General features: G+C 36.7%; 1 protein-coding gene across 1 annotated transcript; it reads right to left on the reverse strand.

Moving 5' to 3' along the window:
- Positions 1–13,369: 13,369 nt before the first annotated feature.
- Positions 13,370–49,871, reverse strand: LOC121412006 (sodium- and chloride-dependent glycine transporter 1-like). The gene is made up of 10 exons (XM_041604922.1): positions 49,711–49,871; positions 45,688–45,822; positions 35,553–35,656; positions 29,074–29,198; positions 28,522–28,634; positions 18,634–18,774; positions 17,722–17,818; positions 16,995–17,098; positions 15,904–16,071; positions 13,370–14,418 (listed from the first exon to the last, which is right to left on the reverse strand). Exons 1-10 carry the CDS (start codon positions 49,804–49,806, stop codon positions 14,281–14,283), a joined length of 1,221 nt encoding a protein of 406 aa, XP_041460856.1. The 5' UTR covers positions 49,807–49,871; the 3' UTR covers positions 13,370–14,280.
- Between the last annotated feature and the right edge of the window lie 1,636 nt (positions 49,872–51,507).

Raw genomic sequence — 51,507 nt, forward strand, 5'->3', positions numbered from 1 at the left:
GTCTTGGTCTATCCCGCAGCCCCCTACTGTGGTTGTATGTGACTGCGTGTAACTATACTACCGTATGTTTCTTTTATATCAAACCAAATACATACAGTAGGTTACCAGTCAATATTCACTAATTGCATTGCCTTGACAGCATGTGTTAGTAACTAAACCTGTACTATTTATATGAAGCAGAAGTGCTGCCTCTGGAGACCAACTGACATATCTTGCATACATAAAATATCTGAAGTTCTCTAAAATTTACATTTGATGCTCAATCTGTGTCTACTGAAAGGAAGTCCAGAGCTGCCAACCTGAACAAGAACATTTCAGTATATTTAAAGCTGAAAATCAGTATTTTGGCGAGGAAATCAGTATTTTCAAAGAAATACCATAGGATAACACATAAAACTGAAACTGTAGAAATCAGTATGTTGCATGAAACCATCAGTATTCTTCTCATTTTTCAGTACTAAATACTGAAAATCCGTACTACTTGGCAGCTCTGGTCAAGTCCTACCCACAAGCCTTTACATGTAATTCTTCATGGCATGTAGACCTTTGAATAACATTTTCCTACATGTATGTATTTACAAATGTTTGAAAAATGAGTAAAAATTTAATGTCCCTTTTATTTACCCAGTACTCCAGACCTGCCAATCTCTGGGAATGAAAAGGCTGTATTCTGTGATTAAAAAAAACAGTATTTTTCCCCAAAAAAGTGTATTTCATAATAAAATGCTTGGTGCACTCGCTCATCGCGGAGCTCAAGCTACATGCAAGCTAAAATGCGCACTGCTCTTGCAGATGAAAAAAACATTGAAACATGTGTATATCTTCACCCTGGTTTTAACAAAATGATCGGAAAAAAAAGTTACCTGAAATTACATTGATCTAATAACCATATTTGTGTGCTTTTTATGAAATAGACATATAGAGATGATTTTTCTCAATAAATAATGATTTTGTAAAAAAAATAAAATTAATAAAAATAGTTTTTTTTACAAAAACGCATATTTTTTAAAATAAAAAAAGTACTGCCGTATGTTGGTTGCAAAAAACATGCTAGATACGTCTAAAACATACTGGTTGGCAGGTCTGGTACTCCATCAATATCTATCTTCATCCCATGCCTCATGCACCTCTATATCCTCTCTTCTTCCTTCTCTCACCTTCCTCCTCTCACATTGACTCGATAGTTAGATAGATCCTTGTCATTTCATTGGTTGTTTGATATCCATCATTCAGCCCATTTTTATGGAAGCTTAAAAGTGCCACCGAGATGTTGAGATAATTATCTCGGGAAGTCGACATCTTGATAGCAAAAGATAAGATGACGAGATCCTGGATCTCATCATGTCGACATCTTTTAGAAGAGATGATGAGATGACAAGATCCCGGATCTCATCATGTCAACATCTTTTCGAAGAGATGTTGAGATGACAAGATCCCGGATCTCATCATGTTGACATCTTTTAGAAGAGATGATGAGATGACAAGATCCTGGATCTCATCATGTTGACATCTTTTGGAAGAGATGATGAGATGACAAGATCCTGGATCTCATCATGTTGACATCTTTTGGAAGAGATGATGAGATGACAAGATCCCGGATCTCATCATGTTGACATCTTGTAGAAGAGATGATGAGATGACAAGATCCTGGATCTCATCATGTTGACATCTTGTAGAAGAGATGATGAGATGACAAGATCCTGGATCTCATCATGTCAACATCTTTAGAAGAGATGTTGAGATGACAAGATCCTGGATCTCATCATGTCAACATCTTTAGAAGAGATGTTGAGATGACAAGATCATCTCATCATCTCTTCTACAAGATGTCAACATGATGAGATCCAGGATCTTGTCATCTCATCATCTCTTCCAAAAGATGTCAACATGATGAGATCCAGGATCTTGTCATCTCATCATCTCTTCTACAAGATGTCAACATGATGAGATCCGGGATCTTGTCATCTCATCATCTCTTCCAAAAGATGTCAACATGATGAGATCCAGGATCTTGTCATCTCATCATCTCTTCCAAAAGATGTCAACATGATGAGATCCAGGATCTTGTCATCTCATCATCTCTTCCAAAAGATGTCAACATGATGAGATCCGGGATCTTGCCATCTCAACATCTCTTCGAAAAGATGTTGACATGATGAGATCCGGGATCTTGTCATCTCATCATCTCTTCTAAAAGATGTCGACATGATGAGATCCAGGATCTCGTCATCTTATCTTTTGCTATCAAGATGTCGACTTCCCGAGATAATTATCTCAACATCTCGGTGGCACTTTTAAGCTTCCATACATTTTACAATGTCATCAACCGTACAATTTTAGATCCTTACGATTTTGTCCAGCGCACGTGCGCACCCAGACTGCAGGCACTACTCGTATTTGCAGTGTGCATGTACGTACGCGATAATAAACGGACCAAGCTCGCACTGTATAAGCATATTTTGTAGTGAAATTCACAAATTTCATATGAAAAATAATCTTTTTCTAGGTGTCATACAGTGTATATACCAAAATGTTCTTTTCATTCGTGCAATGGACAGAATACATTTACTTCCTTCGGTGAAAGATGAAATAAATGATTCATTTAACTTGGCTATGCCTCGTTAAATGGATTAGTAGACTTGTTAACTGCAAAAAAAGGGGTGAACGCTGCATTTTTTAGTACAAATGTCCCACTTGGCACAAATATTCCTTGAGTCAAAAGAAAAAGATTCATCCAAAGAGACACGCTGTATCTATGCAAATAAGCAAGTAATTTGCATATTATGTCGATTTGTAAAAACAAGTAATTCAGAATATATATTTCACCAGAACTGCCCTAAAACTGGAAATAAAGACTTCGGGTAAGACAGGGAAGAAAATTGTCATAAAATAATTGGGATACCTAATTTACATAAATTATGCAAATTATAATTTAAAAAGAGTATTTTTTCAAGAATCCTGAACTGTTATATAAATAACAGCAAAAAATGTGAACATTCTACATGAAAGAGAATATTATTAGCGAAAACATCGATATGCTTCAGGGTCTTAATTTGCTTAAAAAGAGGGCAAATATGTCAAAATGTATTGCGTGATATTGCGCTAAAACGAGACCAAAATAACCTCTATGTCAGTCACACTCACGAATCGGACAATAAAGCGATCAATATATGGTATGTCATTCGAGATAACACAATCTCGACACAATAGCTTCCATCGGCTTCTCGTATCGCTTTTGTTGGTGTGTTTGCTACATATTCATACGATACGGGCAAAATGCCTGCATTTCGGTATCGGTAAAACACTATTGATTTTGTTTTATTTGTTTCTAATTTGTTTCTCTTGGAAAATTTACAGGAGACATTGCTTTGCAGGTTACTGCTTAAATAAAGCTCTGGCACATGAATCATGGCTAATGTACCCCACCTCAATCCATAGATTAACTTTGTTAAAATATATGTCTTTTGGAGACCCCAAAATGGCAAAACTGCATTCCCCGCGGCATTCCCGCTACTTTACAAAACCAGTTTGACTTGTATTATCGACTTGGAAAAGACAGATATATGAGACATCAGTTAACATCTTTCCTGAAGATAGTTTTTTTTTGTTTGTTTATTTAAGCCTACGTCCACTGGAGCCCTCCGAATTTACTCCGGATCCATCCCCTCTGTATTTCGACCGAAATAAAAACAATATCGTGTTTAAAAGCCACCGGCAAGGCAAATTGCGTTTTTGGTATAATAAAGCAACTTTTATATCTATATTTCATATTTATCTATATCAATATTGTTATTAATGTTATTATTATTATCATTATTATTGTTCTGCAGTTTGTAATAATGCTCTAGCACAGTAAAGGCTATAACCCAACAGGAGCATGCCTAGGATACCCTTTTCCCTTTTGGTTTTATGTATTCAAAAATAGTTTATTGTCTTTAGAACTCTTAAAAGATTACTTTTGTTTGTATTGATATCTTGGAATAGATTGAGGAGAAAATACTGAAGACACACGTGAGCTCTATAATACTCAAACCCCGTTATTGCTTCCACTCTATGTTAAATTTAAATATTTTCAGAGCCCATTCGGAAGAAAGATACATTTCTACTACACACAGTAAAGCCTCTTTACTTTCTCCTCTTGAAAAAAAAACCATAGAAGGCATTGTTTTATATCGCATAAAATAAGTTCGTGTACATGACGGTGGCCTGTCGAAGTTGCCCAACCCTTTATTTTGTTTTGACAATATATATTTACAATATCGTCTAAATGAAGCCCTCATCTGGAAAAGGGCACTTATTAAAGGCAGCATCTACATTATATAGAGGAGGCCCTGGTACTTGAAAGCGGGGGCTGAAGCACCCGCAAGATTTTCCGGAAGAGGGGGGGAGGGGGGTGATGCGTGTATTATTCTCGATAGATAGCATCCCCCCGGAATTCCGGCAGATGTGACAAAAAAGAAACGTTACCCAAAAAACTTCATTTTGTAGTGCAATCCTTTTTGTTTATTTGCCCGTAAAATTTATTGATGTAAATTTGAAAATAAAAAAAGGTTCAATGTAAAATTTTGGTCCCAAGAAATTAAACAAGCTTCAACCCCCTCTTCCCAGTGCCAAGGCCTCCTCTATATAATGTAGATGCTGCCTTTAATAAGTGCCCTTTTCCAGATGAGGGCTTCATTTAGACGATATTCTAAATATATATTGTCAAAACAAAATAAACGGTTTTGGCAACTTCGACAGGCCACCGTCACGTACACGAACTTATTTTATGAGATATAAAACAATGCCTTTTATGTTTTTTTTTTTCAAGAGGAGAACGCAAAGAGGCTTTACTGTGTGTAGTAGAAATGTATCTTTCTTCCGATTGGGCTCTCAAAATATTTAAATTCAACAGAGTGGAATCAATAAAGGGCCGTGTGGCTGTTCTTCAATTTACTACAGCTCCTCTACATGTCAGTTGAAGAGTATTTTCTCCTCAATCTATTCCAAGGTATCAATACAAACAAAAGTAATCTTTTAAAAGTTCTAAAGACAATACACTATTTTCCAATACATAAAACCAAAAAAGGGAAAGGGTATCCTAGGCATGCTCCTGTTGGGTTATAGCCTTTACTGTGCTTGAGCACTTCTACAAACGGCAGAATAATAATAAAAGTAATAATAATAATAATTATAATAATATCAATAATGATGAATGTAAATATAAAAATAGAGATATAAAAGTTGCTTTATTATACCAAAAAACACAATTTGCCTTGCCGATGGCTTTAAAACATGATATTTTTTAATTTAAAGTCGAAATACGGAGAGGGGATGGGGTAAATTCGGAGGGCTCCCGTGGGCTTAAATAAACAAAAATAAAAAACTTTTTTCAGGAATCATGTTGTCTGATGTCATACATCTGTGTTTTCCAAGTTGATAATACAAGCCAAACTGGTTTTGTAAGGTAGCGGGAATGCCGGGGAGATGCAGTTTTGCCACTTTGGGGTCTCCAAAAGATATATATTTTAACAAAGTTAATCTATGGATTGAGGTGGGGTACATTCTTCACGATTCATGTGCCAGAGCTTCATTTAAGCAGTAACCTGCAAAGCAATGTCTCCTGTAAATTTTCCATGAGAAACAAATTAGAAACAAATAAAATTAATAGTGTTTTACCGATACCGAAATGCATTTTGCCCGTATGTATCATAGATTACGGTGTGGCAGACACACCAACAAAAGCGATACGAGAAGCCGATGGAAGCTATTTTGTCGAGATTGTGTTATCTCGAATGACATACCATTGATCGATTTATTGTCCGATTCGTGAGTGTGACTGACATAGAGGTTGTTTTAGTCTCGTTTTAGCGCGATATCACGCCATACATTTTGACATATTTGCCCTCTTTCTAAGCAAATTAAGACACTAATACTGTCATGAAGCATATCGATGTTTTCGCTAATATATTCTCTTTCATGTAGAATGTTGACATTTTGTATTAATTGCTGTTATTTATAAAACAGTTCAGGATTCTTGAAAAAATACTCTTTTTAAATTATAATTTGCATAATTTATGTAAATTAGGTAATAATAAACAAGGATATCCCAATTATTTTATGACAATTTTCTTCCAGGCTGTCTTACCCTAAGTCTTTATTTCCAATTTTAGGGCAGTTCTGGGGAAATATATATTCTGAATTACTTGTTTATACTATATCAACATAATTTGCAAATTTATGCAAATTACTTGCTTATTTGCATATATACAGTGTGTCTCTTTGGATGAATCTTTTTCTTTTGACTCAAGGAACATTTGTGCCAAGTGGGACATTTGTACTAAAAAATGCAGCGTTCAACCTCTTAACAAGTCTACTACATCATCTTTCACCTTGTGAAGTATTCTGTCCATTGCACGAAAACATTCATTATTTGTATAACAATGTCTGCTCACCACCCAGGGGGATGTTTCACAAAGATTGAAGTATGACTTCGAGTCGCACTTAAATGCTGATGCATACAAAAGCAAACGCGCAATCTTATTGATCAATACACAGTAGTTAGCATCCTCTTTTGTATGATACCATTTATATCGCACGCAACAAGACATTTAAGTGCGACTCTAAGTCGCACCTAAATCTTTGTGAAACATCCCCATGGTGTATTAAGTTGGTGTATGGAGATATAAGCCACCTTTCGCAATCCTCACGGACGCTAATATTAGGGTCCCCTAACACAAAAAATAATGCTTAATTATACACTTGATTTTTAAGATCGATTGTACATTATGGTCAATAGAATCAAACGTAGAAAACTGCTCTACAAGCTCTGGGAGGAACCAAATGTGGCTTTGGAAAGTCGTCCTAAATAGGATATATCGCTGTTACCATAGCAACCAGAATTGAATGTTTCCGTTCCAGATGAGAAACAAAAAAATCTTGTGTCACACGATTTGCATTGCAGGACATAGTTTTACAACCATGACGACGGGTCCAAAAGTCTCTTCCAAAACCAACTACCGTCGCAAAAAAGCATTTGCGTTCTCCAACGAAAGGTCAGGATAGAATTAATGAATAGCACTGCCATGAAATAAACATGTACTCCAAAAGATAGCAAATAAATACTGATCATGTGATTAATGATATTTTTAACATTAAACATGAACCAGGAAAGTCCAATGAACCCATGTACTACTTCCAGATCCATCTCACTTTAGTGAACAGGGCCCTGTTTTACAAAGAGTTACAATTGATCCAATCAATCATAACTCTATGGAAATCCATCAGTCATAGTTTTTTCCACAGGATATTTGCACAATGTCCTTTGTAAACAAAGAGAACAGTAAATTCTCAAGAAAACAATGCATGAATATGCATCATACATGTACATGTAGTTAGAAAATATTTTGATCAAACATGCATTATAAATGTTGACGTTGCTGGCCGTTCATGGTTGTGATTGATCGGATCAATCACAACTCTTTGTAAGACGAGGCCCAGGCCTAAATATTACCTTTCATATCACTGTGTTCCTCCCCTCTCTCTCCTCTTAAGAATCTCATTTTGTCTGAATTGATGAAAAATTATTAAACATCATGTTCTTCATCTGTTCATATTTAACTTTTTCTTATATCTCGCTCATCACACAAATACTAATGATCAGACATCTTGTTACTTGTATTTATTCCATATTGCTACACAAAAGAAATAAAATGATAATATAAATCAGTTGCTCCTTTATTCAAAATAACCCTATCATTAAAGGCCAAGTCAGCCACCAGAACAGATTTGACTTGTATATTATCTACACAAGTACATTACTGAAAAGTTTTCTAAAACTTGGATGGATGTAAATATAAAAAGTTATGAAATTTCATGTTATTTTTTTTCTTGTGAGAAAAAAGTGAAGCTTACGATGTCGTATTCAACTTGTATTTATGGTGGAGTGGTCTAACATTTAAATAGCGAAAAAGGGTACTTTCATTATTTCCAATGACAAAGACACTTGTGAAGAAATGTGCAACTTAATAACAAACATTTCTATGGGTTACCCAAAAATCTTACCAAGGTTTTGTGAAAAGAGCCCTAGGTCGTCATCAATACAATCTACATGTATGACCTGGCCCAGATATGAAAAAAAAATCAAAATACACTGGTATTGTTCAATAATTTTGTACTTTATAGGATACTACAAGTCTACAAAATTCTCTGTGATAAATGATACTCAAAACATCTGTTCAGCATAACAAGAGCAGTTTTTGGAAACACTTATTCCTGATTTACATGTACAGTATGAGGTATTGTGATGTGGGCCATATAGTTATGTACAATGTAACTATTCAATATCAAGCACATTTTTATATGGGGTACATAAATACACATAAGTATTCTATCCATGGATGTTTATCAAAGCACACAGATACAGTGGTGAATCATGATTTATATGCTCTAGAAAAGCAGCTGAAGCCTCGAATTGGAAAAAAAAACAAATTTAATTGCCAGAATACCCAATATGTAGCTACACACCATCAGAAGGCATCATATCACACACTTCATGAATGTCGTAGTTTTCTATATCTACTGCAAACCAATCAACCCCATGTTAATTAATATGAAAAAAAAACATAATTATGATCTCCACTAAGTAAATTTTGTGTGAAACATAATTATGATATCCCTCAATCACATCATTGCAAATGTGACCGTATTAGGCAATAAATTAGGATTAAGTATTACCATACACTACTGGCTATATTCATATTGAAAGATAATTTGTACATCAATTTTGTTTGAAAACTCTGGTTGGAATGCTCCTCTGGAGAAGAGAAAGTGCATACAATATATGAAGGCAAGTCCTGACTTGATGACAGGGGTAACATTACCTATAAATGCTTGGAGAATATAATATTATTACATCGGTCTACTTGTATCTAACTTGTCTAAATTTGAAATTCTTTCTTGTATTTCTATGTAGATGCACTAATTATTCAAGGTCCCCCAGTTATTCTGTTTTTGCCATTCGTATTTATCTTATTTGTTTGTTTGCCATCACTAAGTATATTTCTTCATATTTCAGGGCCGTCGCCAGGGGGGTGCGGAGGGTGCGAACGCACCCCCCTTCAGAACCCCCAAAAAAAAAAAAATTAAAAAAAAATTAAAAAAAAAAAAAAAAAAAAAAACGGGGGGGGGGGGGGGTAGGGATACTTGAGGGCTCTTTTGAAAAAAAAACGTTGTTTTTTGTGTTTTTGTGTTTTTTTTTCATAAAAAGCACCCCCCCTAGAAAAAAGCTGGTGACGGCCCTGTATTTATCATATTGATAACATATTTGTCCCATGCAAAAGGGCAAGGTTGTAAGACCCTTTGCTATTCTACATCATATAAACATTAGGTAGTGAATCAATGAACTACATGTACGTCATAATTGCTTTGATATTCAGATCCCCAATCCCTATCTAATCTCAATATGAGACGTATATTATGCACCAAAAAGTATCTTCACAAGCAGTGGCGGACCGTGACCCCGAGGAGACAAAGCATTGGGGGGGGGACGGCATTGTTCACAAACAATGCAGTGCCCCCCCAATGCTTTGTCTCCTCCGGGTCACGGTCCTCTACTGTACGTTCACAAGAATATAAAAGATTAGAAAAAAGCATTTAAGAAAACAAACTCTGATTTTCAATTTGAAAGACATATATCAAGAAAAGGTTAATTTACATGCTATTTCATTGCTGTTCACCGATACAATGTCTGATGGCAATTAACACAAGCCCATAAGTAAATAAAAGTATTAAAGTAACTGATTGGCAGGTCCAGCTACAGTCAGTGTAGTTCCCAAAATGAGTGAATTTATCACTCTGTAGTGTGCCTTGTAAGTTGTATTATTGTTGTTATTACTACTGATATCAATACTACTACTTTTACCATTATAATTACTACCATCATGATTATATTACTATGAAATATATACCGGTAGTCATTTGTGTTCAATAACACGTTTAGATTAGAAATAAAACATTAAAATAATCATCATTGTTTAAAACGGAGAAGTGAAATTATTGTATCCAACTTTTGCATATGCTTACAAGCATATTAACATTAGATTCCACCTAGTCAATGCCCTTTGACAAGGTATTAATGTATAATTATCACACTCAACCAAGGTGTAGCAAAGGTGCAATCTGGGCTGAGTTACATTCTAGGACTATTAAGTAATCAGGCATTGTGGTTGTCTTGAGCTCAGAAATGAGAATGATATAATCCCAGATTAACTATATACAGGACTAATACCGTTGCATTTTTGTGCTATATGAATATCACTATAGGCAGACTCGGAGACAAAACTTGTCTTTTCTTTCCCGAAAATATTTGGTACTTATCAAATGAAAAAGTCAAACCAAACAAAATCCAAACCAATGAATCTGTATTGGAATTAATATACAAGCTTTGGTCGGTCTGGGGTCAGTTTCACCAGAGTGATCATGATGTACATATAAACTTTGGACCAAACTGGTTTTGCGTACATAGGAGGGCAAGCAAGGTCAACGCATCTAGAGTCCAAGAGAGTTTTTCACTGATAAAGCCATTTGTAAGTTACGAGCAACTTTACAAATGACTGGGGACCCATTCTTATGAACTAAATTAACACCTATGAAAATCATGTGTATGAAATTTACCACAAGATATGATCACAAGTCGTTTGTTCCCTTGCTTGTAACTTACGAACAATTTCACGGAAGACCCATAAAGAGAAGACCCACCAGGAGCAGTCAATCTGTACACACTTCCTCATCAAGAATGTACCACTTGGGATGATATAGTCTTTCCCACAAGAATGATAAAATCTGATAACCTTTACAGACTAGTTGAGGAATCTAGGTGATAATGATGCTATGCATTTGTACAGCACCATCTATTTATCTGTTGAGAACTACTGATATCAACAAAGCTTTAGCTCAGGCTAGTCAAGATTGATAGTAGTGCTACTTAGAAATAACTGTAATATTGGATTGAATTCTCCCTTAAACTGAAATAATAAAAATGAATGGAGGGGTAAAAGAGCAGTTGTTTTCAGAAAATGGGTGGATATTATACATGACCAAGGGATCATTGCTCTATCATTAATTCACTGTATGATAAAACGTTTTTATCATGATAATTCATTTTTTGTGAATTCTACATGAGCACTTTCAACAATTTCCACTTCCATTTAACCCTATCTTAACTGGTCTATTTCAGACCAACATATACTCCTAGCTGATCTTGGCCGTTGAAAAATTTGCAGGTGCCTAGAGCAATACCATATAGTATGTCTCTTCTTTTATCGATTCCATGAAGATGAAGGATTTATTGACCTTTTGTGTGTTCATTTACATAAAAGGTAGTTTATGGCAATTTTTTATGACACTTTTCCTATATCCTTAAAGTATCTAAGCCACTGGGAGACAAAGGGTCAAAATGTAATGTAAAACTTATCTCGAAATTATCCTCGCAAAAATATAGCACATAGCAACAGTCTTATCTGATACATACATGTCACAATATGTTTTCCATACTTATATAATATATTTTTCTTTAATGCTTACTCAGTGTGCTACATTTACATGTACTTCCCTGTAGTGATATAACTCAATTTCATAAATTGCCAAATATTATTTAATCATGATTATTGCTATAAAAGAAATACAAAAGAAAGACTTTTGACCCATTCTTGTGGGTTTTAAAGTATATTGCATGATTCGTGATACAGCTGAATTGAAAGATGTAATGTGTAAATGTATTATGCATGTACTGCATGTTCCTCACAAAATGCTAATGGCACTTTAAATGTGAAAATTACCAAATCATATTGTATACAAATTTGAAATCGTAAACTAGCATTTATTTCATACAACTGTCTTAATTTTTTTGTGATATGGTCCACTGAACACAGAGATATAATACTTCTTTCAGCACTCATCAGAATCCCTCTCAATCCTAGTTTTAATATTATGTGGAATAAAATATGTAGTCCAATTACATCTTCATTCATGTGTATTTTATTCTCTTTTTAGATGTAGATTTTAGAATAGGTAATCCCCATTAAGTCTTGAACTAAAGAAAATCCTTGCAGACTATACACACTCGTGGCTGAACATGAATAGATATAATTTGCACCACTTACTTGAATACATAAATCTTGTTTTATATCTGAATTCTACTACACAAACTACATGTACTTAATACAAAACATGGATGGAGAGGTGTCTTGATGTGCAATAAAAAAAATGCTCACATCTTTGTGATTACTGGACCATATTACATAAACACAAAAAAAATCAATCAAGTTGTTGAAAATAAACTGTGGTTTACAGGTGTAAAGACATACAGAACATAATGTTCCAATTTTAATATTATACCCATCAAGAGTGCCTTTAGCATTTTATTGAGGGACATGCTGTATATGCACAACTGCAATGTACATAATATTAATGATAATAATAATAACAGTTCTTATATAGCGCATATCACATTATGAATAATGTCTCTATGCACTTCCAAAGGACTTGGATATTACTACCCCAGCTGTAGCTTGGCAGCTGTAATTACTGAAATTACAGCGCACACGCATTTGAAGAAATAAATTCCTGCCAGTTACCGGTACCCATTCATCTCACCTGGGTTGAGTGCTGCACAATGTGGATAAATTTCTTGCTGAAGGAAATTACGCCATGGCTGGGATTCGAACCCACAACCCTCTGTTTCAAGTCAGAAGATTTTGTAAATAATAATTTCATGTAAGACAAATTTGTTTAAGCAAATTACTAATTACATAACCAAATAAAACTATTGTTCTATTAACATGGAAATGATACATATTTCATTCAATTTAATAATTGCACTTTGTATCCTCTACGAAAAGCGTCTTATAAATCAAGCTGTCATATTTATTGGACTAGGACTTCACAGTTGCAAGAAAGTCTGAATAGAATGTTCATTTTCTGAGGCGTCCAACATATATCAGATCAAACAACAAGGAAAATTTTAATTCTCCAAACAACCAAATTGCCTCTTTATTTAACTCTCCAAAATATAAAAATATCCCTTGCTCATTGGGGCTTCCTGGAATTCTTATGAAATAAGAAAAAAAGTGGCAGCTTGCAATAGATAATTATAATTATAAAATTTCATGATAATATAACATTCACAATATAAGCCTCTATTTGGCAAAAATCAATTTGAAAGAAAATACATTCTAAATTTTGCTACACCTTTTGTCATAATCATATATTCATAATCATATAAAAGAATTCATAAGTAGTTTTTTTCTTATATAATATAAAAAGATAAACCATTGAACTTAAAAAAGTCAAATGTTTTACAAATTAGTGGATATCAAAGAGGGAATTGTAAATTAATGGCAGTGCAATATCATACATGTATATAAATCTAAATAGCATGCAAATGCAATAAAATGTGATGACATTTTGTACTGTTTTGACTATTTATTGGCAAATTCATTGATAAAGAAAATAATTGGTCTTGTAAAATAGCAGCATGTATCTCATTGGTGGCAATGCAATAATGCAATGTAATAAACAGTACAAATAACTCTCTGTTTAGTACATGAATCGGGAAAATATCAAATCATCATTGAAACCTTCATTGAAATCATCTTCAAATCCTTTCTGTCATGTCATCAAACAATCCCTTCAAGCAATCTTCTTTTGAGTTTCAAAAGTCCCTTTATCAAAACATAATCAGCACCAAGATTAAAAAATAGTACAACTTTAATAGCAACGAAACCATTATATGTATACGTATATAAACAAAATATATACAGCTATCAATTTCATCAGGAAATTTGGAGCATGTTCATGGTAACAATTTCTTGAGAAACAGGATTTTGAAAGTTGATGTTCAGTTACAGAGAAGTATATTCAAATGACTCTATTCAATGCATGTTTCTTTCTCTCTCATGTGGCGCTACTGCATCTCTTTTTTGGGGGGCACAATTTTCCTTGTTGAATATAGTTATAATGTTTTGACCGAGACATTTTGGAAGCCATGTTTCTAGAGACACACATTATCACACTGCATCATTTTGTGGGTTTGAAGCAAGTTTTTACTCAGTGGATAGTCTAATAAGAATCCTACCAACCTGGTTTCAAAATCATGTATAGTAAAGGAAAGTATTACCACAAACACACTCCTAGAGGTACATTTTTACTGCAACTATTACAGCACAGTTATCGCTTCAAAAATTGATAACGTTGTCACTTTACTGGAAGACACAACACAGAGAGTCGAGAGCCTCCTCACCTCTATGCTACTTGAGTAAACTTATCTAACTCCATATCTGTGGTTCCCGACGTTGCCATCGGTTTGTATCCACTCAGCTCCCGGTTCTTCGCCAAAGCAGGTCCCCATTTATCAGAAGGATGCAACACAGCTTTGAGTCGCTGAAAAGCAAAGGAAGGAAACAAGGTTGACTACTGAATTCTGTAATTGCTATATGCTTCGTACAGGGACCACCCAATTCAAGTAGGCAATGGGGTCAGGGATGAGAAAGTGCTATATTGTCGAGTGAATTATTGAGTGATTGATGCAAGAATAGCATCACTAGTTCTTATGCGCTTAAAAGATGTTTGTGCAATTGTTGGAGTGAAAAGTTTGCAAACATCTTTTTTTTGGCTAGCTATTAGGCGGCTTTCTCAAAAGGCTGCAAAAGCCTCAAGTACCTTTCTATTCATTAATTTAATCATATATAATATATTTATATGCATACATCCTACGAAAGGGCGAAGTCTATGAATGGGTTTATACACATAGAGAAGTAAAGACGAAGGTAGAGGGCGTTAAGGCGCATTACAAACATTGAAAGAAGACCAAAAAAAATTTTTTTCAAATAGATTTTTCTACATCTGTGTTTAAGGCGGATTTTTTTGTCTTCTTTCAATCTTCGTAATGCGCCTTAACGCCCTCTACCTTCGTCTTTACATCTATATGTGTATTATGACGGAATAAACCCATTAATAGATTTTGCCCTAACGTAGGATGGAGGCACATTCATTCATTTACTTAATTACTCAGTCATTCATTTATGTATCTATTCATTATTCAGTTTGTTTTATTTCATCCGGATGGTTCTCTATGTATACTTTCTTCAGGTCATTTGCATTCTTGCACATCCACTTGAAAGGTTTTGTCACTAGATTTCTCAGACATTATTGTCCATATCTTAATAATGATTATATGACACCTAGATAGATCCTTTTGATTTGATTGGTTGTTTGATATCGTTCATTCAGCCCATTTTGCAATGACGTCATCAACGGTGCAATTTTGGATCCAGTCATCGTGCAATTTTGGATCCATACAATTTTGTCCATTGCACGCGCACACCGATCCTGCAGCTCATACAGGCACCAGCAGTGCGCATGTTGTAATGACTTAACAATCAACGGACCAAACTCGCACTGCATGAGCATGTATTGCATTGAAATTCATACATTTCATATGAAAAAAAATCAATTTTTAGGTGTCATATAAACCAAATAATGATTTTTTTCCGTGCAATGGACAGAATACTTCATTCGGTGAAAGATGAAATGATCCATTCAGCGAGGCATTGAATGGATCATTTCATATTTTACCGAATGAAGTATTCTGTCCATTGCACTCATAAACATTCATTATTTGTATACTATATAATAATTACATTAAGATTAGATATCAATAAGGCCCTAAAAAAAATAAAGACAAACAGACAAACAAAAAGAAATGAATATGCCTGTTATTCTAGAATCTATCTTTCATTGTTTTGTTAATCATGTGTATGTGAAATAATATTTTGGTTGAAAATAAATGCCTTTACAAGTGAGAGAAAAAAAAGACTTTACTATACTTTGATTTTAATCATTACGATAAGATGTTCATGAACTCACCTGACTTAATGAGCCCTTTTGCCTGATGACACTGTAGAGAGCATATACAAATATCATAATAATGGAGGACATGGTGAGAGCCCATCCAATGCCTTGGGCCCATCCAGGGAAGATATAATCATCATAGTATGCTGGTACCTGATCTATAAAACCAAAGATCATGATTACCTGGAAGGGAGAAAATAAAGAAGACTGGTACTTAATCTATTTGAGGGTGTCAAGGTCGAGCACTTATGACTCTCGACTTTCAATCCTGAGGGACAAGGGTTCTATTCCCAGCAACAGCAGGTTTTCATTCAGCAAGAGATTTACCCAAATTGTACTTCACTCAACCCATGTGAGGTGAATGGGTACCCAGTAAGAAAAATTGCTTTGATTTAATACAGCCGGGGTAATAATATGACACAAAGTGTCGAGTGCAAAAGGGTATAGCAATATTGTAATTGTGCTATTATAAATGGTCAATATTTATTGTTAGTATGAATAGTTCTCACTATTCAGCATTGAAAATTTTGCCAAATAGGTCTCTGGAAGATTGTTCAATGGGATAAATGTTGTTGGCATATCCTACACTTTTAAAACAGTGCCGGCCCAAGTTCAAAAGAAATTTCAACCTTGGATAATCCCCACAAGGATGTACAAAAATTGCATATTCTACATGATTATGCTTGATAAAAAATGCAAGCTCAAGAGCCCCAATGGTCTGTGCTAACATTATTAGTTACCAAAAGGGGTCAAAAATGGTTTTAACTGCATGATTACCAGGCTCTTTTCTCATGCAATAATAGTAAAAATAAATATTGTTATTATCAACAATAATTTTATAAAGCCAAATATGCTGATAAATTCAATATGTAGGCCTACAGTTAAAACTCAATTTTCCACATTCCACAGAGGCATTGGTCTGGATCTGTATGAACTTAATCCATAGTTCAAAACTATTCTACATTCAGAACATTCAGAATAGACTTCAGATTCTATAGATCATAATAACCCTTAGTCGAGGGTTAAGAATACGGGCCAATGCCTCTGGCAGAGTATTCAACGTAAAAATTGTTAACAGATACAATCATTGTCCTTGGAGTACTCACCACAATGGTAATAGGAGTTACAACAAACCAATTGAAGAACCACCAGTAAGGGATGGGTACAGTACCAAACATGTTAGACATATCGTTCATGAATCTCTTACCACCTGTGTATTCCAAAAAAAAAAAACATTTTGATTTATATTCAAATTCAATAAATATAATTGCTAACAAAATAAAACTGATAGAATTTTAAATTGTTTACTTTCATTTCATAATAAAAGTGTACAAGTATTATAAATTTTCAGCATAACATACAGTAAGAAATGGCAAAAATTTTTCCATCATAATGATTAATAAAGATAACATTACTCTAATTCAAATATTACTTATACTTGGAGAACCTTCTCTTTTTATTGTTGAAATTTGTACATGTACAAACTTAATGGCAAAATGAAATTAGGAAGAAAATATGGTAAAGAATTGGACTATATACCATTTAAGCGTAAAAAGGATGGCTCGGATCATTACCTTTTGCTTTTTTTTTAAACTACAATTGTTTCACTAACCTCGGAATGTGAGTGCAGATTCACACAATGAATGATACCCTACTGATAAAATATATGCTATGACATTCCAATCACTCCAAAAATTGTCTGTTAAGGTGACAATATAAATTACTCATGATTAGACCTAAACGCACACTACCATTACTTAACATGTAAATGTGTATATTAATGAATACCCAGCAATCCCTATTAAGTCGTGTAAAAAGGAAAGAAGTACTTGCCATAAATGAACATCGCAAGGACCTCAAAAAGTACAATTAGCATTGGTGTAAAGCCTGCAGAATACCAGTTGAAAAGCTCAAACACATACACTCCACCCTTAAAATTAGAGAGAGGAAGAGAGAAATTGATTGATAGCGCGTTTCAATTTCAGGTTTCATTTTAAAAAAAATTGTGATTCACAAATAAACTGGCAGCTTCTTCATTTGGATATTGATTAAGGGGAAAATATGGAAACAAAGGGAATGTTGCAAGAAACAATTTATGTCCAATAATCCATTGACTTTGCAATTACTTGCTGATATTCTTTTCCATGCTTTACGAAGGTAACAAGGAATATAAGCAATGTTGTGTCTCGTCCACTTGTGAAAGTAACCAGAAATATTGTGATTTGCGAGGGCATGCAACAGAATTGTATCAAAAGTTCATTGTAAAATAACTGGGATGGAATAAAATTTGTTATCAGAGTCTTGCACAGAAACTTAGATGTTGACCTCAAAATGAACACAATATTTGAACACAATAATATGCAGGTCTTCTATGTACATCTACAACCCAAGTTTGGGTGAAAAATTATTTACAGTTGCGGAGTTATGTGTCATAATGTTTGTGATGGACGGACGACATTTGGATCCCTTAGTCTCGCCTTTACCTTCACCTCCACCTACCCACCTGGTGGGCGAGACAAAAACTGATTCCATAAAAATGAAATCGTCAATGATCACCATGATTGATTTTTTTTGTGAAATATACAAATTCATTTTTTATTAGGGTAACTTAACCTTTCAAAAGAACAAGATGTTTGAAAAATTAGGTAAATTTTCATCATTTGTTTGTGAATCAACTCCTGGGAAACAAGCTTAAAGTTATGGTTGATAAAACGAAACATAGAATGATGCTTGAATATTTTATACCTGCATTGTTAGAGGGAGCCCTATCAGCATCATGCCGATACACGTCCCAAGAACAACAAAGAACCTTCTTCTGTGAAAGATGGGGTAGTCTTCCTTGAACTCATCCACAACTGCAGTGATACATGTCTCTAATGTCACAAACTGAGGAGAAAAGAAAAACTGATAGCAATAAATCTTTAAACTTTGCACAGGTAGGATTAGCATATACATGTAGATTTTTTTTAGTTTTAGTACAAAACATGGGGCATGCTCTTAAACTCACAAAAGACTTGGGAGATCCCACAACTATCATCACAGTATCAAATGCCAACAAAAAAAGGTGAAATATCTCAACACTGCCAATGCTGCTTCCTCCATTCTATAAAGCATCCTATCAAACCATCACACAATCTGGTATATCCCACTGCTGCCACCATAAATTCTAAAGCATCCCATCACTGCTATATCACACAATTTGGTGCATCCCACCACTACCACCATATACACCAAAGCATTCCATCAATACCATCATACAATGTGGTGTATCCTATAACTGCCACCATACATACTAAAGCATCCCATCACTCCTCTCACATAATGTGGTGCATCCCATCACTGCCTCCATATACTAAAGCATTCCATCACACACTTTGGTGTATACTACCACTACCACCATATACACTAAAGCATCCCATCAGTGCCTTCATACAATGTGCTGTATCCCACCACTGCCACCATATATACCAAAGCATCCCATCACTGCCATCATACAATGTGGTGTATCCCACCGCTGCCACCATAATGAAGCATCCCATCACCACTATCACACAATGTGGTGTATCCCACTGCTGCCACCATAATCAACATCCCATCACCACTATCACAAAATGTGGTGTATCCCACTGCTGCCACCATAGTGAAGCATCCCATCACCACTATCACACAATGTGGTGTATCCCACCGCTGCCACCATAATGAAGCATCCCATCACCACTACTACACAATGTGGTGTATCCCACCACTGCCACCATAATGAAGCATCCCATCACCACTATCACACAATGTGGTGTATCCCACTGCTGCCACAATAATGAAGCATCCCATCACCACTATCACACAATGTGGTGTATCCCACCACTGCCACCATAATGAAGCATCCCATCACCACTATCACACAATGTGGTGTATCCCACCGCTGCCACCATAATGAAGCATCCCATCACCACTATCACACAATGTGGTGTATCCCACCGCTGCCACCATAATGAAGCATCCCATCACCACTATCACACAATGTGGTGTATCCCACTGCTGCCACCATAGTGAAGCATCCCATCACCACTATCACACAATGTGGTGTATCCCACCGCTGCCACCATAATGAAGCATCCCATCACCACTATTACACAATGTGGTGTATCCCACCGCTGCCACCATAATGAAGCATCCCATCACCACTGTCATACAATGTGGTGTATCCCACCACTGCCACCATAATGAAGCATCCCATCACCACTATCACACAATGTGGTGTATCCCACCACTGCCACCATAATGAAGCATCCCATCACCACTATCACACAATGTGGTGTATCCCACCACTGCCACCATAATGAAGCATCCCATCACAACTATCACACGATGTGGTGTATCCCACCACTGCCAAAATAATGAAGCATTCCATCACTGCCATTACACAATTTTGCCACCACTGACACCATACAATGCATCCCACAAAAAACGAAACCGAGATTTAGCAATCATTTATCATAACTTAATCATAAATACAATAGACAAATGACCTACCAACGTAAAGCTTAGAATCTCCTCTTTCATCTGATACTACTTAGATTATTCCTCTTTCACGCATGAGTGAGCAAAAACAATTTGAAGGATGCCAAAACTCATTTGGCGGGGGGGGGGGTATCTGTATTTTAAAAAGAAAGTCACATGGCTAAAAGCTCAATGTCTAGTCTTTTATTTGATACCTTAATCACAGAAAATGGTCAAGAAGTAAAAAAGTTCTGATCCCTCGAAGCAATGCTTGTATTTCCATAATTTCATTAAAAAACATGTTTTCACCGGTTTCTCACAGAAGCTATCGCACGGTAACAAAAGACTTAATGCAAGGCTGATCGTCAACAAAACAGAGTGTCGAGTGAGTCTGGAGGCTAGCCTGTAAAACCTCTTCATTTCATGAAATTATTGAAAATCAAGCCTTGTTTTCAATAACCAGAACTTTCTTATTTCTGAACCATTTTCTTTAATTGAGGTATCAAATAAAAGAGCAGATATTGAACTTTTTAGGCATGTGATTTTCTTTTTTAAATTCAGATAGCCCCAGCGAAATGACTTTTTGGTATCCCCACTTCAAATTGTTTTTGCTCACTCATGCATGAATGAGAAATAATCTAAGTAATTTCAGATGAAAGAGGAGATTCCAAGCTTTACAATGGTAGGTCATTTGTCTATTGTATTTGTGATTAAGTTATGATAAATCATCGATAAATCTCGGTTTCGATTTTTCTGGGACGCACTGTTTATATCCTCTCTACCACCACACAATTTGCTGTATCCCACCACTACCACCATATTCATATTTCACTTTGGTGTATCCCATCGTTATCAACATATAAGCATCCTTATATCTCTACTATCACACAATTTTGCGTATCCCACCGCTGCTACCATATATTCTAAAGCATCTGATCACTGCAACCATACAATTTAGAGCATCCCAGCACTGCCACTATATAATCTCAAACTTCTCATCACACAATCTGGGGTATCCCACATTATCTGTATTTTCAATATGTATGTAAATACATCTATCATATAAAAATATAGACAGTCTTCATCACTAGCGGTTTTCAAACAAGTGGAATGCCTCTGCATCACGCGATTCAATATGCAACAGTGCTGACTTTGAAAACTACTAACTATAAAATAATTATTCACAAAAAACATCATTCATATGATACAATACTACCTTCATTGATATTTGACCTGGATCATGTGACCTAAAACTTGTCAGTGATACTTGATTACCCCTATATCCGTATTTTACACACTATATCTATAAACTTTGAAAGTTATGACAGCGTATGTAATAATTACCTCTAAAACAGCCAAAGTTCAATGACCTTACTTTGGTCATGTGACCTGAAACTCGCATGACATGTTCAGTGATTGATGACTCTCATTTACAAGTTTTATGAACTAGACCAATATACTTACAGTTATGATGGTACATTGATCTTTGACCTTGGTCATGTGACCTGAAACTTGCACAAGATGTTCAGTGATACTTGGTTACTCTAATGTTCGTGTTTAATGAACTAGACCAATACACTTATAAAGATATGATTGTAATTCAACAAATACCCCCACCATGGCCAAAGTTCATTGACCTTAATGACCTTTGACCTTTATCATGTGACCCGATACTTGCACTGGATGATCAGTAATACTTGATTACTCTTATGTCCAAGTTTCATGAATCAGACCCATATACTTTCAAAGTTATGATGGTAAATCAACAGATACCCCCATTATGGCATTGACCTTTGACCTTGGTCATGTGACCTGAAATTCCCACAGGATGTTCAGTGATACTTGATCACTCTTATGTCCAAGTTTTATGAACTAGATCCATTAACTTTCAAAATAATGATGGTAATTCAACAGATTCAACCTACAATTTTGCCAAAGTTCATTGAACCTAAATGACCTTTGACCTTTGTTCAGTAATACTTGATTAACCTTATGGCCAAGTTTCTAAAACTAGGTCCATATACTTTCTAAGTTTTGCTGTCATTTCAAAAACTTAACCTGCAATTAAGATTTGGTGTTGATGCCACCGCCATCGGAAAAGCGGCGCCTATAGTTTCACTCTGCTATGCAGGTGAGACAAAAAGCACTAAAACCCCATCCTATTTTTGTTTGTTGTTTCAAGATTAACCCGACTCAATTAATTCATTGTAAGCACTTGGGTCTAATGGGAAAAGCACAGTATTAGTAAAATATTTTTTAAAAATAGTATGCTTAACCATTTTGTATAATTTTCCTATCGTCAATAACTGCTAGTGGAAATAGATGTATCCTTCTCCATTGGAAGAACAAGGACAATACTGTCACAATCCCATGTTTCATTTTACAGTTGATGTGATTACCGTACTCTATACCCTACCACCAATGTATATTTCAGGGAAAAAGTTCATACAGAAAGTGGGTTATGTTTATTCTGGAAGTACATGTAGATTTGAAATGCCACATGAACAACTTTGTTATAATTTCCTATCGTTAATACCTGTTAGTGGGAATAGATGTATCCTCCTCCATTGGAAAAACAAGGACAATACTGTCACAATCCCATGTTTCATTCTACAGTTGATGTGAATACCATACTCTATGTCTACCATCAATGTATATTTCAAGGAACAGGTTCATATACAAAGTGGGTTATGTTTATTTTGGAAATAGATATGAAATGGCAGTGTCAAGTGGTGAAAATTACTGACAGAGAACTTTGGACTTTCTTCCCTACTGACCAATGAATTCAATTAAAATCTAAATCAACTTCAGCACAATCAAGCGTTTGCTTTTCCGTTTCCATAATTATAATCATTTTTTTAACATACAATTACCATAGGTGAAAATATTCTATAAGACATCCACACTGATAACATTGTAAGCAAAGTTTAAAAAATGACAAAAAAAATTGATACTCATACTGGAACTGATCCATATTAAAACTCAATAATACTACCTTATCTTTCTAATATGCTTTTCACATTGCATTTCCTTAACCCCATACTATCCTTAACCCCGGACTATCCTTAACCCCATACTATCTTTCTTAACCCCATACTATCTGCTTTAATAGCCAGGGTTAATGCCTTAACCCCAGACTATCCCACAGCTCATGAATATTGATTATTTTACCATATAGAGCATGATTAACATGCAATTTCGACTTCTGTGATTGGCTATTGCTTAGCCCACTTTTTCTTAGCCCAGTTTCATTTCACACTGCATCTGCTAGCACAGCGACTGCTATTTTGCTGGGCCAGATAGTACCATATTATTTACCGTGCTAGCCCACTTTGCTAAAATGTAGTGTGAAAATGAAGTGGGCTAAGCTTAACCCCAGGATATTGGTGGGGCAAAGGTCCCCCCCTAGTCCCACCAATTTCCTGGGGTTAAAGAAAAAAAGTACAGTGTGAAAAGCATGCTGTAATGTTATGTGGGAAAATTCCTATAAGGAGAAACTTGAAACCTTGTTTTATCATCTCTACTTTGGTATTCCTCTCATGCATTTAATCTTAACATTTTTCATTAATAAATTTCATTTTAATTCAGTTAAAATCTTTTTGACAAGCATTTCAAGATTTTCATTAGAGTTTTCTCAGTTTCAATATCATATGTTTAAAAAATTGTATATGTACATGTATATATGTATGTGTTTTCAAAATTAAAGAGATATCAATTTTTTAAGGTCACATTTTCCAACTCATTACGAAAATGTCCCGTTTGATTCTCGACCTCACTTCGGACTGCAAACTGCGGTTTTATACCCCGATTCGCGTTTGGAAACTTTTCCAACCCCGATAAACCCATCTTGGCCAGGTAATCCCCTTGTCTCGATTTCACCACCACGGGCCAGCTAAATGAGCGTTGAGCCAAGGACGAAATGATAAACAACGCTGTGCTATTACGTAAGACTTGTCTGCCTGTAGAAGGATCTTCGGAATGAAATTATTGTATTCGATATTAAACACGTTTTCAAAGGCATATTACATTCAGACATCCAATGCTAGTCCATTTTCAATTTCGAACGAAGAAAATCGACCTTGAAATAAGGAAGTAAGCGAATAAAAATTACGGTATGCTTAGCAGCATGCAAGGACCGCGATGCATGCATAGTTTCTGTCCGTCCAGCAAGAAAATGGGTTCACTCGCGCAATGATACAGTCTTAACGTTCGAAAAATAGTAGTAATGGCATACCAAAATACAAAGTATAATAATCATGCTGCTGATATGCACAAAAATATGAAATCATTATTTTTTTTACCCCAAAGTCTTATTCATAATTTAAATACAAACTATGCCTGTAACTATTTTTTTAATCGCAGACGTATTATTGCACCATACGTGGTTCTCCGGTAAACTGCCCATGTGCGCTGCATCCATTCCACCGTTTGTTTTGGGTCGTTTTAGTTTCCACCATTAAATGTCTGACTTAGGTATGTTGTGCTAATTTTTTTGTAAGTCAAAATGTTCAAAATTTGTCATTTTGCTAATATGAGGTGATTAAAATTAGCGCCCTGTCCTTTTTGTCGGGAGAAAGAGAGAGAGAGAAATAGAGATGGGGTGGAATTTCCACCCCATCTCTATTTCCCTCTATATATCTTTAACAAGGGCGCCGGAAGCGAGGGGGGGGGGGCAGGGGGGCACTTGCCCCCCCCCCCCAATAAATTTTTTTGGGGGGGGCAAAACGAGATTTTGCCCCCCCCCCCCATGTGCCCCCCTGAAAGTAGAAAAATGATAAATTATCAAATAATTAAAGGACAAAAGTATACGATGAAGGCACTTTTATGCCCAAAAATTGTCATTTCTATTGTCAAAAATGAACAATTTTGCCCCTGACGGGGCAATTACATTATCATAGTAAGCCTGGCGTCTTTTGACGAACAGTTCCTCTGTGAAACATACCTTTGAAAAGCCCCTTTTCCATCTTATTACAGTGTGATAACGTTTAACCTTTTAATGAATACATTTCAGACTAAAACCGAATGGCAAGCTAATTTTGTTTAATATCTAAACCTACAAATTATGAAAAAGATGGATATCTTCTTAGATAAATGATTTGATTTTATATATTTCGATCCAAAAAAGTGAAAAAAAATCAAGCACGTTTTGAAATAAAGAGATGGCTGTGTATTTATGCAAAGCGCAAGCGATTTTATTATTTTTATAACATGTCCTGAAAGTTTTCTTTTTTCCCAATTATTCACCTCCCTTCCATCATTCAACTTTCTTCCCGGTCCTATCTTTCTTCTTATTTTTCGCCTCACCTTCCGCCGCTTCGCCCCTTGATCTACCTATGATGACCCCTCCCACGGCAGGAATTTTGTGTAAAAATGGAGTATAAGTCTCGTTAATAGAGTGTTTAAAAACAAATTTGGGGGATAAAGCATAGTTAAAGTTCATTGTGAAGGATTAATCATAACTCATGAAAACTATTCTTTATACTGAGTACGCAAACAATGAAAATATTCTCAGTATATTCCAAGTAAATTTGGAATAAAGGGAAAGTGAATTGGATTAACAAAGGTATGATTTTACTGGGTATGGAACATTCTCGTCTAACCGTCTATGCACTAAATTCAGAGGCGATTTTCTTTTTTCATCATTTTTATTAGTTATGAAATTGACAATGGCCATCGATGTCATCAATGTCATCACTCTTTGGCTGTATATAGGGCTAGATGAGAGTTGGAGAATAGTTGGGCCGGTATGCCTTTTCTTTTCCTAACCAAGTTCTTAACAAAAACTATCTGTTTATATATATTTCGAAATTCGAGGATATAATTTCGATTTGAAATTATGTATTTTTCCATAATAAAAGAGCACAAATAGTAGGGGGACATTTGATATTATGTACCCCTTTCCAAAATGGTAGGGGGACGCGTCCCCCCTGTCCCCCTGGGATTTCCGCCCATGGTGATGGGGGAGCTTTTGCATTTTCTAGAATAAAATTGAAAGATTTCGTGCACACTTTGGGTGAATTTTGCCCTCTCGATCGGTGGCCCCCGGATGCATACGGTCATGTTTGTCATCTTAAAGTCTTTAAAAGGCCTATATTACATTGGTTTAAAACAATAGAGTTTGCAATAAGGCTCGTAATTTGCTGGAACTGCGACCCTGATCATGAAGAAACACCAGTCTGGGTCAGAAGGGAGGAAACAGGATCAAAAAGAACCCCAAGACTGTTTAATTCTCAAGAAATTTATTTTTGAATGCTCTTAGAAACGCAACTTTTACACTCAATTTTTACACCCTCAACCACACCCTCTCCCGCTCGATCGCTTCCGTATCTCACGCTTTCAAAAATATTGTGCCCCCTTCGGGATTTTGCCCCCCCCCCCAAAAAAAAAAAAAAAAAAAAAAAACTGAAAGTGTTCCGGCACGCCTTGGTGGAAACAAATCTGAAAGAAAACATGAAACCAAGAAAGGTATTTCAGAGGGAGGTTTACCGTATACACAGGCTATAGGCCTACAAAATAAGAACAATAATGGGAGATAAAGAAGATCACCTGCTAATAACGCATGTGAATTAGAAAACGTTCTGAATAGATATGAATAGAACATTTATGCTATCCATTGTGATTCATAATGCTGGTCTTTGTATTTTAATGTTCTATGTATAGGCCTACACCTCAGCTTTGAGAAAAGGACATTCATAGGCCTTACTACAGATATGATTGGCAAATGCACGTTCTTTAGAGGTGTAGATCAAAAGGGGGTGGATGAAGAAAATAAGTCTAGAAAGAAAAGAATTAGACAGCCAGACAGAGAGAAAGAAGGAAAGAAAGGAAGGAAGAAAATAAGTCTAGAAAGAAAAGAATTAGACAGCCAGACAGAGAGAAAGAAGGAAAGAAAGGAAGGAAGAAAGAAAGAAAGGAAGGAAGAGAGAGAGAAAGAAAGAGAGAAAGAAAGAAAGAAAAAAGAAAGGAAGGAAGGGAGAGAGAGAAAGAAAGAAAGAAAGAAAGAAGGAAGGAAAGAAAGAAAGAAGGAAGGAAAGAAAGAAAGAAAGAAAAAACTTTCTATCAACGCGTGTATACATCCATGGCCATGCGCTCGCCGGAACTACACACATTGCAATCCATCGTGTGTGGCCCCCTGCTGTGACCGTAGATGCTGGGGTGAATTATCTTCGCGGACCGAGGTCAAGAAACAGGTGTTTCTATACTTAAATTTAATCTCTTGAGGGCAATAGGATTTGTATTACTGGGAGAAGATATTTGTTGATAAGGAAAAATGGGGTATACAGCCCTCAAACGAGAGATTTTCGACCTGTTAAGGCTGTTGTTTGGAAGGTCAATTCTGAATCTTTAAATTGAATTTTAAAATGCAAATGTACGTAGTGAATCCTAAAACCTTCTATCATACCATTTCATTTTCTTTGTATTTATTATGTAATATACATGTATACCTGCATCATGCAATTAAAACATTATTGTATGCTTCCAATTATCACCATCTGTACATTATCAACATTACAACATTGCAACATTGCATATTCTATTTTGAAATTCCTTGAACTGTACATCTCTATAGTTTTGCACTACTCCTCCCTTTTTATTCTTTTATTGTTCCATGTTTTACCCTGGGAGTTTGAAGGCTAGTTTTGCTTCCTTCCTTTTACCTCTACATTGCTCTTTCAATTTCATTGTTGAAACAAACAACACCAACACTGGATAAACATTTTAGCAAAAAAGGTTTTAAAAAGAGGTCATACATGTGTTCTCACTATCCGCATGTTAGCTAATTCTGTCAATGTTCCAGTCAGCCAAACTTTTTTTAACATCATATCATGCAGCATGTATCCTCTATTTACTACAATAGCAGTCCTATGCCTTTCCTTCAACAATACTGACCTAGCATAGTACACCAGCCAACACAGATTTGAACTTGAGGTACCATTTAGCCGATTGCAAATGTAACAAACCTGTTTTCAAAGGGTTAATTTTCCCAATCACAAGAATGCAAGAAAAGAATATAACATCAGAGTGATATGACAAAAATTAGTAGAAAGAAAACAGTATCTGGAGAGGTATACTGATGTCACATATTGGATGAAATTGGGCCCATGCAATTCCCCCCAAAATAAGACTAGATCTTACCTCACTGTCTAGTCCTAAAGTAATAAGCATGAAGAAGAAAAGAAAAGCCCAGAGCTGAGGAAGGGGTAGTCTAGACAAGGCTTCAGGGTAGGCTACAAAGGCAAGTCCAGGTCCTAATGAGATAATGGGAACAAATAGGTAGGTTTCAATGAGAAATATCATGCCCTGTCTTTGCACATTACCTATTCTCACTATCTATTTTTTTCATTTTCTCTCATATTGTGTACAATCAAAACAAGACTTTAATCAATGAAACTTATACAAGCAGAATTCCCCAAAACAAATTTCAAGATGAGGGCACTGCATTACAACAACCATTGGGTATATTCGTATAAAACATTGCTTATATCACATTAACATCCATCTCACTTTATATAAAAGGACTAGTGCTTTTCTAGTGGAGCTTCATTACAGCTCTTGTACATTCCGCTTCCCAAGCCCGATTGTGGTTTGAAAACTCATCATTTCCATATCTTCTAATCATTTAGGAGCTATATCACACCTTAATGTAATGGGAATGAAATAAGACAGGGCAGGGGGGCTGCAGCCTACCTGATGATACTACATCTTCAATGTTTGCTCCTGTTTCATGAGCCATGTACCCCAGTACTGAGAAGATCACAAAGCCTGCTAGGATGCTGGTGAAAGACCCAGAGCATACGATAATCAGAGCATCCCTAAAATAAACAAGAGACAAAAAAACATTCATCGATCTTGAACTAGCTGCTAGTGTGAACAGTCAACAAGTGGGGCGATTCTTACAGCTACTCAATTTGATTTTACATATGATGTGATCAACGAGATGCCGATATAATTTCCTGACATTTTTACACGTTGCCAACCAGATCCAGGTGGTTCCTGTACAAAACCATGTGAATCACATGTATGATTTAAAGTTCAACAGGTTAAGGCCCGGTCACATATAGGCGACGCACGAGGGGCGCATGGCCCACGTGTTGAATTTTTGCAGTTTTGGTCAATGCGTTGTTACTCGCTAGATCTGCGCAATTGTTCGTTAAGCGTTCGACGAGCGCGTTTTACCAACGTTATGTATTCGACGCTCTCCGCTTGTGCGTCGTGATATTTTGAGCATGCTCAAAAATATGCGCAGAGCTCGACGCATGACTCTATACGCCATGAAGTCGCCATACATTCGCAAAGCGCGCTAGACCAACGCTAGACATACGCTGAGCCTACGTTGACTATCCGTCGCAAGTTCGGCGGCTGATTTCGAACGAACAACTGGCGCACACATAACGTGCTTTCCAACGAACACGCAACGAATATGAACGAGCTGAACGAGTGCTGGACGAGTGCTGAACATGTCTCTAACGCACACAACGTTCTTCTTGCGTGTTCCTAACATATACCTGACGTGTGCCTAGCGTGTATTCGGCACCAACTCCTCATCACTTCTCTTCCAGCCCTCAAAAGAATCACCTCGGAAGATGGATGATCCTGACATTCAATTGAAATATAAAATTGCATTTCTCCAACATCAGCATAACCTAATGGCACTGACTATTCACCAACTACAAGTCTCCAGAAGGAGAAAGGAAAAAAGTCAACGAAGATACTGGGTCCGACCCTGGATCGGAAGGAGAAGACAGTTTGGCTTGTATGATCAACTTCTTGTAGAGCTTCGCAACGAAGACCAGGCAGCCTTCAAAAATTTCATGCGAATGCCACCAGAGATGTTCGACGAACTGCTAACAAGAGTGGGCCCGAGTATCACCAAACAGAATACAACCTACAGAGATGCCCTCGATCCTGGCCTGAAGCTTGCTCTCACCCTTCGACATCTTGCGTCTGGGACCAAGTATCGCTCAATGTCCTATGGATGGAGAATCCCTCACAATACCATATCCCTGCTCATCCCAGAAGTGTGCCAGGCCATCATCGAAGAGTACAAGGGTGAGATGATGAAGTGTCCCACCACTCCCGATGAGTGGCGTGCCATATCTGACCAGTTCATGGAGAAGTGGAACTTCCCCCATACCTGTGGTGCTCTCGATGGAAAGCATGTCAGCTGCAAATGTCCTCCAAACAGTGGTTCTCTTTACTATAACTACAAAGGATTCTACTCCGTTGTCCTCATGGCGCTCGTAGATGCAGATTATCGCTTCATCTGGGTAGACATTGGTGGTATGGGATCGGCATCGGACGCTCAGATCTACAATGCTTCTGAGCTGAGAGAATGTGTTGAAGATGGCAGTTTAGGCCTCCCGGATCCCGATCCTCTTCCCAACGACAACCAGGATGTACCATACTTTTTCGTCGGCGACGATGCATTTGCTCTACGCCCTAACATGATGAAGCCGTACAATCTTAGAGGTATGACGCAGTCGGAGCGCATCTTCAATTATCGGCTTTCCCGAGCCAGAAGGGTTGTCGAAAATGCCTTCGGCATTCTGTCCAACAGGTTTCAAGTTCTCCTGACCACAATGCAGCAGCAGCCAGCTACCGTCAAGCTCATTGTCACGGCATGCATCATCCTCCACAACTTGATGAGGACAAGGTACCCAGGTATGCAGAACCAGCAGCTTGACCGTGCCGAGAACCTTGGTCATGACTACGTCCCAGGAGCATGGAGATCAGGCCTTAACATGCAAGACACCATCTCTGTCGCTGGCAGCAATACCTCCAGCAGGGAAGGAAAAAGGCAGAGGAATCTTATCAAGCACTGGGTCAACTCCGAAGCCGGTGCCGTTCCATGGCAGGACAAAATGATATAGACAACATTTATGTGAACAGTTCGGGCAGCTATTATTATACAGAGATGTGATTGATGATGGTTGATTAATGCTTTGTACTATTTCATTCCATTCTTTATAAACTGTTTATTTGACAAGCATGCACTTGCAAACATACATAATTATACAAACTCACACACACACACACTCTCACTAACAGCGCAAATAATTTTGAACACAAATCCACACACACTTTTCTCCTACATGTGTCTATTCTTAGTTTTTTTTTTCATATTTCCCCTCTCTTTACCTTTTGGCTCTTCTTTGTAAAGTATTAAAAATATTATGTATAGTGATATTCAAATCTGCCGGAAACCTTTTTTTTCAAAAATTAACTTTTGTTTTCCCTGCCTGATAAAAAGACACTGATTTGAATGTAAAATATTTTCAAACTATTTTCGTTGGTAGTGTAAGTAACAAAATATATTTTCTTAATAACACAGTATTATTTCTACAAATGTATGCATTGCTTTATAGGATTTTTTTCTTTTTTACTGGATATGACCCGAGTCTTTTTTACCAAATGTGTTCTAATGTACTTCTGCTCCCATTTTCCTGATATTCCTTTCAATTCCTATTATTTCTTTTTTTATTATTCATGTCCTCTCTTTAATTATGTAATTATATTTTGTAATTATCATAAATTAGATCTATTTCAAGAACTAAATGTATTCGCGTTTTTATATTTCCATTTCATTGATTATTATGTCGACTTGTATATTGTGTAGATCCAACTTGCATGTTGCAGAAGTATAAGTTTAATAAACACATTTTCATGTAGTTTGACAAGAAACAGGACTGTGTTGTATTTATTCATTGCACCAATTGTTTTTATTAAAGGCCTTGCAAAGTTGATTAGTTATACCACCATCCACTTTTTATTGGGAGGAAGGAAGGGGGGGGGGTACAAAACCGAAATGGAATAAACTAAAATCATTATAAGTGTTTTCTTTCTTAGCATTACTATAACATTAAAATCTTTGTCTCAATCTTTTGCATAAAATTTTGAATTTATTAACTTGACAAGTCCCCTTCATGCTTGACCCATTAAACTCAAGATTTAGTTTACCATAGTTACTATATCAGTTTTCATTGTTTATTGGTATGATTTGAAGCTATTCCGGTAATAGCAAATCAATAGTTTAAACAATATAAACGAACAAAAATGAACAAAAAAGAGGTACAAGCACTGAAACTTTAATTGAGATACTTGTTCAAGAGGGATAGTTTCCATAATCTACTGTACATTAAACAAGACGTGTTATAATGAGAAGGAAAAAATCGATTGATTATGGTGAAATAAACATTTTACTATGTTCAATAACCAACGCTTTCTCTTTTGACATTTTTGTAATATTAAAATCGAATACAAAGCAAATTGTTTAACAGTTGAAATGAGAGGTTGATAACAATCATTTACCAAGACTTCCATTACCACTTGCTTTCAATCTACACTGTCAACGTGAGAAATGGGCAAACACAAAGCGTATTATTTCAATTAAACATATTAACAATGAAATATGCATTAAAAAGCAAAACTGTCCTTGTGCATCATTCTATAGCGTCCCTCCCAATCTTGATCAAGACTGATTCTCTCCGGCACCAGACATAGTAGGAGTATTTATATCCCTGGGTGTCATCTGGCCCGAGGTCGGAGATGCCATCTGGGGAGCGTTTCATCAATATTTTCATCCGACAAGTTATCTGACATTTTCCCATGATTTTGATTGGCTGTAAGGCACTGTTCCTATGGTAACTGTCGGATGAAATGGGACTTGTCGGATAAGGGATAAAATGTCCGACAAGTACTTTCATGAAACGCCCCCCTGAGCTGACCTGAGGTTCTTTTTAGTTTTGCAGCCACAGTCACGTGACTAGAAGTTTTCGGTCGCCGGCTGCGCGTTGAATGCGCAGTGCATGCGCTAGCCATTCGTTCAACACGCTCGCAATACGTGATGCACTCGTTGGGAGGTTTTGTATATGCGCCCTTTGTACGGTCAGTATGCGCCAAGTATACGTGCAGCGCGTTAGCAATATGTTATGTATTCGTTGCAAGTTCGCTAGCCTTTCACAAATTCTGACAGGAGTTGAGCGCACAACGACGCACTGGTCCTATTTTTCAATTTTCAATGCGCGGGTCGTGCGTCGGGCTATATGTGACCGGGCCTTTAGCAAATGACTCTCATTTCTGATAAATACTTGTGACAAACCTAACTTAACAATTTCATCTGTTACTTTAAAACATATGAAAAAGTGATAGAGAATTACACTTGGTTTGCCACATTTTAGGAATAATCTAATGAACAATATCTTGACACAACCACCCCTTCAAAAGTCATAAACTTAGATTCTCAATTTTTATTTTATTTTGTTCTTATTCTCAACAGGAAGGCATATATTCACCAATGGTGAGATGAATATAACTTTGGGATCAATATAACGTTGGGATCAACATAATTCAAGCAATATACACAATGAAATGTGCAATGATTTTCCATTCGTAGAATTTTATATTATCTTTAAACACTGTAAACATTTAACGATTTCAGGTCAACAACAAAATGGGGGGTGACCAAGTGCAGAAGCTATTTGATAGTAGTTTTTTTTTATAACAAGATACTCTTGAAACACATCATGATAAGATCCCAACTGTATTCAAGCAAATTATAAACTCTGGTGTCTGGACTGTAAATATTTTTCCAGTAACAACATGATTTGGGCAGAATTCTTTCTATTCCTTCAGTAGTTGTGTTTGAACACAATGAAAGAGAAATCTTGGAGAAAGGTTTGAAAAGGGAATGCCGATCTCTGTATTTCACCTAATGTGGGAATAGGTAGTCAATATATCCTGGAGGCAGTAAATGGTGCTGTACCATACAATTAAATAATATAATTCAAACATTTTCTTAAGGAAAAAAATATGTAAACCAAAACATTTGTATCCAACATTTGACACTGCAATGCCGATTGGTTGCATGTTCATGGTATATTATGCCTTGTTTTGCACACAGGAATACCCTGGATTTTATAACATCTCCTTGAACTTATCTATCAAAACCTTTATACTCTTGGCATATATCTGAAATTGTTTTTCCATGTAAAAATACCCTCAATGTTTGTAATATTCCAAGGCCCTTATAACAGACTGTACAGAATATGCCATTTAATAGGATATTTTGAAATATGACATGAAATATATCTATTACATAGGATGCATGAACTTTTGAGGCCAGACAAAACAGAATACCAGATGGCATAATCTTCTGATGTACCAGGCATACCACGACTGATAAGTAGCATCAATATCATCAAAATCTGTTTTAGTTTCCAAACAGAATAGAATATTTACTGACTACCCTTCTTACCAAACTTCTGACCCTACAAAACATATGAAAATATTGATTTGTAACTTTCGTGAAACAAAGTGGAACATTGCAAATTGTAAGGAGGTCAAACTAACATTGAAATGTTTTTCTAAATGTATTACCAATGTTTTTCAATATATAATCAAGGATTGAGCCATGAAATGAATGATTGGAATTAAATTGGGTCGGCCGTACATAAAGGTTAACTTCTTTTTGGCTGCTACCCTTTCAGTATAACCCCTGCAGAAATTTAAGCGTGCCGCTTGCTAGTAACTAGCATGCGACTAGCAGGGCGCTCGCTTAATAAGCGAGTGCATGCTAGCGAACAGTCCCTGCTCGCTAAAAGATCGCTTAACTATTACTCTGCACGCATATCACACGCTTATTAAGCTAGCCGCATGCTAGTTACTAGCATGCCGCAAGCTTGCGCAAGCTAGTCGCACGCTTCCCGCAAGCTTGGAAATTTCTGTAGGGGAATACTTCATTTATGTCTATGTCTGATTTATTTCATGTTTGTACTATTTATATTGCTTTTATACTGAGAAAAATAAATTGAATTGTATTGAAAATTACATACTTTTGATAGATTTTTTGTCATTGGGCCAAAAGAGGGGCTATTAAAAAATTGCTATGAATGCTGGGTAATCACAAACGAATTGAAAAGCCTGAGTCTTCAGAAGTCAAGCAACTGCCTCATGAACAGGCCATTGTGGGTTCAATACCAAACCAAGTCATACCAATGTCTATAAAAAAATGAGTTCTTCTGCCTTATTGTCAGGCACTCGAGGAAGATGAATCGAGAATGTTTATGCAGTGTCCACTGGAAGATGAGCTGCAGCTGAAATGGCCACCCTGGATCAATATGAGATTTTAACCATTACTATATTTTTTCAGTTATCCCACTAACACTCACCTGAGACAGTTTCTATTGAACTTGTTATAACTTGCCAGAGTAAGAATGCCACCCCATCCTGCACCATAGGACAAGAACACCTGATTGGCTGCAGAAAGCCATACCTACATATGCAAAAAAGAAATCGACCAACTACATGTTGTACAATTCTTAATATGGAACAACAGACTTAAGGCATGGTGCCACCGCCCGAGCGTTGTTGGAGCGGTCGTGGAGCGGAAGGAAAAGAGAGTCGAATTTCGCTCACAAAATTGGGGGGAAAAATCGAAACAAAAACAAATGGTTAACGGGAGCGAGCGGTGATGATTTTTTTCTCTCCGCTCCACGACCGCTCCAACAACACTCGGGTGGTGTGACCATGCCTTTACGTACCAACAATTTGCTTTGATTGATTAAAGTGTATCTCACCTTATAATATGCAAGTATACTATAACTGTTCAATAAAAATGCATATAAGTCCAAACATAAATCAAATGATTGTCATATTGCTTGATAATTGATAATTTTTAGAAAATTACAACACAATTTGAAAATAATGAACATAGAAAGATAAAGATTATTTTCCACCCCATTGGAAAAGATTAATGGAGAAAAACAAGGTTGAATTCAAACCTGCCAACTTGCTTTAAAAAACAGCATCAGCACACACAAACATAAGCCACACTCGGTCATAATGCCTACCTTGATTTAAATTCACAGAATCACACTTGAATAAAGAGATTAACAATCATTGAACATTTTGATTAGTAAATTTACTTTTGAAGATTGTAATCTAGTGTACATCTGAGATGCTTGAATTGAAAATATAAAAGCTGATTATTCTGGATATATCACATACTTGGTTCATTTCTATATTAATTAGCTAGTAGGTATTGTTTTAATATCCACTAGTTTCATTGAAAACTACTCTTAAGAACTGGCAATGATCCCAATATATATTTTTAAAGCGCATGTTTCAAATTAATATGATATGATAATCATGCACTATGAACCCACTTAACACATCCTGATAAATAAAATTTGTTTTATTTGATTATTCAATGCATGCCTGCATATTGTCCTACTTCTTGTGGCAGACTGATGATTGATTACATCAAAACCAGAGTCAAGGACACAATTTATTATTTTTTATTATAATGATAAGCACATTGCACATCTTATTTTGTTGTTCACATAATTTGAAAATGGATGTGGAAAGAAAAAATATAGCAACATGTATTTCATAATCATTCTGCTTTAAAAAATCTAACGGTTGACAATCAATCATGAAATAATTTCAAGGGGAACAATTTTGAATATTTTGTAATTAAAAATCATTTTCCAGTTAAGTGCAAATACTGAAAACATCAAAAGATAAGGGAAATAGAACATTTCACATGAAAGAAAGGTTTTCTTTCACTCCATAAAGATTGTGTTTGAACCGTACCCACTCATCAAAAAGGTGGTTTTGTTGATTTTTTTCCTCAAATTTCACCCTTCACATATAAAAAGATAAATGGGAACAGAACATTTTACAAGTCTGAAAGGGATTTTATGCTTCATGGACATGTGTTTTGAACCTGCTCTTTCAAATTTCATTTGGTCTAACATGCAATATCATGGTTGAAAGGAAAGATATTGTCATAAACTGGTATCATTTAAAAGCTGAATGTTATGACTGTATATGTGCATATTATCCCATGATTTTGTGACATTTTGACAGAATGAGAAATGACAAGGTTAGTTGATAGGGATGGGAAAGAGGTAAGCCTACACTTTGAGAGATATATGATTGATACGTTTAACATGAATGACTTTGGTATACAGGGGGTATAGAGAACAGCTCGATGTCAGTGGTACAACAATCATAATATACTCCATACATCATTTTTCAATCTTAATTATCATTAATTAATGCCAATTTTAAAAAAGGTTATCATTTTACTATTTTGAAAGTAAAAATGTCCTTAAACATAAAACATTTTGCTACATATGAGTTTTCACCATCTCATTTTAAGACCCAATTTTAAACCCTCAGGAAAGTTCCTTTGGTATACACAAAAAAAGTAAGTCCCCCCTAAAACAAACATCCATAACTTCTGAACCAATGGGAGTTATTAATATATGAACATGTAGGTAACTTTATAAGCTACCTTCTGAGTAAATGTTATGGATGTATTTTATGTCATGCTTCAGTGAGCACCACTAGAAGGCAACATTTTCACCTTTCAAAAGTCACAAGGCAAATATGACTTTGATTCCACTTTAATGGAATAAATTCCACATTCTCATGAAAAAATAGTTAGAAGGCTTGTAAAAAATACTTTCTAAAGGATGATACAACTTTTTAGTCAAAATTTCACAGTTCAATTAACAGAAGTCAAAATTTGCAATAATTTGATTTTGTTCACATTCTATCGACACAAATGATCGAATATGATGACATATTTTGGGGAAGAGTATTTTCAAATACTCATCGTTTCTTGGTTCAAGGAACACTTAGTGAAAACAAAAATGTGATTTTCCAATATCCTAGACAAGTACTGTATTGTTTAATTAAATAAGTGATATTAGGAGTGGCTATAAATGGGTGATTTTTTTGTTTTACCGTGGCAAACACTTTGTGTTCCTTTTACTTTATCTGAACATGAAATGACAATATTTTTTGCCTCGGGTCTGAGAAAAAAGTGTGCCGGGCAAAAATCCAAAATGGCCGTCAAAAAACTCCCCCAAATCAGTTTTGGCCACAACTTCTTATTTGGACGTCTTTTTCTCTGGTTTTGGTGTCTCCTCATATGTTTTTGGGGGGCAGGTAATTAGTTTTTCCTAAAATTAGTAGTTTTAAATCATTATTTGTAGAGTTGTAAGGCGATTTTACTTAAATTCACGATCTTTTAAAGCCTTTTTTAAGCCAAAAGGTAGGTTTCAGTGTCTTGTGTTTCTTGGATATTTGACGATAATAGTTGTACAGTAGCATGATTAATCATGCATGACAATGCGACAAAGATGTGTGATGTCACATGTGAACAACTTTCCCATTACTTTTCTATATATTTCATAGCTTACACTGCCTCTTTTATCATATCTAAAAGTAGATTCTTTCTTAAGGAGGGCATGTAATACAGATTTTTAAGGAATACATTATAGATAAAGAGTTTGTATTGACATGGGTCCTTCAAAAAATCTCTGACCTCAGATTTTACGAGGGGGCTTATCGCATTATGTAAGCGGGCTCTAACTTTCGCCTGGCGGCTTGCCGATTGATGTTAGATATCGTTCCTTCGCCCAAAGGAAGTGATAACAAAGGATTAACAGAGGAATTGGAAGATGGTTCTCCTTCTCTGTAATAGCTCCATGTATAAAGCATAAAAGCACATGCATATACAGTCACACCTGTGTATAGTGGCCACTTTAGACAGGTTGGCGGCCATTTTGAATTCACCATATATTGTATATACCAGGGGTTTTCAAACTACGGCCCGCAGAGCTTCTCAGTACGGCCCGCGAGACTCTGCTGGGATTTTTAAATAACTTTTAAGTCTAACCGTAATACAAGTAATGACAGTCAAATTAATTTGACTTTTAAACAAAGTTTAGTGGAGTCTTTTCTGTCTGTTCCATCTACTTTTTTATTAGATGACCAGCGCTGTTGTCACCATGTTTGGATCTACATACAGGTGCGAGAGTGCATTTTCCATAATGAACATTTCAAAGAACTAACTCATACCGAAGTACACGGAACAGTTTTCAAATAGGGGGGGGTCTGGTGTCTGTTGCAGAAAAAGTTGCATTTAAACGTAAGTCAAAAAATTAAACGTAAGTCAAAAAATTGATCGCAAGTCCCATATGCGCGCTTTTGATTGGTTAAAAATTGAGTTGCGCATGATTTTTAGAGTTGCGATTGATTGAACTCTTTCTGCAACGGGCCCCAGGTCATGCAAAAAATCACAATCATATGGTCACTTTTACGTTTTTGTACATGGTTTTTGAAAAAAGTGTGGGGCTGTCAGCCCCCCCCCCCCTTCACGGCCCCTGCTTGCCCCATCCTTGTTATAGTCTACAACAGACATGGTCTATTAATCATTCTACTTTTACTGCAAAAAATATTGATACTTCAAGACATTATCAGTCTCCCCAATACCAGGTATGTTTAGGTACAATCTACTTTCGTTTTAATGTTTTAAAGTACTACAATATGTTATTATTATTGATTTTTGCTGTATTTTGAAATCTTTTCTAATTTTGCCTGCGTTCCATATGAAACTGTTATTTGTTAGATTAAATTGTTCCCAAAATAAGGGCCAGATTGCACAAGAGGGCATCTAGGACCCCGACCGCAAGGGTCTTTGCGCTTCGCGCACATTTTTTTCTAAGTATCCACTTCACCCTGGCCCTTTCAGGTTACTTGGAGTCTCATCTGGCCCTTCAAAGAAAAAGTTTGAGAACCCCTGGTATATACTGTACAATGTACTGATGATACAGTATGTGTTTTTAAAGAATTAAGTTTTTTTTTTTTCATATAATATTGCATAAATGTATCTATTTCAAAATATCACAAAGTTGGGCTAAGTGTATGATCATCATTTTTAGAGTAAGATTCAGGTTTAGGGCAAGAAATAGCTATTCAAGCTGTCAGAGTCAAAAGTTTTGCTGAAGCTGATTTTAGTTGCCACTATACTGAGAGGGTGGGATAATGACCAAAGGATGCAAAATAAGTGGCCAATATGGCCGCTGTTATGTATAGCATTCCATAGTTGAACGTGCTGAGTGTAACATGCGCTCGCGAGTGAAACGTGGAGTTTTATAATAAAGGCTACACTGTAACGTTCATGCTCTTTCCTCATTTCCTTTATTTGAGTCCCCAAACTCTACACTGGCCATGAATGAAAATTATGGCTGCTTTGCAATTACCAGCACCATCTTCATTCTTGATCAGCTAAAGGACGACAGCGGCAATGCACTAACCAAATTTGAAGATGCCTAGAGAGCATTGGAAAAGCACTATGGGCCAAAGAAAAGTGTCATTATAGAACGGTACAAATTTCGTCAGAGAGCCCAGGGACAAGGAGAGCCAGTCAAACAATGTTACATGTCTCGGTGAGTTGGCTACAAACTGTAAATTTGGGAGCCTCAGGGATGAATTGATCAGGGACCAACTCATCTAAAAATTATAGATTCCTCGGATTCACGAACGACTGCTTATGGAGGATGACTCACTAACACTTGAGAAAGCCTTAACCCTAGCTGTGAATGTTGAGTCGGCAATGTTGGATTCAAAGACATTGAGCAAGAGTGAATACTCGAGTCTATCCGTAGCAAACCGGGTATTCGACCAAGTTCAAGCGGTCCGGTTTAATCACAAGCCTAAGGCTAAGTCTAAGCCACAAAGTGGACAAAAGCCTTGCTGGAACTGTGGAGGCAACCATTCGCGTGAGAATAAATCTGACTGCCCAGCTTTTGGCAAGACTTGCAATGCCTGCTCCACAAAGAATCACTTTGCAAAAGTCTGCAAATCATCAAAGAAAAATATTCGCCATGTAGAGAAGCCGAAAGTGAAAGCGAACATGGACAGGCGCAGACTGTATTCCATTCATACAGTATGTAGCACTTTAAGTGGGAAATTCCAAGGACTGCACATTTGAATTCAACAGGATTTCAGTGTCACTTTTGATCGGCTTTGGTGCTTAAGTATCCATTCTCAGTGACATCACTTATCGCCAGCATTTTTCAGTAATATGGCTGAAACAAGCAACCGCAAAACTGCAGTCTTACAATTCAGGTATTCCGGTTTTGGGAGTACTCACTATCCCCGTCAGCTACAAGGACGTCAGGGTAGACAAGTTCACATTCTACGTAGCAAAAGGTAGAAGCCTGATGGGAGTGAATTTGTCTGACCAGCTTGGATTTCGTCTACAGGACACATCAGGTGCACACATCAACACAGTCAAGGACATTGAATGCGAAGCGCAGTATCGTTCGCTGTTTTCAGATTTCGTCAAAATGAAAGGATACTGCCATGCACCCAGGGTAGACCAGTCGGTGCATCCAGTTTCACACAGCCTTCGCAGTCTACCGTTCACAGTTCATGAAGAAGTGTCTGCAGAACTGACACGCCTTGAAAATGACAAGATCATAGAGAAAATCATCACTGTGGATCTCGAATCTTGTCATAGCACATCGGAAGAGTGGAGAAATCCGTCTATGTTGATCTCAAGGCAGTCAACAAAGCAATCATCCCCGACAAGTATTCCTTGCCTACGATACAGGAGTTGTCATCATCTTTCCACGGATCGGCAGTCTTCAGCAAACTGGATATGCAAGTACTGAATAATATCTACAAGTGCCACTAGGAGAACGCAGTAGACATCTGACAGCATTTGTTATACATGAGGGGATATTCCAATACATGTGAATGCCATAATGCCTGAGTTCATCGCCAAGTGCCTTTCAGAAAATGTCCTCGATCCTCTCCGGCATGGAGGGCACAGTGAATCTTCTGAATGACGTTGTTCTTCATGGTCGGGATCAAGTGGAGCATGACCGACAACTTCAGAAAGTTAGAGCCCGTTTTGCGAAGCAGAATCTCACTCTCAACCGGGAAAAATCCAGCTTCTCAGCGACGGAAAATTGATTTCCTTGGCTATCACATCTCAGCCTCAGGAGTTGAGCCAACACGCAATAATGTTGAAGCGATTCCCATACTTCCAGTTCCTACAAACGCGAAAGAGCTAGCATCGTTCCTCGGTACTACCAACTTCTACCGCAAGTTCGTACCTCAATACGTGGTGATAGCAGAGCCACTTCAGAAGCTGAGGCGCAAAGATGAAGTTTGGCAGTAGAACAACGCACAGCAGGTCACGTTCGATAACCTCGAGCAGAAAATAGCATCACCACCAGTTCTAAGCCACTTTGACCCTAATGCAGACATCCAGGTCACAACCGATGCGTCAGCTGTCGCCATCGGAGCGGTGTTATCGTGAACGATAGATGGAGTTGAGCGTCCGGTCACATTCGCGTCTAGAGCGTTAACCGACACATATTCAACAAGAGAGCATGAAGCATTAGCCTGTATATACGCGTGTGAACACTGGCACATATATTTGTACGGGAGCAAGTTCACACTACGCACCAATCACCACGCATTGACGACGCTTCTTGCAACTTCAGGCTCAGGTCATCGACCGTTACATATCTACCGGTGGTCAGACAGGTTACACCAATACAACTTCAGTGTTGAGTATCTTGCATGATCGCAAAATCATGTCGCAGATATGCTGAGTCACACAAACATCCCAAGTAGTGATAACGTCAACAAATCTACAAGCGATACCAAAGAGTACGTAAATGTGGTCATGACAAATGCGACAAACTTGTTACGTGAAGTGAGCTCAAAGCAGAATCGCAAAGTGATCCAGTACTTCAGCATGTGAGAGATTACATAACTCAGGATGGCCATCTGCTATTCCTACAGAGCCATAGTGTCATACCATTATGTTCGAGATGAGCTCACTGTGTTATATGAATATGTGATAGCTCGTGGTACACAAGCAGTGATTCCGGCATCATTGCAACACAGTCTTAGAGTTAGCCCACAAAGGGCATCCTGGAATCGTGAAGATGAAACGGCATAGTAGCGAGGCCATCTGGTGGCTTGACTTGGATCGTCAAGTCGAGGATTTCATCAAGCATTGCAATTCATGTGCTACTAACGAGAAGTCAGGTCAACCACAATCCGCACCTGTACAGCCTGTTCCATGACCTCAGAAGCCCTGGCAGCATCTTCAGGTTGACGTCATTGGGGAAATTCAGGCGGTTCCCCGACATGAACGATGGGCGATTTCTTTTGGTCATTCATGATCTCCATAGCAAATGGCCAGAGATTACAGCAACAAGCTCGATCACAGCATAATCAGTCGCAAGTATACTTGACAAGATATTTACAAAATGTGGCCTTCCAGAGTCCATTACCACAGATAATGGTCCCCAGTTGGCGTCAGAGGAATTCACAAAATTCCTTGGTGACAACGGCATCGAGCATCGCCTGACAACTTGCTACAACCCGCAGAGTAACGGTAGTGTTGAGAGATTCAACAGAGTGATCAAAGAGGAATAAAAAGCTTCTCTAGCTGATAGGATGACCTTGATAAGGCCATCCATACCCTTCTATGCACCTATCGCAGTACACCATATTCGCTGACCGGAAAGACACCGGCAGAGCTGATTTGTCGCAATCTTCGAATGCCTCTTTGCGTTCTCAAGCCTCCCACATCCGCAACTGATGACACAGAGGAGAGAGCAAAAGCTATCGCGGAAAAACAGCAGAAAGCAAAAACCTACTACGACACAAGATCGCGAGTTAAGACGCCAACGTTCTCAGTTGGCCAGTGGGTTCGAATCAAGCATCCACAAAACAAGTACAAGCTTGCATCTTGCCTCTCTGCACCCCAGCAAATCATGCGAAAGCTCGGGCACAACGCATTCCTGCTCCAGGACCAGAGTAAGTGGAATGCCAGGCAACTCGTCGCTAGTCAGCCTGGGTATACCGCCAAAGAGGAATCCTTCCTTTTCCCTATGATGGAAGCCATTCAACACTGAGTATTTTTCTTTCATAATACTTACCTGTACTAATTCACATTTTATATATCATAAATGGCTATTCATTGGATAACAAAGTAAATGTAAACCTACAGTATTGTCATTTCAATTATGATATCGAAGTAATAAATCATGTCAACAATTGCCAACTTTCTTATCTTTACAACTCTATCATAAATCATATTAAAACTATAATAAAAATGAAGTACATGTATATAGCAGGGGATGTTGATTAGTGCCAAGATATACAATCCTTTTCAAATATTTTTTCTTTCAAGATATATCATTTATATAGGTGTTTGAAGACATTTTTATGAATAGACCCTACATTAGAAAGAAAATTAGCTGATGCAATTTTTTGCATGATAACCATCATTGGCAAAGACTCTATCATGAGCATGATGAGTGAAGTCTGTCAATATGATTTCTTTTTCTTTCCTGTAATACATGCATGTCACATATAGTAAGTCGACTATAATTTCTTCTTTTCCAAGGGGGATCCACAATTTTACAAGCTTTGCTTTTTAGTGGATCCCCCTCATTTCCATATCCATTTATGCTCTATATTATACTGTTTTTTTTTTACGAAGTAAGAATGCCCTTCTGTAAAATTGTATTTGATTTGTATTGTTTTATATTACTTTGTATTATGTTTTGAATGGAAATGAAATAAAAGAATTGAATTGAATTGAAAAGAGCATTTTCAAACAAAAGAAACTGATGAAAAGTGGGATTGCATTTTTTTTTTACAGAATCTCCATCGTAATATCATGATAGGCAATTTTCAAAAAATCTTTTTAAAGCTTATTCGATATTTTAAAAATTAAAGTAGTAATACTACCTGATGCCATTTCATGTTTAAAATGTAATAATGATTCAATTTTATATAATAAATTACATTCCTTTACCCTTTCCTAGACAAGATTTTAAACTTGTAGGATGTGCAAATAATCATAACTAAATCTAAGTTAAATTTAGCTCACTACCAAGACTACGCACAAATTATAGATTTTGCCTAACTCTAATCCCCTAACAACAGCTTTCGCTGCCTTCTGCGCAGTGATTCTACCCATGTTGTTAAGAGCTGATTTGTTAATGGATAATACTATACAGATTGCGATGTCAAGCATTGATCTCAGATGGAAATAATGCATTATAGCCATCGTGGCGAGATTACCGGTTGTAAAAGGGGCCTTTTGTTAGCGCAGTGTTAGTGAAATGTTACGCTAACAGCGTTTCTGTGCGGTCCATACGGGCTAACAATTAATGATGACTAATGTACCCCTGAGAAAATCTGCAGAACTGAACCGGCAATTAACTTACATTTTAACAAAATTTTTGGTCACACATGAGTACAGCAACATACTTGACCCCCCCCCCCCTCCGAGGAAGCATAGCTTGTACATGTAACAGAGTCCTTCACCACTTGAGGAAATACCGGTACTTACTTTAATATGCACAATACTAGAATTTCATCTTGGCATGGATAAGTTTTTAAATCATATATGCTCCAACATACTCCCTTATGTATAATAACTAGGATAAGGAAAATGGAAATTACTTTAGCATCTAGTAGCTTGTCAAAGCGAGGCCTGATGAAATAGAGAGCTCCATCAATAGCGCCATCCAGAGTTAGCCCTCGGATGAGGAGGATAAACAGAACAAGGAAAGGAAACGTGGCTGTGAAGTATACCACCTGAAAGAAAGTAAGATCAATATGTTTTATTTTTAATTTTGTATTACCAAAGCGTGAAGGACATATAGGGAACACTTTTTATTTTAATGGCATCCAATTTTGGAATGCCATTAAAAGGTTCTTTATTCCGAAGGTTCGTAATTCCGAAACACGTAAATTGCTTATACCTCGATGTTCGTTAATCCGAAAACGTAAAAGGGTTCATTAATCTAAACATTTGTGGCGTTATTTCGAAGGTTCGATAATCCAAAAATGAAATAAGGTTTGATGATCAGAAGGTTCGTTAATCCGAAAACGAAATAAGATTAGTTGTTCCGAAGGTTCGTTAATCTGAAAACGAAATAAGGTTTGTTGTTACGAAGGTTTGATAGTTGGAAAACGAAATAAGGTTTGTTAAGCATTTAGTTTTCGGACTAACGAACCTTCCGAATTATGAACCTCATTTCGTTTTTGGATTAACGAACCTTCCAAATTATGAACCCTCGAAAATACGAACCTTCGGAATAACGAACCTTCGGAATTACGAATGTATGCGGATATTCTTGATGAATAAAATCAATCAATCAATTTTCTTTCCATTCAACTGGAAGATTTTATCAAATCATTCAAGATCATAGTAAAAAATAATATGACAAATGTATTTTGTAAAACAAGTGGAATGACCTGCATCACGCAATTCAATGTAGCAGCAGTGCTGACTTTGAAAACTACTATAACTTGCACAAGATGTTCAGTGATACTCGGTTACTCTTATTTCCACGTTTTAAGAAGTAGACCAATACATTACAGAGATATATGATAGTAATTCAACAAATACTCCCAACGTGGCCAAAGTTCATTGACCTTACATGACCTTTGACTTTGATCATGTGACCTGAAACTCGCATAGGATGTTCAGTGATACTTGATTACTCGTATGTCCCAGTTTCATGAGTCAGATCCATAAAGTTATGATGGTAATTCAACAGATACTCCCATTATGGCCAAAGCTCATTGACCTTTGACCTTGGTCATGTAACCTAAAATGCGCACAGGATGTTCAGTGATACTTGATTACTCTTATGTCCAAGTTCTATGAACTAGACCAACATGCTTTCAAAGTTATGATGGTAATTCCACAAATATCCCTAATTTGGACAAAGTTCATTGACCCTAAATGACCTTTGACCTTGGTCATGTGACCTGAAACTTGCACAGGATGTTCAGTGATACTTGATTACTATTATGTCCAAGTTTCATGAATCAGATCCATAAACTGTCAAAGTTATAATGGTAATTTAACAGATACCCCCAAATCGGCCAAAGTTCATTGACCATAAATGACCTTTGACCTTGGTCATGTGACGTGAAACTCATGCAGGATGTTTGGTGATACTTGATTAACCTTAAGATTCATGAACTAGATCCATATGACCCTGACTATGATAGCACGTAATTATGTTTTTTTTTTTTTTATGCCTTCCCACAGAGACAAGTGTAGGTGTTATTATGCCCCATTATCGAGCAATTAATCACCCATAATTTGAAGGGCACAATAAATACCAAACCCCAGATACTGCAAGATTTTTCACATTCTTAAAACTGAGGTGGTTTCAAACTGCCTCAATCACAAGAAACCCCATTAACTTACAAGAACTTCTTCAGGTTCAAAAGTCCCAATAATTACAGATAGGGAAGGTAATAAAGTGACAAGGATAATGACTTTAAGACCAAGCTGCAGACAGTACTGGTATTTGCCTAAGTCAAGGTATTAACAAGATTAGGCTGTAGTTATACTCACTTTAAGAGTTTAACCTATTACTGGTAGTTCAAACAAATCAATAGGATTACCTTGAGGAGTACTGATTTGTTCCCAGGGGTGAATGCCCAAGTATTGGAAATAAAACGATACTCTTGGCAAGTATTCCCTGAAATGAACCCCTAAACAAGTACAGCAATATTTTATTGTTATGTCACGGGTCCGTCGGTTTCACCTTTACACATCATCCACTCGCGCAAATCGGACTCTAAACACGTAGAGTTGGGGCAAAAAGGAATCCTTTATAAAACATTTTAATTTTGTTTTATCATCCCCGCAAATTGGACCCTAAACACGTAGCTTTCCTAGCGAAATAGATACCCTTTTTTCATTATTTTTGTGTTTTTTGACATCCTTATCATGTTACATACGTAACGTGCCCTATCTTGAAAAAGACATCCTTTTTACGTGTTTTTTTTGGTCGCGCATGGTATCCACTTGTCAATGTAAGTGCCCCCCCCCCCCCCCGGGGGTTTCTTCACTCCAATCTCAGATGAAAAAGGAAACATTTTTCAAATACAAACAGACATTATTTCTGAGGCAAGTCACATACATCCTAAAAGGCAGGAGAGGATAAATTGACAGATTGTACTGACCCAACTATGACAAATGAAATAATAAAGAAATATATTTGGCACATATCCTTTGCAATATCATGTGAGAACACAAAAAAATAGGTGTAATAAAGATATTTCTCGTAATCTAATAGGCCAGCCCCCAAAACGAGGAAACAAATATGTTGGGTATGAAAATTTTCTTTTCAGTTCAGCAAAACAGATACAAGGTACTGGGAGAAATCAACTGTTCTTTTTTCTTCATGTAACTTAGCACAAATGATTCAGCTATTTATGACCAATATTAAAGGATTCTATAACCCAAAAGCAATTATTTCATTGTTTAGCATCAGTCACAGGCAAAATATTAATACCAACATACATGTTAACCCTCTATAAATCATGAAAAGTAAACCCAATGAAAATATGCATTGACCCAATAATAAACAAGCATCAATTCTAATGTTAACAATAGATGTTTGACACAGGATATCAGTCTAATTCAAATTCACAAAGTGCTAAGGTTACGGTTCAGTAAGATAGTTTTCCAATCAAATGTATCGACCTGGAAAGCAACAATTTTCCTATCAAAAAAGGAGTGTGCTAATATAACTTTTTCTAAATTGGGGATGGCCACGCATCAAATTAAATGATTTTAGTTTTATTTGCATAGTGTAGGATGGGAGGTCCTGCTTTAATACCACTACAATCATGTAAATAGAATAATAATAATAATTGGCATTTATATAGTGCTTAACGAGGGTGGCCAACCCAGCAATAAACTGGTCTCCTGTGGGGCCCTGGAATACATGATGAATACAAGTGTAAAAACATTTAAAATAAACATGTGAAATACACAAAGAAATATTCAAAATAATATCAGAAACTCATATCATAACAGAACACATTGTACAACGCCTACTTAGCTTGTTGTACGCGATCAAATGGGAGGCTGAATGTCACACATTCATACCGTTGCACACAAGACGTACCATCCAAAATGTACCATTGCATGGCTTTAGGAGGTGACGTCACAATGCGATTTCCTTGAATAAGGTGACAATGTGCGTACAGCCCGCTGGCTAAATGCGCAATGCTGTCCAAGATCATGTGCGCTTGTGGGCCCGGCTTGTGGTATTTTGCTTTTCGCTTTCAATATTTTTGCTCCCTTTTCATAGATTACTGGAGGGAAAAACTCTTGTTTTTTTCACATTTTCGCTAGATTCCGAGGCGTTGTACAACACAAATAGCGAATATTCTTATTCGTGCAATGGTGCGAGATTTCGCATTCGGTGAAAGAAAGAAACACTCTATTCAATTCAGCTAACGCCTCGTTGAATAGAGCATCTTTCTTTCACCTCATGCGAAATTTCGCACCATCGCACTCATGCCTATTCGCTATTTGTATAATAGCAAGCATACAATATCATCAAAAATAATACATATCATAATGAACACAATTAAAATTACACACTCCTGGTAATCCTCAATCATTTTCATCATCATTTCTATCAGTATGAAAGTTCTAATACAGACCTTGCCGGAAGTCTTGACACCCTTGATGATGCATAAATAAACAATGATCCAGGTTGCAATGAAACAGAGAAGAAGTTGCCAACGGATAACACCCATATCATGAAGACCATCAGTCTGATCTAATACATAGTATCTGAGAAAGTGAAACGGTAGGAAATAGAATACTCACATATCAATCAAAAAGGAAAACATACTAAGTAGGGCCGTCTGCACCATCCCGAGTTTTCAAATTAGCGCGCTATTTCTGATCTGGCAAATTATCCCGATCTGAATCTTGAGAATATTTGCAATGGAGACGCAATTATCGCGCTAGTTCGTAAGATTAATCTTGAGATTCAATCCCAAGTCAACTTGGGATCATTTGCAAAATAGCGCGCTATTTTACGAAATATCGCGCTAATTCGTAGGTGCAGATGCACTCAAGATTATTTATTCACGGCGTCAGACCACAATGCATCGATGCCTCGCTCGAGCAGGAATCGCTCTTCTTGCGAATCTCGAGATTAATCACGAACAGGGCCACTATTTCTTTTGTTTTTTATTGTTTGAATTATACAAAATTTCAATTTTTACGAATTTGATGATTAGGACCTCCTTGCCTAAAGCACAAAATGTTAAAATAATGGAATTCCACGTGTTCAGGGAGGAATGAAACTTCATTTCACATGACAATGCCAAGAAAATAAAAATATTTCATATTTCATATAATAAAATACAAAAGAAATAGTGAGTGTGTGATGTCATCAGTTCTCTCATTTGCATACCGCCCAAGATGTGCATATAACTGTTTTGTGAAATGAAGCAAAACTTTAAAATGTCATAACTTTCTTATTTTTCATCCGATTTTGATGAAATTTTCAGTGTTATGCTTGTTGAATTTTTCTTTTTATTCAAATCAAGTTTTTGTTGGGGTGGACTTGTCCTTCAAATTCAGATATGAGAATTTCTCAAATTTTCCTAATTCTCACACTGTAAATTCTAGTTCCTCATTCAAGTCCTAACTTGTCCTATTTTGCTTGTCCTAACAAGCAAATTAAAATCTTGTTAGAATACCAGCCCCTCTTTCATCCCATAATTAGTGCCCTCACCATGTAAATGTTGATTTGACTGATCAGAAATTTTAACTAAATCCCAGTAAAAATTCTTAAAGTTGTAAACTTTGCATAAACAAGAGCTGAAAAAAAATTAAGGAGAGTCTGAAATGAGTAACAGAGTGTCCTCACTGTGTAAACAAGTATATAACTGATGTGTCCTCACTCTGTAAATAGTTTGCATAGATCTAACTGATAAGTGTCTTAACTCTGTTAACATGAGCTATTTAAATTATGAACAATGGATGCATGTGTGTCTTAACTTTGTTTACATTGTGCTTGAGGAAGTTAGATCTGTATCAATTTTGTTACCTGGGCATGTTTGCACCATTCAATTACATTGATGTCACACACAGTTTTTGCTGCTTGCATATGATGCCAAAACCTTAATGGACAAAAGTAATTTACTGAGTTTACACCCATGTTTAGGGTGCCAGAATTAACCAGAAAACCATTCGAAAAACTGGAAAGGGTATAAACAACAAATCAATCAATAACAAATCAGTGTATGTGAACATCAATTAACCCCCCCCCCAAAAAAAATATATATGTATATCTATATAAAGTGATATTACATTCGGCATGTTGGACAGAGATGAGATAAAAAGAGAAAAGAGGTAATGCATCCTATGTTTCCTCTTAATCAGTCTTTTCATAATCATCCTAATAGGCAATCTAACAAATTTCATTTTCCCCGTTTTAGAAC

This window comes from Lytechinus variegatus, chromosome 1 (assembly GCF_018143015.1).
Source record: "Lytechinus variegatus isolate NC3 chromosome 1, Lvar_3.0, whole genome shotgun sequence".
NCBI classification, from domain to species: domain Eukaryota; kingdom Metazoa; phylum Echinodermata; class Echinoidea; order Temnopleuroida; family Toxopneustidae; genus Lytechinus; species Lytechinus variegatus.

Excerpts from the sequence above, each read along its gene's own strand:
- LOC121412006 (XM_041604922.1), bottom strand. The coding sequence starts at position 49,806 with ATGGGTGTTATCCGTTGGCAACTTCTTCTCTGTTTCATTGCAACCTGG. Across the intron at positions 35,657-45,687 it reads ACAAGCTACTAGATGCTAAA|GTATGGCTTTCTGCAGCCAA; the intron begins GTAATTTCCATT and ends TTGCATATGTAG. Across the intron at positions 28,635-29,073 it reads TGAAGATGTAGTATCATCAG|GACCTGGACTTGCCTTTGTA; the intron begins GTAGGCTGCAGC and ends TTATCTCATTAG.